This window comes from Pteropus medius, unplaced genomic scaffold (genome assembly GCF_902729225.1).
Source record: "Pteropus medius unplaced genomic scaffold, Ma_sr-lr_union100, whole genome shotgun sequence".
NCBI lineage: Eukaryota > Metazoa > Chordata > Mammalia > Chiroptera > Pteropodidae > Pteropus > Pteropus medius.
In genome coordinates, this window is record NW_024354499.1 from 15,525,577 (window position 1) to 15,597,665 (window position 72,089).

At 36.4% G+C, this 72,089-nt stretch overlaps 2 protein-coding genes and 2 pseudogenes across 4 annotated transcripts in view; 1 reads left to right on the forward strand and 3 right to left on the reverse strand.

Moving 5' to 3' along the window:
* Positions 1–12,977, reverse strand: part of CHMP3 (charged multivesicular body protein 3) — a 54,353-nt gene extending 41,376 nt beyond the window's left edge. The window contains exons 1-2 of the mRNA XM_039852739.1: positions 12,820–12,977; positions 967–1,027 (exon numbers count right to left, since the gene is read on the reverse strand). Of these exons, the coding sequence (XP_039708673.1) occupies positions 967–1,027; positions 12,820–12,864 (106 nt within the window). The 5' untranslated portion in view covers positions 12,865–12,977. The remainder of the gene's footprint in view (positions 1–966; positions 1,028–12,819) is intronic.
* On the forward strand, positions 1,821–2,192 carry LOC120594585 (40S ribosomal protein S16-like; annotated as a pseudogene).
* Positions 12,978–32,808: 19,831 nt separating the features above from the next.
* Positions 32,809–32,927, reverse strand: LOC120594687 (uncharacterized; annotated as a pseudogene).
* A 3,622-nt stretch (positions 32,928–36,549) lies between these two features.
* RNF103 (ring finger protein 103) lies at positions 36,550–57,144 on the reverse strand. 3 transcript variants are annotated; one of them, XM_039852735.1, is made up of 4 exons: positions 55,948–57,144; positions 53,610–53,749; positions 43,700–43,815; positions 36,550–38,552 (listed from the first exon to the last, which is right to left on the reverse strand). In XM_039852735.1, the coding sequence occupies exons 1-4, from the start codon at positions 56,171–56,173 to the stop codon at positions 36,986–36,988; spliced, it is 2,049 nt and encodes a 682-aa protein (XP_039708669.1). In that variant the 5' UTR covers positions 56,174–57,144; the 3' UTR covers positions 36,550–36,985. The 3 variants fall into 3 exon arrangements, with proteins under 3 accessions (XP_039708669.1, XP_039708670.1, XP_039708672.1); XM_039852736.1 differs by lacking the exon at positions 36,550–38,552 and adding an exon at positions 40,127–40,277 and having other exon boundaries at positions 55,948–56,676; XM_039852738.1 differs by lacking the exons at positions 36,550–38,552; positions 43,700–43,815 and adding an exon at positions 46,188–48,043 and having other exon boundaries at positions 55,948–56,683.
* Between the last annotated feature and the right edge of the window lie 14,945 nt (positions 57,145–72,089).

Here is a 72,089-nt window from a genome sequence, read left to right on the forward strand (position 1 = left end):
TTTCTCCAATCATGAAAGCTAAAAACCATAAAAACTATAAACATTATCTCCTTGCAAGTCACCTTAATTATAAGTGGTACTCAATAACAATCTACTTTACTATTTTTCTCAACTTATAGCCATGCTAAAATAGATAATTAGAATGGTGAAAATGAAATCGCATTCCTTACTTATGCATGGTTTAATTTTAATTCCATAAAATCAATTCTTTATAAATAGGAAGAGATTTCTTCAGTTCTCTATTTTTAATGACTTGAAACAACACAAATTTATTCTTTTACAATTCTGGTGGTCAGAAGTCTAAAATCAAGGTGTTGGAGAGGCTGTGTTTCTTCTGGAGGCTTCAGAGAAGAATCTATTTCTGTGTCTTTTTTAGCTTCTAGAAGTAAGCTGCCTTCTTTGGCTCATGGCCTCCATCTTCAAAGCCAACATCTGGTTCCGTGGTCACATCTCCATATCTCCTTTTCTCTCACTTTTCTTCAACATATTGCCTCTCTTTTTAAAAGACCTTTGTGATTACCTTGGGCTCACCCAGATAACCCAGGAGAATCTCTCCACTTAAGATCTTTAATTTAATCACATCTGCAAAGTCCCTATTCACAGACTCTGGAAATTAGGATGTAGACATCTTTGGGAGTCCATATACTGTCTACCACACAGTGTGTGAGCACCTGCTTTGTTTCCAACACTAACCTGGGCTCTAGAGAATCAGAGATGAATGGACATGGCCCTTCCCTCCTGAATAGCTTATTCCAGCCCAGAGGAAAGATTTAATTCTTACAAAATACGAAACTTCTTTGAGTTCATTATGTCTTGTCTCTCTTAATGACTAAAAAGCAAAATAATTAGGATAGTTATAAATAATGTAAGAATCAACTATTCCTTACAATATGTAGATGCAGTTTATGAACTAATACAAAATACACCAAGAGAGTGAGAAACAAGAGACATAAAATGATAATTTACCTCTTATTTGCCTGTCAACAACTCTCATTTCTTTTCTTATCTTCAATGACCATTCGTTGACCTGGGAAAAATTTTAGAAAAGGAATTATAAGAGAAGCCAACACTCCTAATTCACCAAGTTTTAAAGAATTCTATATTCTACATTCATTGCAGACATAATCCAGACACAAAATAAAGCCATTTTCAATAAAAAGACCTTCAGAGTCAGTTCTGTTTTTTTCTATCTATTTAAATCATAGTACATAGATTAAAGATAATTATCTGAAGGTAGGTAGTAAAAAGCACTTTGTACAAGACCTCAGAGAGAGTTCAGTACCCTACAGGTACATAAAGATTTTTCAATAGGTACATGTGTATAGACAGAGTTTAAGGGCATCAGAAGATTTTCAACTTCTACAGATAATTTCAAAAACTGCTCTGCCTGTGTCATAAGAGGTTACCTCTCCTTCTCCCCTTTAACAATAATGCCTTTTCATTTCACAACTAATCTATGTCTCTATTATTACCATGATATATTTCCCTGACAGGCAAAATCTTTGAAGCACTAAACATAAAGACAACTGGAAAATACTAGTATAGGTGTTAAGAAAGTAGTGAATGACTAATGATTATCAAATTCTTATGCAAATATAAAGTGTTTTCCAATTTTTCAGTTATCAACTGCTAAAGCACTAAGGGCTTTTTGGCATATGACAAAGAAGTTCAAAGAATTTCTGAGTGACAAAACTCTATTACCATCTACTTATTTATATTAACAACGTTTCTCAGCACTTGTATGTAATAAAATATAAAACAGGGCTTTTATTCTGGTTGCAGCACCTTGCAATGAGGATCCCTTGTGTATGGCCTCAGCCATGCCATCTAAGGGTCCTCTGCATTTGGTTCAGGCTTAGGACACAAGAAATTCTTAGAGCTGTGGCAAACTGCAAACAGGGCAACTGCCTCATTAGATGAATGGGTGCCCCCTGGACATGATCCAACCGCCACACACGCTGCAATACAAGCTACTGGATCTTCTTCCGCTTCCAGGCAAGGAACAATTAGCTGGATACTGGAACAATTAGCTGGCTCTGTACCATATGAAGGGTGGTGGTAACAGGGCCCAAATTTACACATTCTACCAGTCCATCTAGAAAGCCCTGATGGACTATTACCAAAAACATGTGGATAGGCTGCAAAGGAGATCAAAGACATCCTCACCCATTATGACTAGACCCTGCTGGTAACTGACCCTCTTCACTGCAAATTCAAAAAGTTCGAAGACCCTGGTGACGGAGATCACTACCAGAAATCCGACCAATAAGCCTATCATAAGAATCAAGGTTCGCCTTAATAATAAACAACGGTTATGAGATTTATGGTTAAAAATAAAAATAAAATAAATAGAATCGATTCGTTGAATCCTTTAGCCTTAATCCATGGATATATGAACTGAATGGCATTAAAAAATCCATATCATTAAGAGAAAATGTAATTGAGTTCCAGTCAAGATAGCATGGTAAGTAAACACTGTGCTTGCCGCCTCCCATGACCACATTAAAATTACAGCTAAATTATAGAATGATCAACCTGGAGAACAATCTGAAGACCAGCTGAACTGACTCCTATAACTAAGGATATAAAGAGGCCACAGCAAGACTGGTAGGAGGGGTGGAGAAGCAAAACAGTTGGCCCCGCATCCGCATGTTGCGGTTGAGCATTGGGAGGGATATCGTGGCCACAGAGGTTCCCTTTGAGGAGCGAGGAGCCCTAGCCCCACACCTAGGCTCCCCAGATCAGAGCTGCTGTGCTGAGAAGTGAAATCGCCACAAAATCTGGTTGTGAAAATCAGTGGGGATTCTGACCATCCAGGTGAAGGCAGAAGGCTCCTGGAAACCCAGATGTCCCCTTAAAGAGTGCACGCACAGACTCACTCGCAGGCACTCACCCTGGGCTCCAGCGGAGGAACAGCAGCTTAGGAGGTACCAGGCACATATACAGACAGACTGAGCTATGTGACTTTAGGGCAAGGGCTGTAGGCTCAGCTGTCATCGACCCTGTTGAGCCCTCCTCCCTTCCATGCAGCCTGATGGCAACTCTATCTTGCTTGTGTTGAGCCCTCCCACTACATGGCCAAATGTGAATCTGCACTGGTCTGGTGAAATCCACTTGTTCCACTGTGGTGACTCCTTGGGACCGGCCCACCCAACTCGCGAATTACCAGAGGTATATTCCAAGCTGGGTAACCAACCACACCAAGCCCTCTCGGCAGAAGGCTCTTTCAGCAGCAATCAACAGGCCTCTGCTCACACACCACCAGAGGCAATTCAGGTGGTGGGCAACCAGCCCCAGCCCTAGCTATAGTATTTCTTGAACAAATCTCAGAAGTTTGTGGCCTGAGGCAGGCAGCAGCTACCCTCAGTGTGATCTGACTTTTGCTAATGGCCACAGGCTCAGCACTGGCACCAAATCTAAATCTGCACTAACCTGGGGAACACTACTCATTCACCCTGGTGACTTCCTGAGACCTTGCCTCACTCAACTCGAGTACCACCTAAGATTGCCCAGCTGCTGAGGGTAATAGGCAGCCAGCCGGCAGGCTCGGGCCTTGGAGTACCCTGGATTCTTTGCTAAGCTGACCCAGGCCTAGTACTGGTGGCAGCTGGACTCAGTTTGCCGAGTGGTCTCTCTCATATGCGTCCAGGTCTGGCACAAGCAGGAACCAACCACGGATAACTGTGTACCTCCGACCAGGTACCACCAGGCAGTCACAGGCTGTAGCTGACCTTGGCCTGCACAGAAGCCCCTCCCAAAGGGCCCCAGAATCAACACACCTGGCGGCTGGCAGACCACAACAGAGCAACACCTAATTAGCCTCACGAGTGGCACACCCAAAGGGTGGTCTCGGCAGGCACATGAGCCCTCTGGGGATAAATTCCTAGGAACATACAATCTCCCACGCCTGAGTGAAGAAGAAAACAGAAAATCTGAACCGACCAATTACTACTAACAAAATCAAATCCATAATCAAAAAACTCCCCACAAACTAAAGCCCTGGATTGGATAGATGCACAGGTGAATTTTACCAAACATGTATTTCTATATTTGGTCTTACATGACAAGTATTGAGAAAACGGATTCAAAGAAATGAAAAACTATCTTATTACATCTATGTATTATTACAGCTATTTAACAGTTTGCCTTTTGAGTTTATTCATTGCTTAAATGAATCCAGGAGCTTGAAAGAAAAGTCACTAACAAATGGTTGTTTCAAAGTTTATCATTACAGTATTTAACTGCTTATATTCCTTAATGGGTGAATATTCAATACAAGATATTAGATGACAAAGATAAAATGACCTTTGTAAAAATGCACTAGTTGTATTGTCTGCAGTAGCAAAAGGCTGGAAATTACCAAAATGTATATCAATAGGAGACTAGTTTAACATATTAGAGAATTTCCACAAACAAACAGTATGTTCTAACTAAAGAGAAAAGGGCAATACAATGAGGACTACCAATGGAATTAATTCTCAAAATATAACTGAAAATAGCTAGGTAACGAACATGTATAGTATGACATTACATATGTTAGAATGAAGGAAGGAGAGAGGAAGAGGAGAATGGAGTGAAGGAAGGAGTAGAGAAAGGGAGGAAGAAAAGGAGGTAGAAGAAGGGAGAGAGAGAAATTTATCTGTGAGGGTGAGGAGTAACTGAGATTGAGCCCCAACTGAGCAGAGCTCTTCTGATCTCCTTGGCCTCCCCACCTGAAGAAATGAGTGGAGACTGGCCCTAAGTAAAACCAAAATGTATGAATCCAACTTGCCCTTTGCCCTGACCAGATAGTCTCCAAGTATGGCAAAGTTGTAAAGGTTACTATAATGAAGGTTACTTTACTTATGGATAAAGACTCTGCACCAAAGTGTATCAAGGCAAAAAACAACACAGTCATTTGGTAGAGTGAGAAAAGCAAGCACTGCTTTTGGCAACGGAAGAGCAGCCGAGTTCATCTGAAGATGAAACCACTTTGATAAATCTAAGTGAGGAAAGTGGACATTTAAGTTATGCCTCTCCTAAAAATACACTTAGAGAACATGAACTTCCAAAGAAGAAAGAAAAAAAGAAAATTCCTGAACCAGAATAAACTGAAGGAGAAGAAAGTGAAGACGAAGGGGAAGATCCTGTTCTTGACAACCTCAGTGAGGCCATATCTTTCCAGCAAGCCAAAACTGAAGAACAACAACAAAAGGGAAACCCAGTTCGGGGGGTTCCTAAACATTAGATGTTTCAAGATGCCCAAGGATAAGGAAAAGCACATATTTCAGTGCGGAGGAAGAACTTGCTGATTAAAATTATACATATTATAGAAATATCATTTAAAAAAATGTTTAAAAATCTTAGAGTACCAAGTTTGGTTGGGACTAAAGATTATCTTTAGAATATGAGCATTAAAAGACTTAGTATCAAATAATTTTTTACTATAAAATAGTTCATTGGAAATTGAAAAGAAGTTTTAAAGTATTATGTAAAAATCTTGCTTTAGCAGAATAAAAATCAAGATTTGCTAATAATCATTAATCTTGAAAACAGTTTATTGGAATAAAAAAGAAAACTCAATACTATCATAGCAATGCTATTGTCTGTCATCCCAAGAAAAAAGATCTTAAAAAGATTTGAGAGTTCATTATAAAAGTTTATTCATGCCTGACTGGTTTACATGAAAACTTTAAAAATAAATTTCATCTTTAAAACAAAAACTTCATAAAGACTGAAGAAAAGCTGAATGATTGTTATTAAATGTTAATAAAATTTTCAAGAGAATTTTGGTTTTAAATATGGGTGTTTTGCTGTTATTCTCTGGGCATTTGAGATCTTGAGCCTCAGCATACATTGTCAGTTTGGCTCAAATAATCTGTTATAAAACTTCAAAATAAAATTACCGTATGACCCAACAATTCTACTCCTAGGTATATACCTAAAAGAACTGAAAACAGGTACTTAAACAAATAACTTGTACACGAATGTCCATAGTAGCATTATTCACAATAGCCAAATGATTGAAACAACTCAAATGTTCATCACTGGATAAATGGACAAATGAATTGTGATATATGCATACTATGGAATGGCCTTTGGCTATAAAAAGGAAGAATTACAAGCTACATTATGGATGAACCTTGAAAATATTATACTAAATGAAAGAATCCAGACATAAAAGGACATATAGTGTATGATTCCATTTATAAGAAATATCTAGAATAGGAAAGCAGATTAGTAGTTGCCAGGTGCTGGGGGGAGAAGAGAATGAGCTGTAACTGCTTAGAGGATACGGGGTTTTATTTTGGAGTGATAAAATGTTTTGTAACTAGAGAGAGGTGGTAGCTACACAATGTCATGAATATACCAAATGCTACTGAATTGTTCAGGATAAAATGGTACATATTAAGTGAGTTTCACGTCAATAAAAAGAAAGAAGTAAAGAAAGGAAAAAGGAAAGGAGGGAGGGAGAGGTAGCTATATTAAGAAAAATCAGACTTCACAACAAGGAAACCTATAAGAGCTAAAGAGGAACATTATATAATCATACACAATTCAATAAAAAGACATAACAATTCTTAGTGTGCGTGTACCTAATAACAGAGCATCAAAATACATGAAGCAAAAACTGATAGAACTGAAAGGGGTGGGAAATGAACAAATCCACTATAATAGCTGGAGATGTCAACACCTCTCTTTAGGTAATTGACAGATGGAACAGGTAGAAAATCAGTAAGGACAGGACACACCTAACTTAAACAGTACTGTCAATCAACTAGATCTAATTAACATTTATAGAATATTTGTCCAATAACAGAATACATATACTTCTCAAGCTTGCATAGAACACTCCTCAAGACAGACCTCTTTCTGGGCCATAACACACACCCTAATCAATTTATAGCAGAAATCATACAAAATATGTTCTGAGATCATCATGATAGAATTATTCTAGAAATCAATACCAAAAAGCTGGAAAATTCCCAAATATCTGAAGATTAAACAACACACCTCTAAATAACACATGGGTCAAAAAAAGTCTCATGAGAAATTTAAAACCATTTTTAATTAAAGTTAAAAAACACAACTTCTCAAAATGTTTAGGGTGCAGCAAAAGCATTGCTTAGAAGGAAATTCATTTATAGCATTAGAAGATCTAAAACCAATAATCTAAGATTCTGCCTTAAAAAACTAAAGAGCAATTTAAGCCAAAAGCAAGCAGAAAAGAAAAAAAATTAGACAAATCAATGAAACTGAAAACAGCAAAATAATAGAGAAAATCAATGAAGTCCAAATCTAGCTCTTTCAAAAGGTGAATAAAACTGAGAAGCCTCCAGCCAGCATAACCAAGAAAAAGAGAAGATAAAATTACCACTATCAAAAATGCAAGAGAGGTCATCACTATTAATCCCAAAGAGTAAAAATAAAGAAATACTCTGAACTCTATGCTCACAAATTTGGTAATTTAGACAAAATGGAGCAGTTACTGGAAAGACTATTAAAATTCACACAAGGAGAAACAGATTATTTGAATAAGCCTATACTAAAGCAACCAAGTCAGTAATTAAAGAAAGTAACAGGCCCAGATGGTTTTGCTGATGAATTCTACCAAACATTTAAGAAATAACAATTCTCTACAAAACCTTTGAGAAAATATGAGGGAATACTTCTTAACTCATACTATGAGGCCAGAATTATTCTAATACCAAAACCAAATAGACAGTAAAAGGAAAAAAAAAAAAAACACTAAAGAGCAATATCTCTTATGAACATAGATGCAAAAATCCTCAACAAAATGTTAGCAAACTGAATTAACAAATATCGCAAATAATCAATGATGAAAATCTTCTGGCCTAATAAACAAATATAGCAAGGTCTTAAGATAGAAGGCTAATATACAAAAGTTAACCACTTCCCAAAATAACTAATAAACAACTGGAATCTGAAATTTAAAAGAGCATTTACAATAGCACCAAACAAAAAATAAGCATGCAGGTATAAATCTAACAATATGTATAGGGTCTACTTGTGGGAAACTATAAAACATTGATGAAAGAAATCAAAGATATAAATGAAGAGATATTCCATGTGAATGGACTGTGAGACCCAACATTAAGATATCAATTCTTCCCAACATCATCTGTAGATTCAATGCAATCCCATTCAAAATCACCAGAATCTATATTGTAGAAATCAAACTGATTCTGATTCTAAAGTTTACATGGAAAGGCAAATAACCTAGAATAGCCATCATAATATTGAAGAAAATGCTGGCGGTTTCCCCACTGCCCAACTTCAAAACCTAATGTAAAGCTACAGTATTCAAGACAGAGTAGTATGGTCAAAGAACAGACACATAGATCAATGGATCAGAAAAGAGAGCCCAGAAGCAGATCCACACAAATATACTCAACTGATTATATAACAAATAGATATTTTTTTCACAATTAACTGAAGGAAACTGGTTGTTTTTAAATCGCCTAAATTTAAATCTTCAGGATAATGCTAATTAAATTCAATCTCTACTTTATTAACAACTTAAAATAATAAATTTTACTTTATGTTTATACTTGGTGAAGTATTTCTATAATTATAAGCACTGAGGCATGAACTGCAGCAACTTAATAACTGTAAAGGTGGCAATGGATGACGGACCAATTTCATAGGACCAAGAGAAAATATTTCTTTCCCCAAATGTTAGCAGAGTACCTAACTAGGCTATACTTCAAATGTGTAAGCATTTTCTCTCACCATCTCTACTTCTGGTTCATCAAGCTAATATTTGATAAACACTTTATTCTTATTCAGTTGAACACTATATTGGCACAGTAGACAATAAACAAACACATGACTCTTGCTCTCAAGAAGCTTACAATTTTGCTGAGGAGACGAAGTAGAAAAGAAAAATATGTTCCCAGGATAACCCACTCTCTAATGTCTTCCCTGATTTCTCGAATTGTTTAAAACTGAGCTCTTGGCTTCTTCCTCTCTACCATCACCATCCCATCAAATCTGCTCTTCTCTCAATTTCAGTTCACAGTACCAACACTCAGGTTTGACTGGAGGTGAGGTTAAATAGAAACCAAATAATCATCTTTGCATTCTCACCCCACATCCAGTAGATGAGCAAACTCTGACTATATATCCCAAATACTTCTAACTCATCCTCTCTATCACCACTTCCATTCTTATAGATTTGCATCATCTCTCACCTGGGCCACTAACTGGCCTCCATACCCAAGTCTCTTCCCTTTAATTCTTGCTTCAAACCACTATTCTGAATGCTCCCCATCCTTAGTAGGCATGACACACAGGCCTTCACTAATCTGCCCTCTACCTACCTCTCCAATTTTACATCTTACAACTGCCACCACTCCTCCTGTATCCCATTCACTCTTCCAACCACTCTGAATTTTCTCTGGTTCCTCCAACCTATGTTGCACAATTTTACACCTCCCATATGCAGTCTACTTGGCTTGGACTGCCTCCCCTTTCCTAATGCTATGCCAACCCATGCATCTGGCTAATGCCTCTTGTGACAAGACCCAGATACCCTCCCTGACCAGGTCCCCTTCCCCGCTCTGAACAGTTAATCACTCCCGCCACTGTGACATCACAGATGTTGTACATACTTATATTATTGCTGTTATTCACCATAAAATATAAATATTTGTTCACATGTCTGTCTCCCCCAGTAAACCTGGTATTCTTTGAAGTTGTCATCCAGTGTCTTATTTTGTAAACCTAGTGTCAAACCCAATGCACACCAAAATATCTCAATAAACATTTGTTTCATGAATATTTCCTTCTCATTTTCTTCCCTTTCGGACAGCATCCCACAACCATGAGCCATGACCCAGTCAAAGCTATAAGTATGTCATAGTGGAGGGCCAAATCATTTCTGATTACTAGAATTCTGATGCTTTGGAAAGTGACTACTCCACCCAAGGGCTATGTCAGTGAAGTCCCTAAGAAAGAACTGCACGACTTTCCAAGAGAACCTCAAGTCCGAGAGAAGAATCTCTTTTCAGCATGTCCTGGTTTTTAAATGGATTATAAGGCTCCCTCATCCTCAGCAGGCCCAATCTACTCTTAACTTGGACACTTTAAGATAGAACAAGTTTCACCATTAAGATGTCATCAAAGTGTCTGAGATGCATGAGAGCAAAGACTTGAGTCTACAAGGCTTCTTATATAGCTAATGTTTCCCTGGAGTATCTCTGAAATACTGCCCATTTTAGGAATCCTTGACTTTAAGCCTTAATCTTATTCTAATACTCATTTTTTGCTCAATATTTATTTAGCACCTACTCTGTCCTGCATACTATAACAGAGCTTTGGGAACACCACCCATAATACAGCTTACTGGCCTGACCTGATATGTTACCTGACTTATGGTCTAAGTGACAATTATGATGCTGTGGCATGGCTGCACCCGGCTGATTCATCCTATGCTGGGACCAGGACGCACGTGCCCTCATCTTCCAACCCCCAGTAGCAGAAAGCATACAATATATTTACCCTAACTCAAGAGTTGCCCAGCTGAGACTATAGAATTTAGTCAATTTTCTCCTTTATCTAATTTTTCTTTTCTCTCTGCCAACATTAGCACATTATTTGCTTTTACTTATTTTATAAAGCTGAAGATTAAATTTTTCTCCTCCCTCTCGGGAAAAAAAAAAAGAAAAAGAAAAAGCTAACTAAAACTAAAACACCAGACACTGTCTTCTTATTTATTTATGGCTCTCAATACATTATCTGTCTGTCAGCAGCTCTACAGAGAAAAAAGTATTTCTCATCCCTATTTTATTGTCACTTTCTGGAATTATAAACTCAATGCTAAATAATTGTGGCAGGTAACAAAACACTTTCCTTGGTCATAATCAAAAGGTATAGCTAGCCTGGTAGAAGCTGAACCTAAAGCAAACACAGACACTCTTATGACAAATCTGAACAGTATATAATCAGAACTGAAAGGGAAGCTTGGAGTATTGTGAAGGGGAACTTGAAGAAAATCTCGGGCACAGTATCTGCAGCACCAGTTAAAATAATCTGATACACACTAAAAATGCCACTAAGTCATCAAGAACCAATTCACAGGCAAGAGGCGTATGGAAAACATGAAGGTGGAGGGCCAAATCAGACTGATCACCCAGTCTGCGGGTGATAACTGCAACCTCTGAATTCCTATAACTATGTATGTGGTACCCAATCCAGACTTGTTCTTGAAAAGCTTATCTTACTTGCTAGATTATAAATTCCTTGGCTCTCTATTTCATCTTTATAATATCCCTCTGGCAGGCATATTTAAAAATACAATCTCATGCATCAAGCTTGTGATTTTCTGGTGTTAATTTACTTTCCCAGGTAGGTTACCTAGCTGGAACAATATACTGACATCATGTTCTTAGCAATTATGTTTATAATTTTAAAAGTCTTAAATGTTCATACGTAATACATATACTAGATATCAATTTAAATAGTATTGAGACCGTTTTCCCAGAATCTTATCTCATTTTATGAAAGGCAAAGCTAAGGTGAAACACTGAATGTAATAATCTTTCGCTAACACCAAAAATACATTTCTACTATAACAAGCATCTTAGAATACTTACATGCCACAAAATGTGCATTTATACTATACTCTAACTTGCAAAGTAATGTCACATAGTCATTTAAGTACCACAATTTTTATTTTACCAGGGAGTAAAACTAAGTAAGTTGCCTGAGGGAACTAATATTTACTGAATACCTACTGTTCTAGGACCTGTGATTAACAAATATAATCAAAATTAACACACATTATATGCCAGCAACTTCATGATGCATGACACTGATTTCAAAATATGCCTGCCAGAGCTGAATAGGTGAGATTACTTATTAAATAAAGGATTTTAGGGATCTTATCAGATTTCAAATTATGATTCATCATCAGGTCTTGGGTAGAGCCTATGTTTTCTTACAAGCTGCCAGGTGATACCGATGCGATTGGTCTGAACTTGGATGCAAAGTTATCAAATTTATAAAGCATTAACCGTAACTAGCACTACTAGCTAAAACTATATTTTTTCATGTTCAGTGACTCTGAAGTGATACTATTATCATTCCTTGACAGACAAGACTAAGACTGAGAGACACGAACTTTCCCTAGATCACAAGGCTGATTTGTGGGGAACCAGGATTCAAACTTAGGTAGACTGACTCTGCAGATCACTCCTAACCACTACACATTATCTTAGTTAACAAGATAAGAATTCGAAGCCAGGTTATCTTTGATATCACTCTTTCGAATCAGGTCCTGCTACGACTAATGTGAGTCTGGGATCAACATAACGCCGTAGAGCGGAGGAAAGAGGAAACAGCCTCCTTTTCAATACAACAGGATAGGTGAAGAAGGGGTGGCAGGTGTCTGGGATCTTCCCGCACCTAAACCGGGAACTACACTCTGGGCAAGCGCAGGTCGGCCGCAGTCCACAGGCGGCGTCAGGGGGCGGGGCCTGCGCCAGGGAAAGGTTCCGGGCGGGACATACCAACACGCACAGGGAAGGGGTTTCCAGGGCCAGGACCACGTCGCCGCCTACACGCCCTATGCCAAGGCTGAGGAACTCTTATTCCAGCCCTCGGCTGCCCTGGGAGTGCTGAGGTATCGGGGCTCTCCTTCGCCACAGCGATCTCCTTAGAGACTCTTCCTCCGGCCCCTCGGTCGAGTGGGAGGCCCCGGAAATGGCGGCCGAGCGCCTACCTGACCCATCACGGGGGAAGTGTCCAGTCGCTTCACCAACTCCAGTATGCCCCACGCAAATCCACCCGCTCCTTTGCCGCCGCCACAGCCCTTACCAGTTCTTTGGGCGGCTTCTCCTGGGTTTTTCCAAACAGCCCCATGGCTTACTGAACTCGTCTTGCCTCTTCCGGCTTTCCGTTGCCCGCGACCAGGGAGGTCACGGGCAGCCGCCTGGGCGGGGCCGGTGAAAAGAAGGGAGTCCCGACGCCCAGAAGCAGTTAGTGTTACGCATGCGCAAACCTAGGTCGCGCAGAGTTTTGTCAGAAAGATTACGTAATTGCGTATATTCTGGGAGGGGATTTGTAGAGGGAGGTGGCGAGTGTGTGTGTGTGTGTGTGTGTGTGCGTGTGTGTGTGTGTGTGTGTGTGTGTGTGTGTGTGTGTGTGTGTGTGTGTGTGTGTGTGTGTGTGTGTGTGTGTGTGTGTGTGTGTGCGTGTGTGTGTGTATTTGTAGAGGAGGTAAGGCGAGGTGGCGAGTGTGTGTGTGTGTGTGTGTGTGCGTTCACTGGTAGACTGGAATTTATTGACTACACCTGGTGATTACAGCTGCCCCTCATACTGATGAGGTACATTTACGACTTTCGGGAACAGCTTCACCTGTGTCGGGTAGGCACCGCACGGGGGCAGCTACCAGACCTACTCCTCCCCTCTGTTGTCAGCACCATCGCCTAGTCAGTAAAATCTAGACATCATTTTCTCTCCCCCTCTTACCAGGACTTAATAATTGTAGTTTTTCAATATGTTTAAACTCCAGCCCTCAGCTTTCCATCCCAAGTGTCAGCTTTTCTTCAGGCTATCCCTATTTCCAACGTGGATGTTTCCTACCTGGCATTTGTATGTGGGTGTGGTCCAACACGCCACATGGACCATGACCTTAATCAGAGTCTCAGAAGACTCTGTGACTAAAAAGTACTAGACACATTTTAGCTGGGCAATCTCTGCTGTTATTATCTCACCTTATGATGGTGAAGAGACCGCTCATGTAGCCCCTCAATCCCATGCTCCTATCTCTGATGGAAATGTAAAATGGTGCAACCACTTTGAAAACATTTGGGCAATTTCTTAAAATGCTAAACATACACCTAGCATATGCCATTCCACTGCTAGCTATTTACTCAATAGGAGAAAAAGTACATGTCTTTATTAAGACTCGTTCATGAATGTTCATATCATCTTTATTTGTAATAGCCAATAACCGGAGGTAATCCAAATGTCCACCAACAGGTAAATGGATAAACCAATTGTGATAGATCTATACAATGGAATACTACTCAGCAATTAAAAAGACCAAGCTATTGATACATGCGGTGATGTGGATGAATCTCAAAATAATAATGCTGAGTGAAGCCAAAAAAAAAAGTATATACTGTATGACTTCATTTATATAGTATTCTGTAAAATGCAAACTAATCTGTAGTGACAGAAAGTAGATCAGTTGTTGCTAGGGGACAGGAGTTGGTTCGGAAATGAAGGAGGGATTACAAAGAGGCAAAAGAAAGCTCTTGGGAGTGATGGAAATTATTTTGATTGTGGTGATGGTTTCACAGATGTATACAATGTCAAAACAAACGACACTAAATACAGTTTATGTCAATCATACTTAATTTTTAAAAAGAGCAGTACATGTTCATTGTAAAAAGTAACCCCTCTTTCTCACTTCCTCAGGAGTAAAGGTCTCACAGGACTCATATCAATTAGTTGTTATCAATATTATAAAGATTATAGTTGGTGTAACTCCTTGAAGACCTTTTTCTTTGGAGAATATACCATTATGTTCTTAATATATTTAATTGGGATCATATTATACATATTGTTCTGCAAATCTCCTTTTTAAGGAATTTTACATAGATTTTCACTGATGTTACTATCTATAGCTAAGAAATTCTATAGCTGGAATGTACTAAAGTTTATTTAACAATTTCCCTATTGGATGGCATTAGCAGTTTCTAATTTTTCCCTATTAAATAATAAATATAGTTTACATTCTGAAAGTACTACCAATGCCCTCCATACAGGCTGCATAGTTTGGAACTATCACGAATGTACGAGAGCACCCTATTCCCCAAGTCCTTGCTAGCAATGAATATTACCAATCTTTTACATTTTTGCCACTCTTACAGTATAAAATATTGTTTTTAATTTTCATGTATGTGATTATTAGTATAAAAGAGTTTTGTATATTTGTTGGTTATTAGAATTTCTTCTGTGAATTGCCTCTTTGTATCCTTTGCCCACTTTCCAATAAATTCCTCCCTCCCTCCTCCTTTCCTCCTTTCCTCATTTCCTTTCTCCCTCCCTTCTTCCCTCTGTCCCTCTCTTTCTTTTAATGAGAAGGAGCTCTTCAAAAATAACAGATGCGTGGAAATTTTTTAAAGGCTTCTTCACCATATCTCTCTCTTTTTTTTTAATTTTGAGAATGAACTATAAGGCACAGCAATTTTTCAGGTAGGAGGACACTGGACTTCCAATTAGTCAGTGATACTTATTGAATGTCTACCACACGTCAGGCATTGTACAGGCTCTAGGGAAACTATACTGAACAAAAAAGAATCTCATACGATCTGGTAAGGAGAGCGGTGATAAATAAAAACAATGGTGATAAACAAAATTGAATTAATTACTATAAATGTACAAAACTCTGACTATAAGAACATGCTGATCAGTGACTCTTTCCTGAACAGGCGGTATATAAGCTGAGACTGAAGAATCGGGTAGTAGTGAGATGAAGAATATCCAGTGCAAAAGGAAGAGCATGTCCAAAGAGCCTTCCCAGTTTCCAGATGGGGGTTTTGGGCCACGGATATTTCAATCCCTAAAGCTGCACTTGTTCTAAGAGGCCAAACAGAGTGTGGAGGAAGGTTTGATTGGCATGTGGCATCTCACAGAGCCCATAGCTCCTCACAGAGCTCTATAAACACATCAGTGTAGTTGCTCCTCAGAGACCAGAAGGGCACTACATCTTTCACACATTTTGGGGGCTCCAGCTTCAGAACAACATATACTGTCTATTCATGTCCTGATATTGTCTTGGCATTGGACAAAGCTGCAGCTCTGGCAGTAGAGTTTCCTTCCTACATAGACCACAGGAAGCTAGCACCAGATCTTCCCACCTGCTAAGACTCACATCTGAGGGGGTGGGAAGAACTAAATGAGCAGGCATTCTAGCTCTTTGCTCCTGCCAAGCACAGCAAGTGTTTAACAGGATCACACTCCCCTGCCATATGTTCACATAGGTATTTATTCACTCACATTTTCAAAGGCGTTATGTGCATTCTCCTGATCCCTGAAAAATATAAATACATGCATATCCTCGACTTGAGAGGTACTGCAATACCTGATGCTTTAAATCTTGCCCTGATTTTAAAATGCAAAATAGAAAAGAATGTTTTTCCTCTACTCTCCAGTTGATCCTTGTTCATTTCAGTAAGATTTCTAATCTCAGGGAAGCTTCCTGGCTCACAACTATTCCCCATTCATCAGGTGGATTGTTAAATGAAATGCTTGGGGCAAGAAAATCACAACCCAATTCCTGGCAGGAATTTTCACCTAATAAGACCAAAAAGATGCACTTTGTTTTATATAACAGATAGATTCTTAAAACGTTAATATAAAGTGACCTTTGGAAAATTGAATTACCTCCCATAACTTATATATTAATTTTGGAGTGGATTTATCTTCATCTCTGACTAACCTTCAGGTCCCACAGGCTCCTAACCACAGTTATGACTTCAGATCAGGCAAAGAAAGACCTTGAGTTATCTCCTGCCCATTTCCAACCTTCCTTTACGAACCTTACAGTGACCCTCATATTAGCTTCCTAGGTTGCTGTAACAAAGAATGGCAAAACGGGTGGTTTAAAGGAACAGGAATTTATTCTCTCATAGTACTGGAGGCTAGAAGTCCAAAATAAGATGTCAGAACGGCCATACTTCCTCTGAGACTCTGGGTAGAATCCTTCCTGGGCTTTTCCTAGCTTCTGGTGGTGGATGTCAATCATTGACATTCCTCAGCTTGCTGCTGCACCACATCATTCTCTGCTTCTGTCATTATGTGGTGGTGTATTAGTCAGCATAGGCTACCATAACAAAATATTGTAGACTGGGTGACTTAAATCACAGAAATTTAATTTCTCACAATTCTGGAGGCTGAAAATTCGAGATCAGAGTGCCAGCATTGTCAGGTTGTGGTGAGATCTCTCTTCCTGGGTCGGTTATCTTCACTTTGTCCTCATATGGTAGAGAAGGAGTGCTTGGTGTCTCTTCCTCTTATAAGGTCACTAATCCCATCATGAGGACTCCACCCTCATGACCTCATTTAAACCTAATTACCTCCCAAGGGCCCTATCTCCAAATACCATCATATTGGGGGGTAGGGCTTCAACATATGAATTTTGAGAGAACACAATTCAGTGACAGCAATGTTCTCTGCTCTGTGTCTCCCCTCTTCTTCTTATAAACACACCAGTAATAATAAAGACCCACCCTAAATCCAGTGTGACCTCAACTTAACTAATTACATTTACAATGACCCCGATTCCAAATAAGGTCACCTTCTAAAGATACTGGGATTAGGACTTCAGCATACCTTTTGAAGGGCTACAATTTCAACCCATTACAACCCTCATATATACACACAGGTGCCCCATTTTAGCTAAGAAAGGAGGTGAAGGAAGACTGGTTAGCTGAACACTTAGAAAATAAACAAACCTCTATTCTCCTTTATTGTCCCCAAAGTAGGAACGATTTCCACTTGGGAGGGGGAAGTAGATATCCGAGGCCTGACTCTAGCTTGGAGGATGTACCTTCCCTGAGAAATCATGGTAATCACTGCAGCCACCACACATTGCCCTCCAGAGCACTATTTCTACCACTAAAGTTCCCCTCATGGGGGAATTTACACACTTTTCCTTATTTCCCAACAGCACAGCAGACACAAAGCCTGAACTTTAAAAAGGTCTGACTGGAATATTTAAGCAATACTTTACTAAAGTCTCCAAAAACAACATCAGAATTAGAACAGCATGCGACTTACACATTCAACACTATGGTAGACTGGATAATCTGAAAAAACCCACTGCTAACACATAGAGGGTCTTCATAAAACACAATCAGAACTATTTTATGTGCATGGTTGATAAAAAGTAAGAGAAATCAGTAATCCAATAACAGAAACATTATTGCTGTACTTTAAAAAAATATGATAACTTATAGAGAGTAAAGTGCACAAATTTTAAGTGTAAAATCTGATAAAAATTTTACATGTGTATATAGCAGTAAAATCACTATCTAGATCAATATTTAAAATACTTTCAAAATCTTAGCTCCAACATACCTTTATTCTGATTTCTATATTCATAGATTAGTTTCATCTGTTCTTGAACTTCATATAAAGAAAATCAAATAGTATGCCCAGTTTTAATTATTGGGAAGAGGAAAAGGAGGCAAAAATTTTGGCTGGGCAAAATGATGAAGCAAAATAGACACCTCCTGAAGCTGAGAGCCTTGAAAACCGTGTCACCATCAGTAAAAGGACAGGCTAAGAAAGAAATCTATCTGCTGGCAAAGAGAGCCAAGAAGAAAATGTTTGTCTCAAGCTGTAGATCTAGTGAAAAAATAAAAGTAGAAAGCTTCATTAAGAAACCATAATTATAGGCTGCCCTCAAGTGGGTTTAAACTTATATTATTTCCATGGTGTTGGAAATCCCAAGCCTCGATATTAATTTAAAATGTTCCTAGCTTGATAACACCATGCGGGGGTACCTTACAAGCAATGTAAGCTCTTTTGAAAGGAACGTACCCCAAATCCAGTCATTCTTACAAATTAAGAAATAAAACTACCAAATACAAAAGGAAACAAACATTTGTGGCCAAAAGTAAATTTTGAAAGAGTCATAATTGCACTCCAGAGCACTCGAGATATTAAAATTCTCAAATGTGAAATAAAAGTAAGCTATGCCTAAAATGTTCACAGAAATAAAAGAAGGACTTGAAAGGAATAAGAAAGAGACCATAAAAAAATGACCAGGTAAACTTGAAAAAGAATTAAGGAATTGAAAAATACAATAATGGAAATAAAAGCTTAGTCGCTAAATAAACCTCAATAAATAAATTTAGCTGCAGATTACAAATAATTGAAGAAAGTAAAGTGAATAGGTAGATAGATATAAATTATCCAAAATTCCTTGGAAAGAAACTAAGAGTATATAAGAAAGAAGATGAGACAGGGATGTAAGAATGTGGATAGCCATTATATGTTTAATTGAAATTCCAGAAATATTGAAATGAGAAAATGGGAGAGAAAAGATTTTGAAAGGATAATAGCTGATAATTTCCCCAAATTTATGAAAAATATAAATGTTAACTTTCAGGAAGTACATAAATCTTAGGCAAGATAAATAAAAACAGCTATACATTATAGTGATAATGAATATCAAAGTCAGAGATGATCTTAAAAGTAGTGAGAAAGAAAAGATAGGCTACATACAAGAGAATAACAATTAGACTGAAAGCACTCTTCTCAATAGCAAAAATGGAAGATGAAAGAAAGAGTTCAGAGAAAGAAAAAAACAACTATTAACTTATAATTTTATGCCCTGCTTAATTACCATCCCAAAATGAGAGCAAAGTAAAGATATCTTCAGGGGGATAAAAACTAACAACAGACCAAAAAATAATCCACAAACCAATAGATCAATACTAAACAAAATTCTAAAGAATGTGCTTTAGAAATAATAACAATGATCTTTTCTTGGATACAAGAAGTCATGATGAACTTGTGGTTAATCTTAGAAAAGTTGGAAATGGGTCCAAGGTGGTGTGTTTGGAGACATTGAGCTTGCTCCACCCCAAGAACACATTGAATGTACACCGACATGTAGAGTAATTCCTCCTGAGAGGCAACTGTGAGCCAATTGAACAGCTTCTGCACAACAAGCACGAGAGACACTGCATAGAGAAGGTTGGAGAACTATAAGAGCTCTCTAGGAGTTGAGGGAGCAACCCAGGACCAGAGGAACTGGTGAACACAATTGTTTATTTTTCCCCTGCACTGTGGATGGTAGGCAGGAGCTCCACCCAGGTTCTCTGGCCAACCTGCAGGGTGCAATAGCACATCCTCAGCCACCTCTCATGTGTTAGATTTAGCAGATACACGAAGGCCCCACAGAGTGCATACAAGGAGCCCCTTTACCTGGAGATTGATCCAATGAGTTGTACCACAGGGTACTGTTCCACGCACCCACTGGGGTGTGCACACATGCAGGACACCCTTGCCTGGAAAGAGTGTGGAGCTAGCAGGGATACCCTGTCCAGAAAAAGTGCAGAGAGAGTGGGGAACTGCCACACATGCACATAGGGCTACCTCACTGGAATGGCTGCCCCCTGTGGAGTGAATGTGACATTGCCATGTGTGTGCACAGGCTGCCTTGCCTCGCGATGTTGCAGAACTAGCAGACTGCTACTGCGCATGCACACAAGACTGCTCTCCGCCATCCCCGGAGAAAGGGCAGAGCCAGTAGGGTGGTGAGATGCAAGCACACAGAACAGCCCTGCCCAGACCCTACTCTGACAACAGACAGTTCAAACAATAGGGCATGTCAAGGGTGCACCTGAGCAACTCTGTTTACACCAGGCAGCCACACCTGGATTAGAAGGGCAAGGAAGTACACACACAACAGGCTGCCCCATCTGGAACCTACTTTTTCAGCCCAGGGGACACACCGGGCACCACATGTGCTCACCCTGATTACAACCAGCCAGACAAAACTAGTCAACACACAGTCTACATAGAGATCACTTTTTCAAGACAGGGAGAGATAGCTATTCTATCCAACGTATAGAAACAATCATAGAAAGTCAAAGAAAGTCAAAGACAGGGAAAGATAGCTATTCTATCCAACGTATAGAAACGATCATAGAAAGTCTTCTTTCTTCTGGGGAGAAAGAAGAGTATGCCTAAAATGAAGGAATAAGAACTCCAGAGAAAACCTCCCAATGAAACAGAAATAGATAATTTGCCTGATAAAAAACTCAAATAAATGGTCATAAGGATGCTCAATAAACTTGAGAGTAGGAAAAATGAAGCCAGCACTTCAACAAAGAGATAGAAAATGTAATAAAGAACCAATCAGAGATGACGAATACAACAACTGAAATGAATACATTAGAAAGAACTGACAGCATACAGAAGAGGTTAGCCTGGAAGACAGAAGAGTAATCACCCAATCGAAACAGCAAAATGAAATAAAAAATTTTTAAATGAGGATAGTATAAGAAATCTCTGGGATAACATCAAGTGCCCTAACATTGCATTATAGGGATCCTAGAAGGAGAAGAGAGAGAGAAAGGGGCAGAAAGAATATTTGAAGAAATATGACTGAAAACTCCTAATCTGGGGAAATCCAAGAAGCACAGAGTTTCAAACAAGATGAATGCAAAGAGACCCACACCAAGACATACTGTAATTAAATTGGTCATGTTAAGGATAAAGACACAATCTTAAAGGCAGCAAAAATAAAACAATTCACATATAAAGGACACTCCATAATGCTATCAGCTGATTTCTCAGAAGCAACTTTATAGGCTAGAAGGAAATGGTAGGAGATATTTAAATTGCTGAGAGAAAGGAATCTACAACCTAGAATACTATATCTGGCAATGTTATCATTCAGAATTGAAGGATAATTTCCCAGACAAGCAAAAACTAAAGGAGCTCACAACCACTTAACATGCCTTACCTTTAACAAAAGGGTCATGTTTATGTACAAAAAAAAAAGACCATAACCAGAAATAAGAAAATACAGGGAAGAAAAAGTCTCATGGTAAAGGCAAATACACTATAATCACAGAGAATAAACTATTTAAAGAGCTAATATGAAGGTTAAAAGACAATAGCAAAATTAAATTATAACTACAATAAATAATGTGGGGGTACACAAAACAAAAAGATATAAAACATGTCATCAAAAACAAAAGAATGAAGGAGGGAGTAAAAATTTAATGCTTTCAAAAATGTGATTGAACTTAAATGCTTATCAGTTTAAAATAGACTGCTATAGATATAGATGGATATATTTGAACCTCATGGAAACCATAAACCAAAAACATACAAAAATAAACAACAAATAAAGAAACGAATCCAATCAAAACACTAAAGAAAACCAACAAATCAAAAATTAAGAGATCAAGAGAAGAACAGAGAACAACAAAAACAACCAAAAAATGGCAATAAGAAAAAAATGGCAATAAGCCCATATCTATCAATAACTACTTTAAATGTAAATGGACTAAATGCTCCAATCAAAAGACATAGGAAGGCAGAATGGATTTTAAAAACATGACATCTCTATGCTGCTAACAAGAGACTCTAGATTGAAAAAACCACATAGACTGAAAGTGAAGGATGGAAAAAGATATTCTATGCAAACAGAAGTGAAAAGAAAGCTGGGGTAGCAATACTCATATCAGAAAAAAATATACTTGGTCTTAGCCAAAAGGCCGAGAAGCGATCATATCAGAAAAAAATAGACCTTAAAACGAATGTAACAGAAACAAAAAATGACATTATATAATTTTGAAGGGGTCAATCCAAGAGGAGGCTATAACAATTGTAAATATCTATGCACCCATCACAGGAGTACCCAAGTGTATAAAGCAAATATTAATGGCCATAAAGGCAGAAATTAACAGTAACACTATAACAGTTGGGGACTTTAATACTCCACTAGGTCATTGGTTAGGCCATCCAGTCAGACAATTAATATGGAAATAATGGCCTTAAATGTCACATTAGACTGGTTTGACTTAATAGACATTAATAGAGCCTTTTGGCTAAGACCAAGTATATTTTTTTCTGATATGAGTATTGCTACCCCAGCTTTCTTTTCACTTCTGTTTGCATAGAATATCTTTTTCCATCCTTCACTTTCAGTCTATGTGGTTTTTTCAATCTAGAGTCTCTTGTTAGCAGCATAGAGATGTCATGTTTTTAAAATCCATTCTGCCTTCCTATGTCTTTTGATTGGAGCATTTCACCACATATTTGTCAAGTGCATATGGAACATTTTCCAGGATAGATGACATAATAGTCCACAAAATATGCCTCAGTAAATTCAAGAAGGTTGAAATTATATCAAGTATATTTTCTGAGCACGATGCCATGAAACTGGAAATCACCTACAGGAAGACAACTGGAAAAAACACAAATATGTGTAGATTAAATAACATGCTTCCAAACAACAAATGGATCAAACAAGAAATAAAGAACTACCTTGAGAGAAATGAAAACAAAAACACAAACTTACAAAATTTATGGTATGCAGCAAAAACACTTATAAAAGGAAAATTTATAGCTACATAGGCCTATCTCAAGAAGCTGGAAAAATCTCAAACGATCTAAATTTACCCATAAAGGAACTAGAAAAAGAGGAACAACAACAACTACAATGAAAACAACAACAACAACAACAAGGGAGGAAATCATAAAGATCAGAGAGGAAATATATGAAATAGAAAAAGAAAAACAATAGAAAAGATCACTTGAAACTAAGAGCTGGTTCTTTGAAAGGATAAGTAAAATTGACAAGCCTGTAGCAAGACTGATCAAGCAAAAAAGGAGAAAGAACACAAATAAAATCAGAAATGAAAGAGGAGAGATTGTAAACAACACCACGGAAATACAAAGAATCATTAAAGAATACTATGAACAATTGTATGCCAAAAACTTGGACAATCTAGAAGAAATGGACAAATCCAAAAAATATACAACCTTCCAAGACTAAGCCAGGGAGAAACAGAATATGAACAGACCAATTACTAGCAATGAAATTAAATCAGTAATCAGAAACCTCCCAACAAACAAAAATCCAGGACTGAATGACCACACAGTTACAGTCTACCAAACACTTAAAGAATTAGTACCTATCCTTCTCAAACTATTCCAAAAAATAAAAAACTGAAAAATGCTTCCAAATTCATTCTATGAGGCCAGCATTACCTTGACATCAAAATGAGACAAAGATGTGCGTGCGTGCGTGCGTGCGCGCGTGCATGTGAGAGAGAGAGAGAGAGAGAGAGAGAGAAAGAGAATTACTGGCCAATATTTCTGATAAACATAGATGCTAACGTTTTCAAAAATACTAGCAAACCAAATTCAACAGTATGTTAAAAAGATACACCATGATCAAGTGGGATTTATATCAGGGATGCAAACACAGTTTAACAACATGCACAAAACAATTAATGTGATTCATCAAAACAAAAACAAGGATAAAATCAAATAATTATCTCAATAGATGCTGAAAAAGCATTTGACAAAATCAACATCCATTTATGAAAAAAAAAAAACCTTTCAACTGTGGTTATAGAAGGAACCTACCTTAATTTGATAAAGACTTTATATGACAAGTTCACAACTAATCAACATATTCAATGGTTAAAGCTGAAAGCTTTTCCTCTGAAATCAGAAACAAAACAAGGGTGCCCACTCTCACCATTTTTATTCAATATAGTATTGGAAGTCCTAGCCACAGAAGTCAGACAAGAAAAAGAAATAAAAGGCATCCAAAGTGGAAAGGAAGAAGTAAAACTGTCATTATTGCAGATGACATGAAACAGAAAACCTCAAAGAATTTACCAAACAAGTAATAGAATTAATAATAGAATTCAGTAAAATAGGATACAAAACTATATACAAAAATCTGTCATGTTCCTATATATTGATAACAAACAGAAAGAAAAATTAAGAAAACAATCACATTTATAATTGCATCAAAAGAATGAAATACCTAGAAATAAATTTAAATAAGGAGTTGAAAGACCTGTACTCCGAAAGCTATTTAGACATTGAGGAAAGAAATTAAAGAGGTCACAAATAAATGGAAGGATATACCATTCTCATGGATTGCAAGGATTAATATTGGTAAAATGACCATACTACCTAAAGCAATCTACAGGGAGAGAGGGGAGGGCAAAATGGTAAAGAGAGTCAAATATATGGTGTTGGAAGGAGACTAGGTTTTTGGTAGTGAGCATGCTGTAGTGTATACTGATATCTAATTATAATGTTATTAATCAATGTTATCACAATTAAGAAAGAAAGAAGAAAAGGAAGAAAGGAAGGAAAAATGGAAGGAAGGAAGGAAGGAAGGGAGGGAGGGAGGGAGGTACGAAACAAGTTAAATAAGAGATACCATATAATCCAGCAATGCCACTGTAGGTATATATAGTCAAAAATGAAAATATATGTTCAAAAAAATGTATGTACACAGATATTCATGGTGGCATTATTCATAACAATTAAAAGGTGGAAATAACCCAAGTGTCCATCAGCTGATAAATGGATAAAATGTAGTATATCTATACAGTGGAATATTATTCAGTCAAAAAAAAAGAATAAAGTACTGATTCATGCTACAAAATGGATAAAAAATTGAAAACACTATGCAAAGTGAAATAAATCAGATCCAAAGGATATATACTGTATGCATCCACTTATATGAAATGTATAGAATAGGCAAATCTATATAGAGAGGAAATAGATTAGTGATTTCCAGGGAATGAGAGGAATAAAGAATGGGATGTGATTGCTAATAGGTATGAGCTTTCTTTTTGGGATGATGAAAATGTTCTGGAATTACATAGTGGTAATGGTTGGACAATCCTGTTAATATACTAAAAATCATTGAATTATACCTTTTAAATAATAAATCATATAATATGTGAGTTATGTTTCAATAAAGCATTTTAGAAAATACTATATATCAAAATGGAATTCTAAAAATGATCAAGAAACTCACAGGGAGACAAAAAGAAAAACAGAGGACAAACAGAAAATAAAATATGTAGGCCTAATATATCAAAAATTACCATTAAATTACAACAATTAAAAAAAGACTGGATTAAAAACATGCCAACTATATGCTGTCTACAATAAACTCACTTCAAATAAAATGATGTAGGCAGGATGAAAGTAAAAGGATGGAAAAAGATATATCATGCAAACATTAATCCAAGGAAAGCAGGAGTGGCTATGGTAGAATTCAGAGCAAAGAAATCCACTAGAAACAAACAAGTACACTTCATCATGATAAAAGTGTCAATCTACCAAGAATATATAGCAATCTAAATGTGTATACACCAACCACAGAACTGCAAGTATTGTGCAGTTAAAATTGATAAAACTGAAATGAAGATGTAGACAAATCCATAATATAGTTAGACTTTGACATTCCTCTCTCGACAACTAAGAAAACCAACAAGAATATAGAACATCATCAACCAACAGTGTTTAATTGACATTTGTAAAATACTCCATCCAATAACAGATACACATTCTTTTCAAATGCCTGCTGAGCATGTATAAGATAGACATATCATGGGCCCCATAAAACAAACCTGAAGAAATTTAAAAGAATTGAAATCATACCAAAAATGTCCCCTAGCTACAATGGAATTAAACAAGAAATTAAGAACAGAAAAATTGTCAAAATAGTTTGAAACTAAACAACACACTTCTAAAGAATCGATGGTCAAAGAGGAAGCCTCAGGGGAAATAAAAACTATGCTGAACTGAATGAAAATGAAAATATAACATATCAATGTTTTTGGAACACAACAAACTCAGAATTCAGAGGGAAATTGATAGCATAAAATGTATACATTAGAAAAAAGGAAATGTTTCAGATTAGTAATCTAAGTTTCCACCTTGAGAACATAAAAAAAGAGCAAAATAAACTCAAAGCAAGCAGAAGGAGATAATAAAGATAAAAGCAGAAATCAATAAAATTGAAGACAGAAATAGAGAAAATTAAAGAAGCAAAAAGCTGGTTCTGTGAAAATCCAGATTAAAAACTACAGACTTCTAGAAAAACTGACAAAGAATAAAAGAGCACACAAATAACCAATACAAGGAATAAAACAGAAATTACTATGGACCCCACAGACACCAAAGAGATAATAAAGGCTGAAATGAACCAATTTCCTGAAAAACAAAAACTACCATAACTCACCCAATATGAAACAGATATTGCAAGAGAGAGTATTGATTATAATATGGTAGACAGAATGATAGATACCATTCAATTAAGAAAATTTAATTCATAAATTTTAAACTCCTAAAAAAGAAATCTCTAGGCTCAGATGGTTATTCTGGAGAATTGAAGAAAGAAACTGAAGAAGATACAAAGAAAGAGAAGCATATAGTGTGCTCATGGATAGGAAGAATTAACATTGTCAAAATATCCATACTACCCAAAGCAACTTATAGATTAGATTCAATGTAATCTCTATCAAAAACCAAAGGCATTTTTCACAGAACTAGAACAAATAGTCCTAAATTTATATGGAATCACAAAAGACCCCGAATAGCCAAAGCAATCTTGAGAAGGAAGAATAAAGCTGGAGGCATCACACAAGCTGATATCAAACTATACTACAAGGCTATGATAATCAAAGCAGCATGGTACTAGCATAAAAACAGACACATACATCAATAGAACAGAATAGAGAGCACAGAAATAAACCTACACCTATATGGTCAGTTAATCTATGACAACGGAGGCAAGAATATACAATGGAGTAAAGATAGTCTCTTCAATAAATGGTGTTGGGAAAACTGGACAGATACATGCAAAAAAAAAAAAAGAAAGAAAAAAAGAAAGAAATTAGACACTTTCTTACACCATATTAAAAAAAATAAACACAAATAGATTAGAGACTTAACTGTAAGACCTGAAGCCATAAAACTTCCAGAAGAAAATGTAGGCAGTAATCTCTTTGACACTCCTCTTACTCATATTCTTTTGGATATATCTCCTTGGGCAAGGGAAACAAAAGAAAAAATAAACAGAACATCAAACTAAAAAGTTTTTGCACAGCAAAGGAAATCAAGAAAATGAAAAAGACAACCTGTTGAATGGGAGAATATATTCAACAATGATACATCCTATAAGGAGTTAGTATTCAAAATATGTAAAGAACTCATGCAACTTAACACCAAAACCAAAAAACAACAAAAAATTCCCCAAACAATCCAATTAAAAAATGGGCAAAGAATGTAAATAGACATTTCATCCAAGAGAACATACAGATGGCCAATAGACATATGAAAAAATGTTCAGGGTCACTAATCATTAGAGAAATGGTCAGTGCTTATAAGTGAGCTGGCAGATCAGAGGGTGGGGTGGGCATTGCCATCTGTGTTGCTGACAGATCCCTTGACAAGGTGCTCAGGCTGCTGTTCACGTCAGGCCATGACTGCTGCTTTCTTTGCCATGATATTGAATGGGATCTTACTTTCCAATGAATTTGTCTATGTTATATGTGGGCCTTTGCCAAATGAAACAGCACTTTTCACTGTGTTAGCTTAGTTTTTCACCTATCTTCACTGACTGATTTTGGACTTACCTAAGTTAACTAACGAAGGATTGTCAATTGAAAAAAAATCCCTTCTTCCCTCCAAAATAAAGCCACAGACAGGGAGAAAGTATTTGCAATACCTATACTGGACAAAGAACTTATATCTAGAATATATAAAGAAATTCCATGATTCAATAAGAAAAAGACAGCAACCCAATAGAAAAATGTGCAAGATTTGAACAAAGACTTCAAAAAAGAGGAAGTAATTCAAACGGCCAATAAACATATAAGGTTCTCAGCCTCATTAGTCATTGGAGAAATGCAAATGAAACCTACAAAGAGATATCTATACACCAACAAGAATTGCTAAAATGAAAAAAAAATTGTGACATCAATCTTAGTAAGAATGTGGAACTAGGACCCTGAAGAGGGTGTAAATTGGTACAACCACTTTAGAAAACTGTCAGTGTCTACCAAAACTGAACTTAGGCACACTTAATAACCTAGAAATTATATCTTCAACAGAAATGTGAACTTATGTAAACCTGAGTCATACACAAGAATATTTATAGCATGTTATTTGTAATTGCCAAAAGCTGGAAAATTGTGGTATGTGCATACAATGTAACACTTAACAGAAATAAAAATGAACAAACTACTGCTACGCACAATAGAGAACCTCACAAACATAACTTTAAATGAAACTACATATAAAATACTACATGCTATATGATTTTATTTATATAACATTCAAAAAGAGGCAAAACTAATGTATAATTTTAGAAGTTATAGGTGGTAGAAGTAGTGACTATGAAGGAATCGGGAAGTTCCTGGGATGTGGCAATTGTTTCTTGATCTGGGTGATGTGTTGACTTTGTGATAAATTAAAATATGCACTTTTAAGATTTATATTCTTTTATGGATATATTGCCCTTTAGTAAGAACTTTAACTAAAGAAAAGAATGCATTTTCTCTGGATGGTTGAAAGTGGCTAAAGAAGGAACAGATGGTGAAAGTACTGTCCATTTGTTCCACCTTTTTCTTGTCCTACTCCTCTCCTTTTAATTTGATTAGTACATGTTATGAAGCATCAGAAGCCTTTTCTACTTCCCACCTATGGTTTGCCCTATAGTAATATTATTTCGGAAAACACTAGTACTACAAACTGTGTAATAATTCTCAGATAAACAAGCAGCATAGTTACCACCACATTCTCCTTGACTAAAAATTCAAAGCTGTTTGAACAAACTCTAGGTAGGTTTCTGATTAGCAGATTCTGAATAAAACACATATATTTTCCCCAAATGGGTCAGTTAGATACATTTCTCCTTAGAGTTAAATGAATGTAACTGAATGGATTATTGCAATCTTTCTTAGCCCTTAGAAAACTTTACAAATGTAAAGGGTCCTTTCACCATTTTCTGTACAACACAGGCTGGTGCACATTATGCTATAAACTGTCATATTACCTCTCATCCTTTCCATAGCCATAAAAATAGAGCAGAGTCTGTGAAAATCTGCCTTCATTGAAACAGAAAAAAAGCTGCTTTGGAGATATTCAGGGTAATAGAATGAGTTTGGAGCTGAACTTATGGGGATGGTCTTTAATACCTTACTGTTCATACGTTTCTCTCTAAATAAAAATCCTGATTAAATATGTGCCAGTTTGACGAATAAATGTAAGTATTATATTTCAAAGCAAGTAGGTTATATTAGGACTAGCTTTTAAACAGATGAACTCCTGATTCATTCTCTCTCCCAAAGGTGGTGGTGACATGGGAAGTGTCCAACTAAGTGTCCAAATGTGGGCTTTCAGCACCTGCCGTTGTTACATTGCCAGTTAACTGCTTTTCTGCAGACCGTGGCAGGTTGACTGTTTACAGATTTTTGCAAGTATAGCATGCTTTTTGTTAGATGACGAGTGCATGAATTTTGTCATAACAGAGACATCGACAGTCTAAATCAAGGCAAAAGATTGGACAAAACAGCCTTCTCATTTGCTTCTGACACTCAGATTCTATTATATTAAACAAGAAAACTGTAAGAACCACATTCTTTTTTTTCCTCATCAAACAAAACAAGATGCTTTAAAGCAAAGCAATATACATCAAAACTGGTCACAGTCCACCATGTTCAGTATTAACAAATAATTTGAACAATATTGTTTTAAAAGCCCAAGATATTGCTGTTTGGCATTTTAAAACATGTCTGCTATCCAAGCCTCTGGCAACAAAGCCAGTAGTCATCTTGAAGTATTTTGTTACAGAAACCTATTGCTTTAGCTGTGTGGCTCAGGAATTAGATAAAACTAAACGGAGAGCGTTTAAACAATAAAAACAGAAGCAGCCCTGAAAATATCAGAGTTCTAGCTTCCTTTTTGCTGTGTCTGAAACCTTACTTTGTCTTTGTGAAAGGACCTCACAAACTCCAAATAAGTTACCCATGTGGAAATATCACCAGACTCTGCTTTATCAAGACAATTCTCAAAGTACATTACTAAATGAAAAGAGCTCACAGAATTTTACTAACAGTAGTGACACTAACTAGATCTACACTATATATGAAAGTCATTTCTCTATTATACAACTGATGGCATGGCTTATGGCAAAACTAGTAAGACTGTTAGGTATTAACCTTTTATAAGGGAGTTAAGGAATAGGACTTTTGTCTTTCCCATCCCATCCTCCTAAATGAGTTTTCCAGGAAACAGAAACTTTTCACTTTGTTGAAATGTTTTAACTACTTTGAATATCATAATGAATTTTCCCAACTTCTTATGCAAATAGTACTAGTAAAATGTTTTTCATGATTAAAAAGAGTCATTGTTGGCAAGATAGTGAAATCCTCTCAGGAAATTACTTGCCACTGTATTACCTGGTCACAAACTACTGTTTTTTGTTTTGGTCTTTTTTTGCCCTAGTACTTTCTGTCCCTTACTATCAAAATATTGTAACAATAACTTCTTTGTTTGGCCTGCCTCTAGCTGGCTCCACCCCTACTCCACAGTCTCTATACATGTAGCTTCTATTCTATAGACTAGGAAGCTAGATCACCAAGCTCATTCAAATTCTATGTAAAGTAAGAATAAATTTTCTCTGTGTAAGCATCTTTATTTCAGTAGATGCTAAGAAAATAAGAAAATACTAAGTGTCTATCAACTGATGAATGGATAAGGAATATATGGTATATATACACACAATGGAATATTATTCAACCATGAGATAAAAGAAAATCTTGCCATTTGTGACAACATGAATCGAGCTTGAGGGCATTATGCTAAGTGAAATAAGTCAGATAAAGACAAAACTGTATATCAGTTATATCTAGAATCCAAAAAAAGCCAAACTCATAGAAACAAAGAATAGAATGGTAGTTATCAGGGGCTGGGGTGTGGGGGAAGTTGGGAGATGTTGGTTAAAGAGTACAAACTTCCAGGTAGAAGATGAATAAGTTTTGGGGATCCAATGTACAGCACTGTGATTATAGTTAACAATATTGTATTATATACTTGAAAGTTGCTAAGAGAGATCTTAAATGTTCTCATCCAAAAAAAATAGTAATTATGTGATGTGATGAAATTGTTAGCTAATGATACAGTGGTAATCATATTGCAATATATAAATGTGTCAAATCAACACAATGTACACCTTCAACTTACACAATGTTATATTTCAATTATATCTCAATAAAACTTGAAAAAGTAAATTAAAAAAAAAAAACAAAGAAAACAAGAAAACACTAGTACCTGAACTTTGACATCTCTTTGTGTGCCTTTCTATTTTTAAGCTTATTTTTGTTCTTCATAAATAAATATGTTATAAATTCAAGTGTCCTCTTTGTCAACACTATGAGTGTATTTTAAAATAAACTTTAAATAAGAATATTCACGTGCCAGTTGTTTAAAATATAATGTAAAGTGCTTATTATCTCATCATGCACAAAAACCAAGAGAACTTGACAGTAACAAGTATGTAATTTAGCACCGCATAAAGCATAATATAATTTTGACAAAAGGCAGTTTCCTATAGCCATCTTTTCCACAAACACACTTATTTCTAAGTGAAAATATAGTAGAAAGAGCCCTGAGCAAGATAGAATTTTATCCAGAAATTAGAGGCCACCACCCGCTTTGATTTGCTGACACAATATTTAAAAAAAAAATTTGAATACTTTTACATGGAGTATACACACTGTTGCCCCCACCACAACTTACTCAAACTGTTTATATGGGCCCTGAAGACATTCAAATTCGAAAGCTGTATCCTAGTCACATCTTGGTTATCCTGAGTTCTCATCACCTGTTAAGTGGAAATTCCTTCTGTTCTGTTACACAGGAATATTAGGAAGTAAAATGATCTACTATATATGAAATAATAAAAATTTTTGGTGAGAATATAAAAAATTAAGCAAAGAATGGATCATAAATCAATATACTTAAATTTTTGACAACAAAGAACAAGAATAGAATGGTTAAAACAGACGATTCGAAAATGTAATTTTAATAGTTAAATTTCCATTTTTTCTCCAAATTTTTAGTTAGCTCCAATAGCAAAAGAGACCCAACATTTCCCCTTTACCTTTCATCCCTTTGGTAGAGTATTTTTTTTTTTTTTTTTTAGGCGAGGCAACCCTTGGTTGACCTCACAGATTGCAAACCTTGCCAGTTCACAATCTCTTATTTTTTTATTTATTACGCCTACAGCACCTGGTCTTTCTAGGTGGTCTCCCATCCAAGTATTAACCAGGCCCGATCCTACTTAGCTTCCGAGATCAGACGGGATTGGGCTTGTTCAGGGTAGCATGGGCGTAGACCTGCTGGTAGAGTTTTAATGAACAATAAAATGGCCAAAGGGAAAAACGTGGGAGGAAGAAGAAAGATTATTATGAATAATCTCCCAAATATTCTAAAGAAGAGATGAAAAGAAGTAGGTGACTGCATGAAAAAATATTAAACTTTTTGTCTTGGAGCAAGCCAAAAAAATATCGGTATCTTTGTCACTACAAATGGGTGCTAAAAATATAATCTCTTTTGTTTTATCTTTTCTATCTGTACTAGATGGGTGGTAAAATGTTTAGTAAAGGGTAAAATTAAAACAGATTTTAAAAATTCAAGACACCAATTATTTACTGAATATCTACTCTGGGTTTAATATGTTAAGAATATCGCAGTAGATTATGGCATTATTCCTGCTTTCAGGGAGCTTAACATACTTAAAGAAAGATTTAAGACTTACACAGGAAATAATTAGCAGAAAAATTCTTAAGCAGGACAATCGTGTGTTCTACCATTACAAACCATAGAATTCAGTAACCACAAAGCCCATATACTTGGACTCTGTAATTCATTAAATTCAATAGGTTGCTCTAAGAATTCAAATTTTCTTTTTAAAAACAGTTAAAGTTTAGGGTCTGTCACCTTTGAATATTTCCTTCAATTTCCCACCTTCAAGAAAATCTGATAAAAGCATTATTTGCTATGCTTAACAATTAAGAGATGAGTCAAGCTTCCCTAGAGATCTGAACTTTTGGCATTTATTTTCTGTGACTTCACTGTAATATTTTCATTGCATGTCTAATATTCAAAAGGTATTATCTCTACTTTATGCCATGACTGTAGATATTTAGTTGAATAAAACCCAGTTCCTACCTTAAGAGAGTTCACTAGAAAAAGACCACATGCAGTTTTAATACAATGCAGCCAATTATGACAGGCATATATACAAGGTATCCCTGGGATATAAGAAGGGCATACAGACACCAGGAAAGGGCAAGGTATCTGTGATATAGAAGGGCACATATCAGTTTGCTCCATTGTTTGCGATGCTAAATTTGATCACGTAAGTAAGGGTAACAGCCACTGAGATTTCACTGTAAAAGTTCTCTTCGTCTCTTTATTAGCCCTTTGGGGAATGAGAAGATGGATAGGAAAGTATTAAATTTTCTGGAAAAAGTGGGATCTAGCTAGACAAAGCAGAGAAGAAAAGATGAGAACACCAAGCAGAGGTGGTAACAAAGCACTGAGAAAAACTGGAGCATGGCCCTGGAGTAACAAAGCAGTAGTGTCTCAGTAAATCTAAGATGTGGGAAACATTAACATGTACAATGTTATTTATTTAATTTTTCAAAAGGAAAATTGGAGCACAGGGAGCAGTGTTTCAATTTTTATTTAAAAATTTTAAAAAGCTCCCAAATATTAATAAAAAGATTTTGAAAGGTCTTGAAAGCCAGTGTTAAGGAGATTGGCTTATCTTCTAGGCTAGTAGTCCCCAAAGAGTGGTGTGCCCAGGGATGCTAGAGAAATTTTATTCTTTTAAAATGTTTGTACTTTTGTGTACATTTCATATTGGACAACATTGTATCACCCACTAATCGAAATCAGAACCATAACAGGACTCGGTATTGGGAAAGAGAATGAAAAAGCTGTTTTGACTTACTAGGTACTTAAAAGCTACAGGAGCTGTTCCGCAGATAGCTGTATGTAAAACTGAAGATCTGGGGACAGGCCTTTGCCAGGACATGTAGATTTGAGACATCTGCTGAACATGAGAGAAAACAGCAGTGGGCCAACGGTGGAACTTTGGGAAACATTAACATTTACAATGTTATTTTTTTTTTTTTCAAAAGGAAAATTAGAGCACAGGGAGCAGTGTTTCAATTTTTATTTAAAAATTTTAAAAAGCTCCCAAATATTAATAAAAAGTAACCATTAGTCCTTATTATTTCCATTTATGTTTGAAAATGAGGCTCAGTGCACCAAGAAGAAAAATATTTCTGCTAGTGACCTAGCAACAATTCAGAATGAGAAAATTTTACTGTTTTGGGAGGCGGTCAATAGAAGTCCACCATGAACCTTGGACCTTCTGAAGAAATGCCTTGATTTCAGGGTTGGGCCAGGGAAATTATAGTGAGTCTGGAACACCTTCTGTCAAAAAGCAAGTAAGTGCTTCAAGATCGAAAGGGACATACCAATAGGACATAAGAGCTGCTTCGAGGGGCTGCCACTTGCCAAACTTGGGATGATTTGAACATCACAAAGAATGAATTTTAACATATTGAATATAAAAAGAATCTGAGAGAAAGAAAAGTATAAAAATGGAAAGCTTCTTCACACACAAAAAAAATGCCAGCTAATAAATGTAGAATGAAGGATGGAATTAGAAAACCCCCATCTTATAACTCCTATTTAATAATTGATTCAGGTTAATAACCATCAAAGGATATTAAAATCATTGGGTTCATATTGCCTCACAGGTTCTTTCTTAATTATAAAGTGAGATAAATTGACCTCATGTGCCTCCTGATGTCAAGCAAATGAGAAGTACATACAATCTAGGCAAAATCTTTCATTTCTATTTAATCATGAAGAAACATTCAGACAAATGCAGAACATGGAACATTCTATAAGCCAACTTGTTGGTACTCTTCAAAAATGTTAGTATCAGTTAAGACTTAAAAAAATAAAATTAAAAAATAAATTTTAAAAAAGGCAGAGGAATTGCTCTAAAGAATGAAATAAGACTAAATTCAATGCATAAACCTTGAGTGCATAATAAAAACAAACTATATAAAGATACAAAGAATATTTTGGGAGCAATTAGAGAATAGTAATTATATATTAGATATTATTGAATCAATGTTAAATTTCTTGGGTATGATAGTGATATGATTACATTAAAAAATACTCTTGTTCTTAGGAGATATGTGGTGATATATTTAGTGGTAAAGCATCATGAAGACTGAAATTTATTTTCAAAGGGATCAGGAAAAACAGAAAAAGAACAAAAAGGAAAGGAAAAAGATAAATATACACAGAGGACAGAAAGCAAATTAACAAAATGTAAAATACTTTGTTATTTAGAGAGAAATGGATGTTCATTGTACTGTTTCCACTGTCTCTGCAGTTTTCAAATTTTTCAAATAGAAAGTCAGGAAAAACGCAAAGTAATCTATGTGTGGCTAATTGCTATAGTTGATTTTACTTAGATTAATATGCTAAATACTCATAAATGAGTCAATACTTTTTAAAAAGCCCAATTCTATCAAAGCTAACCAAGCTTAAAAGGTAAACTAACATCACCTCTGGCCACTGTTATGGTTAACCACAGTTCAGTAACTACAAAGCCCACAAACTTGGAATCTGTAGTTCACTAAATTCAATAGGTTGCTTTATGAATTCAAACTTTCTTTTTAAAAACAGATTTTAGAGTCTTTCGACCTTTAATATTTCCTTCAATTCTGCACTCCCAGGAAAATCTGATAAAAGCATTATTTTCTCTGCTCAACAAGGGATAAATCAAACAACATAATTTTTGTCTTTTTTTCCCATGAGTCAAGAATCATGTTTGACTTATCTGTGAAACTAACAAACCAACAAAACGCCTATAGAACTCAGACACCTTATCAAAAACAATTCAACAATGGAAAAGCTGAACTCTTCTGGTTTTAAAATAATTTATTTCATTGGTCTGTTTTAATTTCATATCTCAGAGCATACATTATTTAACCAAGAGATGCTGGACAGATTGTAAAAAAGGAGGAAACATTTAGGATAAGAAACTGCCTCAATTCCATTAGAATTTGATCCTACTTTGTAAAGTCTTGCTAGGATAAATTTCTATCATACTTCTTTTGTGCTTACAAAAAAACATTAACTTCTCAATCGCAAATGTTGTAAATAAAATTTTTTACAATTAAGTATGCATTCAATTGACATACAGGCAACCAAATAATTGTCATCAACATTAGCATAATGTGTATTTCCTGTCATTGCACTAACATTAAACTAAACTCCAAACCACAAAAATTGTGACTAACATTAAAAAGGCAAGCTGTAAGATACTCAAAGCTTATAAAGCACAAATTGCACGTGGTTAAGATGGGACATCATTTGACAAGGGCTGACGTTGTGCATATGGCTGCTTTTTTTTATAAGAAGGCCACCGGCAAACAGGGCAACAGTGTCGACCCCCAGCCAACCACATCGCAATGCAATTCTGATGGAACACATGACCACAAGGCAGCCCCATTAGCAAACATCCATTTTCAAAATTCTCTAGACAAACAACACATTCAGTACAGTGCAGCATATCAGCAGGCCAGGTTAACCAATCAGGTTCCATATCTTCATTAGTGTTATATGATCCATATGACCTCCCCTTCTTTTCATACAGGCTGGTCTGACAATATTTATTGGCACATGAACAAGCCTCAGCACCACAGTGACTTGCTTTTCCTGGTGAATTGTGAATCTGTTTATCTTCAAATACTTCCTTTTCACTGTTAAAAGTGTCCGTGTTCTCAATATCTGTGTCATTTTCAATATCGTGAGAATCCTCTGACATTTCCTCTTCAGAATGGACTCCAAGACACCTAAACTGCCACACTGGCAAGTTTTTAATGTAATCAGTTGGTATCAAAGGGTGAAGCCAAAGGTCAGGGAAAGCTAACCGCTCCAAGAAGAAGTCAGGGTCTTCATCCCAATCGGATTCTACAGGGAAGTTCTGAAAAGAAGCAATTGGGTGGAAGAGGCAGCTGGTGGACCAGTCCCACAGACTTGATAACCACTCAAGGTTATTGGCATTGACTTCGTCATTGTTGTTGCGCCGTCTCTTCTTCTCAAAGTAATCGATTAGTAGACCATGTCCAAGGTATGTACTGAGAAACAGCGCTGGGTGTGAAGAATAAAACATCCAGTCCGCCCTTACCCATGAAGCCAGTGTGGTTGTATTGGAATATCTCAACAATTTTAAGCTATATTCATAAAAGCTATCTAAATAAGGGAGCTGTAAAAAGCCCAACACCGGCAGCCAGGAAATAATTAATAGAGAATTATATGTCCCTAAAGTGCTTATGAGAACCACAAATCGCTTTATGGTAGCTCCTTGTGTGATAAATAAGTCCATCCAAGCCATAAGATTAACTAGAACCAAGCTCAAAACAAACAAATCATTTACTTCAGGTTGTAATGAGCGCAAAAATGAATCCATGGCCTGAAGGGATATAAATTCACCTGTGTGATTTCCATATCTGTAAATTCCTTCAGGAGTTCTAAGTATGTATGATGGCATGTTATATACACCAATATCCGTCATATAACTCTTATTGTCCCAATTTTCCACATTAACAAAAATAAACTCAACTCTTCCAGTAAACTTTATACTTAGTGCAGAGAAGAAAGCTGGAGGTTGGTCAAGGTTTGCAAATAGGTATATTTTTACCCAATATTGATCACTTTTATTCCATTCTTCTTTTAAATGGTCAGCATTATAAATGGTTTTGATCCGAGAAGCTGCATGAGCAGTTATCCACTTAAAAATGTGCTCTACTTCAACCTTGCGTCCACTGTATTCTTTAAGCATGACTTTCCCTTTAGAAGTACTTGTTTGTGGAACAGACATAATGAGTGTGGATCGTACCCAGCCTCTTCTCTTGCAGTATCTATAAGAAAGTAAACTGTAAGTAAATAACTAGGCTGCTAGATAAGCTACCTGCTTATCCTCATTGTTATGCAAACAATCTCTTGCCCTGATAAATTTCTTTAGCACTTGAAAGATACCCTCTCCCCAAAACCAAATAACCTGCAACAAATCAAAGCTAGTACCAATAATCTGGCCGATGCACAAAAGGAAAAGCAAGCTCTCTTTTTGTAGGTTTTTTTGTTTTGTTTTATATCTCTATGTTCTTTTTTAAAGAAAAGTATACCCTGAAAAGTCAAGGGAAACAGCAAATATTTCAGTGCCTATTATGAACTTACTGCATTAGTGTTGATAAGGTCCAAAAGATAATACAAAAATAATTCCTGCTCATAAAGAATTTAAGGCCTTATTGAGGAAGCAAAACGAGTAAAACTATATATTTTATTACTAAATGTTAAAAAAAAGTTCAAAAAGAAATATTATTGGAAATTTGAACTGGTGAAGATTTCATGAAAGATTTGGGAACTAAACTGAGTCTTGAAGGATGGTTAGATTCAGATGAGCAAAGACTAAGGAAATATCCTACACGCTAAGCCCCTGACTTCAGTGTAAGCTCTTCGACCGCAGGAGCCAGGCTGTGGCCATTTATTAACCCAAGGACCCAGCACAAGGCCTGAAGCACATAGACAATGTTACAAAGTAATGTGCACAAAAGCTCATCTAGCAAGTCCCATGTTGTTTTATAATCTCTCATCTCTTTAATAAAGGCTGTGAAGAGGATTATTTAACACAGAAGAAACAAATTTTCATATTAAGAAGAGATTCAGTCCAAGAACGACTCCATTTTACAACAAAGTACAGAAGAATTTATCTAAAATTAAATCATTTGTTTAGATTTATCCTGTGGGGTCATGACTCCAATCATTTGGAAACAGACTGGTTCTTACTATAATATTTGTGACATCCCTACCCCCCTAGAAAACTAGAGGACAAATGAAATACTGAAAAATGAAAATGGCTGTTGTATTACAGTGGAGATTGTAAATGAAATATATATATTTTTTTAAAAAATAGTATTTTTTCCCAAAAACCTACCATGTGGAATTTTATGCTATGTAAATTTGTCTCAATAAAGTTGGGGGAAATAAATCTATCATGTGGATACATTTTGTTCCTTAGGGCACAAACAATTATCTATGGATACATTTTACTACAGATTTAGAAATGGATGGTAATAAATGAATGAATGAATGAAGGAATGAATAAGTAAATAAAGTGAAGGCAACATGTTATGTCATAAAGACAAGGTAATGACTCTGGGAAACTATCTGGGTGACTCAGAATCACAGACCATGACTCAAGCTTCTTGTTGAGTTGATTCACTTCCTTAACAAGATAGATTCTATTAATGCCAATATTGCTTTAACTACAATGGTTTGAGAATTGTATATCCTACAAAATAAAATATCTTCTACTCCTTGTATTTGTCTAATGCAAAATAATAATTCATTGACATAAATTCTATTTTTACTTTCCCCCAAAAAGCAACAAGTTAAACACATATCGATAATTGCCTTATTTACATCTTAAATATCTTTAAGTAGCTTTAATTTTTTAATTGCGTATGATACTTATGATGACAACTTCTCTTGGTCATTCTTTTATCTTTGCGACCACTTCAGAGAATATCTGGCTTCTCATTTGTGTTACAAATTGAATGACAGTTTTTCTGATAGAAAACTTATCTCTGTAAAACAGGCAGTCTTAGTGCATGCATTTCTTCATATAAGAAACAAATGTATATGTGCTTTCTTTTCAGTTCAGAGCTAAGTGATAGTTTTAAGGTTTATCATTCCAAATAGAATCTAAGAGTACTGAGGAAAAAATAATTCTGTATGTTATCATATACCTTTCCAATTAAATCATGTTTTCCAGACTTGAAAAAAATTCTAATACTTAAAAAATACTGGGCTATTTATATTTATTTAGACATGGGTATAAAGAAACCCAATATACAAATAAAGTATATCATATTAATTTAAAAACCTTACTGCTAACAGAAATAAAGACTAATGTACATATCATTTTTAAAGACTATTACATTACCTTATACTTATATAAAAACATTTACTGTGAATTAAAAAATACCTTTTTAAAGGTTTGAATAAGTTCAATAATAATACCAGGAAATAATTCTCTACTTTTTAAAGTAAATCTTTTGAGATCTCTTAGAGAATTTGAAGACTAAAAATAATAGAAAACATGGCTTGTGAATTTTGGTACTACAGTTTCTGGTATGGTATGCTATATTTAAAAAGAAACTTGGGTATTCTGTTTATATAATGCTGTTTCTTCAGAAGAGGTCATTGGCTTCCTTGGCATTCCTGGCCCATTCTCCACTCACTCCTTCCTTTCCCTTTCCTGCTTACTGCATGGGGTATGCATCCCTGATACTCTCACCATAAGACCTCCTGGCCTATTTACCACTTGGCTCCTCCAATTCCAATATCCACTATCTGCTCTTTACTACCCCCAACCTCTCCAATCCCATGAAGATACACACCCACTTCACTTTCTACTTTCTCCAAAAAAAGAGAACGGAGGATAGACCTAAAAGGTATAGAACTAGATTGCTTGGTTGAGGAATGAGAGGAATTAGGGCCAGGCAAGCTAGATAAGCAGGGACAGAAATTAAAATTGCTGCCATGGGCAGAGTCAGATGCTGTCCAGAAGTAATGGTCCTGAATGTTCTTATGGGGCAAAACAGGTCAAGAAAGTACTGCTGTACAATGGGGCTGGCACGCTAGAGGAGGCTGTCCTGGAGGCTACCCAGGGAAGGAACTACAGTAAAGAAAGTAGCATAGACAGTGTAGTGGAGAGTTTTGGTGTTTTCAAAAATCTGACAGCAAAATGATGACTCAATTATTCAACACATAATTAAAACACTTGCTGAATAAATTATTTCCTGGCCAGTTACATTTTGCATTGACATTCTGGACATGCTTTTCTATATTTCCCTATTTTGTTCTTTTATATCTCCATGATCCTCAAAAGAAAAAAAAAGTGACTCTGACTAAGCACAGCTTCTATGGCAAGAACAGTTCTTACTCTAGTTGGAAGACTTTCCAAATAAAAGGAAACATGAACATGACAATATTGAAACTGATACAAGTAACTGTGCATCAAAATCTCCATTTTTGTGATGAAACTGAAGAAGGTAAAGTAAAAGTGCTTTTCCAAAAAAAAGCTATAAAAATTTGCACTAAAATCCACTGGCCTCAATATGACACTTCTGATATATTTTGCTTTACATGATTACACCAAAAAAAGAAATCAAATATTACTATTTCTTTCAGTTTTTCATGCTTAATAGATTATCTTCATTTTATGTCATACTTACTTTATTTTTGAAGTCTTTATTAATGCTATCTAACAACTTACATTAGATTGTAATATATGTTTAATCTTTACATTTTTGTAAATTTGTTTTTACTTGATATTTTCTAATGTGTTTATAAGTAACAATGTTTGAAATGTATTGTTTAGTTCATTGATTTTTTAAAAAATCAATTCTGAATATTTTTAATAAGATACTAACTGTTGGCATTATCTGAAAAAAAAATCAAAATATCAGCACTATCATTGTTCTGGTATTACAATCATCAGTGTGGAAAAAGAAGATCTTTCACTTATACACTAAGAATGATGGAATCAGACCAAATTCAATTGGTTTTGGTGAACAAAGGACAGAAATAAGAATGATTTCCTTTTCATAAGATCATTAGCACTTAGGCTATCTTGGATATTTCAACAAAAGGCATTGGAAAATGGAACATGATCAAGGTTCTGTGAAGATGAGAATGAAGCTTTGTGGGTAGACAAGAAGACTAAATGTGAATTAGGAAACACAAGAACTTTCTGTCTTATCTCTAACCCTTAGGGAATCCTGCTACAATAGCTCTCACCCTATATGATGCATCAGCAAACCAAGGACAGTAAGGAGAGCTGAAGCAAACATAGGCCCAAAGGAGAAGGGCAAGGAAATCTGAGGTGTAGCAGTGGTGTAGGAGGGTTTTCTACAGCTTATGGGTTTCTCATTGTGGCCACATATAAGGGACATAGGTAAGTCAGGCATATCTACCTATATTAGAAATTACCTGGTAGGGTGAAGTGGGTAAAGAGGATCAAATATGGTAGCTGAAGAAAACTGGATTTTGGGTGGTAATCACACAATAGAATATATAGATGTCAAATTATAATGTACACCTGAAAATTATATAATTGTATTAACCAATGCTACCCCAATAAATTTAATTTAAAAAATTAAAAAAAAAATAATAAAAATAATAAAACAGCAAGAGAAAAAGAACAACAAAAAAAGAAATTACCTAATATTGTGGGGGTTTCTAGAGAAATATCATATGCTCCCTCCTCAGAACTAAATAAAACATGCTGTTCATGCTAATCTTTTATTAAGTATTTATTGAATGGATAATTAAATGAATGAATGAATTTAGGTTATAATTTGGTGGCACTAGAAATTGAAATAAAATGCATTTTTAAGAATAATGGAATAATAAAACAAGAAATAATTTGACAAATTAAATACTGAAGATGATGACAAAAAGAAAAACAAAAATGTCTGCAAGGATTCTTGTCTGAGAAAATGGAAAAAAAGCAGATAGTAAAAAGAAAAGGAAAGGTAGAAAGGGCACATGGTTTATTAAGGAAAAAGAGGATGAATCAATTTGGACACTAGGTTTAGGGAACAGGACATACCTACGATAATTGTAGGGCTGATGAAAATGAGTATCAAAATGCAAACTAAAGGGTCAGAATTATGGAAGATTTAGGTCAGCATAAAGCTGTTACCTAAAGCCATAAATATGTTGAAGTCTCTTTGGGAAAGAAAACTGAAACATAAAGAACTGAAGACATACTCTTAAGAGTAACCTCCACTAGAAAGAACAGAGAAGAATCAGAGAAAAAAAGAGATTGCAGAAAGTAAATAACCACCAGTTTATCAAAAGCTAATCAAGCACCTGTGTAATCAACAGTGTGCTAAACATTATAATTAGTTTTCAGTTTAAAGAGGTTTCTACTATCATTATTTTTATTCTAAAAATTCTGGTCAGAACTCAAATTCTAATAATTGCCTAATCAACTTACCTGGGGTCACTGGAACAGTTAAAAGTGCCTGTACGTATTCCAAATCTTGACACTTTTTTCACCATTTTCTCCCAGTGGATTTTACCCACCAAGGGACTTCTGTCGTTTGCTATGACCTATTCTCCCAAAAGAAAAACAGAAACTTCAATTACTTAAAATGGAGTCAAACCAATCATTTATAATATAACTTCACTTTTTTGAAAAAGATATTGTTCCCAGTTCTTGTTCACTATATTATCATATTATCATTGCAATACTTATAGAAGGAGCAACTGTCCAACTGGAAAAGACCCGAAAGACTGAACTACATACAGTACATTAAACTCCCACACTACTATACTCAGCTGGCAGTTACACAGAAAGTGAGTGTCAAAGCCATATTAAAAAGCTAGCCACAGGTGAATACACGGTGTAAATATATATATGCCTTACTGTTAAAGTGTACAGCTGAAACTTATTGGATTTTGTTAACCAGTGTCACCATAAAAAAATTAATTAAAAAAAAAAAGCTAGCTACATCCTTTCTCTACCATGTAACCTATTCTCTAGAATTAAGTTACACAGGATTAAGAAAACGGCCTTGCAGTCATTTCTCTGCTCTGAAAATTTAAAACAATAATCCAAATAAAGCTTACTAAAAATGATCAGATGTGCGTTCAAAGAGTTCAAATTTCACTTTTTTAAAAGTATAATTATAGAGTCAAGAGTCAGACACATTTTCTATTAAACAATGCTTTACTAAATCAATACAACTACTTATATGGCTCTTTCACAACAATCATGAAAGGTTCTAACATATAAAAAGAATTACCATAATGAATTCTACATTTTTGAAATTCTACTTCAAAATTACAAATAGCTTTCAAATACCATTAGGACTGAGAGAAGAAAATAATTTCTTAAAAAAAAACTGTAAAAAAACCCTGTAAATTAACCTTCAAAATGAGTCCTAACTTCTTTCTTAGTTGTTCTACTAGTTAACACCTTTTCCCTTTATTCCCTAATCCTCCTGTTTTGAATGAAGGCAGAATTTCAATAGATAAAAGTAAAAAAAAAAAAAATGAAATATATTTTAAAAACAAAAATACAAACAAAAATAACTAAGTGGGAACTTAAAGGAAAATCAAAAAATGTCTTCATGAAAACATGTTTGATTTAAGCCCAGGGCATACGGGCCCGGTTTTTTGTTTGTTTGTTTGTTTGTTTTATAAATGCTAGATTACTCATACTAATTCAAAATTACAACACAATATCCTGGGGGCCTCTAATCCTTCTGCGAGGAAAAAAAAAAGCCTCTAGGAAGTGAAATCCCAGGGTTGTGTGTAAAATGAGTGCCAATAGTCAATAACCTGGAAGAAGCAGGAGATGGTACAGCTACCTTATCTGTGGCCCCTCTGCCAAAGTCTAACAGATTTCAAGGGCAGCAGGAGGAGAGAGAGCACATGGTGGTGACAAGTGGCACTTTATGTGTCCAGTAATCTCTGCCATATACCGTTGATATTATCATCCTCATTACTTAAAAAGACATATGTGCATATGTAACATTTTGTAACATAATTTTGATGCTTAATAAATACACGCACACACACAATTTGGGACACTAAATAAATGGTTTCTATAGTACTTTTTAGTGAAAATAAATGTCCTTATTGAGACACAAGTTATTATTCAAATGCCTAGATGGTTGAGATAACCAGGAAGAGGGCAATTTGAGGACACTATCTTAATAGATGAAAACTCCTTCTGCCAGTAGGTCCACATTGGTTACATTACACAATAGGTCCCTAGCTTCCACATTTTTCAGTGGTCTAAAAGTGCTGCATCAATTTTACTTGAAGAATAAGAGAGATCTAGCAAGGCAGGCATTTTTCTCTCCCCGCCCCGCACCCGCCCCAAACAACTAAACACAGTAGTCAATACAGTAGGTCTTCCATCAAGTAACCAAAGAAATCGTGAATTTACTTTTCAGATCAATCAGGATTAAGAAGTCTCTGTGCAATCCTATCACCATACTTCCTGTTCTGCCTTCTTTTTACAAGAACTCTCTTTCACTCCCATTTCCTAATCAAGATTGCAAATAACCATACATTTCAGGTATATGTTTTGATGATACTGCATCAAGGGATTAATCAAGAGGTTGCTTTAATTTATATAAGATATGGCCCTAAGTCTAGGGGCATCTTCCAGTGAAGATCCCGTTCACTGCACAGGTATCTTTCAGGCTTTTAAGAGCTCCAATGCCAGAAAAAGTAGTTGGAATGAGAGGGGCTTGTTCGCAGACACCCAAGTTACAGCACAGACAACAGAAGCATGTGAAGAGAGGTGGGAACACCCCTGGGGCAAGTACATGACAATGTTTAACTCCAGAGACTTATTTATTTAGCAAGCTGTTCCCACTTTTGAAGAGTTTAATGATCCCTGACTGAGAGAGCCACAAAAACTGAAAAGTCCCCCAGGCATTTCAAGAAAGCATTTTTTTTTTTGACTCTACAGTTGTGTTTCCACAATTAGAAGCTACTTTGCCCAATGTCCTAAATAATTATTCAATTGAAGGTTCAGCATAAATTAAATTTGGTGGAGGCTGAATTAAACAATCACTAAAAATGTTAATATTTTCACAAAATAACTCATCTGGCTGAGTCACATGGCACAACAAAATACTCTAAGCCTATTATTACTGTGTCACACCAGCAAAAGTTCCCAATTTATAGCTTATACCCAAAAGTATGCCGAGGTTTTGAGAGGCATTCACACTGCTGTTCTTGTAAGAGAAGAGGCAAACTCCTAGGCAGCTCAGGAAGGATTTTATGTTCTCTGTGGGGAATATTTTCAGAGACTAGAAAAAAATTAGATAAAAGCACAGCCTGAGTTCCCAAGTTGGGACAGACTTGGCAACACAAGTTAGAAATGAAGCAATCTTTCTATCCCTTCCCCAAGGTATCTGTCTCTAACTGGCATCCCAACACTTGCTCACCACTGTACTTCCAACAGCTAGTCTAGTGGTGCTAGCCTAACTCATTTGGGTACTCATTAAATATTTATGTTGAACCAAAGCATTTCAGCTTTTTATGGTTTAGTAACTCTTCTACTTCCGATTGTACATATTTTCTAAAGACCCCAAGTTTTTGATTACTGTTATAATAAAAAGTTCTTCCCCAGCAACTTGTCATCTGGAAGGTTTTGGACAAACATTAGCATAAATAGTACCTTGCTACGCAATTGCACATCAATGTTTTTAACCCGTCAGACATAAACTTTCAATCCAGTATATTTAACGATACTCTTTTTCCAGAAAAAAAACCAGTGCAATTTCCTTAGGTTCCACTTCACTGTCTAATAGACTTCTTTAAGATCTCTCAAAATGCTAGCATCATGGACCACCTGATTTAGCTGGGAAAGACAATTATATACTACGATTTTTACTGGCCTACATATTTTAGTAAACCAAACTGTAAGCTGTTTTATGGCACAGATGACGAGTTATTTGTCTTTGTGCTCTCGGTGCTTAACACAAGGGTCAGAAGACATCCATTAGATCTCAATAAATATTTGTTAGATGGTTGGATGAATGGGTGAAACCAGTGGATTGCTGGTTTAACAACTAGCTCTCCAGAAAAAAAAAAGCTCTGATTTGCTGATTTCCTTAGTGTAAATACTCCCGGATAGCCAACTTCAAGTTAGCAACAGGACATCTCTAAATGTAGAGTTGGAAAGAGGGTTAACAATTGCCCTTCATGAAGCAGTTGCCCTTCATGAGCTGGCTCCAGCACATACATCACTAGATGGAACTGGGTTGTCATGTTACCATGTTGCCAAGTGCCTATATTTCCTGATGTTAATCTTGTGTAGCCCAGTTAAACTTACAAAGAAAAACTGGGCCTCAGGTTACCTACATGTAGTACATGTAGTCCCTTCCACATGTACTACAGGCATTACATTGGTATAAAAAAACACCACACATTTTTGCCTATGTTTTAAAGGTAGGTTTTATTAATGAGAACATTTGGCATATTCCTTTTAATATTGTTAATCCCCATACAACAACATCTAGGCTAACATAACCTCATAGGACAGGAGTGCTATGCTGTATTTTCTACATATCTCAACATGTTGTTTTAACAGGGAGTTTCCACTTTGAAAATCACAGTCAAACTTAAATGTATACATGCAAATTGCATGAAATCATTAAAAGTGAGGACGAGTGATCAACAAAAACAAAACTCAATGGCATTGAATTATTTCTTTGGTATTTCCACGAGCTTCCTTTCTGAGTAAACACAAAAGTTTTTCACCAATACGAAATAAAGGATAAAGTGGCTTGCCATGGATGTTGTCTTTAGAGTACTGTCAAGAAAGGAATGAATAGGTTAGAATCTCCCTGGGCAAAGCTACTGTCTGGGAACAAAGATGAACAAATTTAAAACAACTATTAACTCCTTTCAGCCAAACAGGAAATACATTAACATAATATTTCAGTAAATACAGACCCAAAGTTTTACTTTAATGTGATACTTTCACTGCTATCTCAATTCTAGTGATGTTAAATTCCTTATGATGTGACAAAGCCAGTAGGGAACAAATATCATTGTCCTTCTTTGAATTCTTTGGAAAAAAAGTCATAGAGAGATAAAAATGTTAAGGATAAATCCATAAAACCAATAAAGTATGCAATTTTTTCTATTTCAGAAGACTATCCACTGTTCTATTTGCCTAAGAGTCTTCTGAAAGAAAAGTGTCTTCTGTTTGTGATGCTAAGAAGATTGGGTGGCAGCAGAATCAAGGCATCCACAAAACTGGAATATAAATAGCTAATGAAGAATATAACCAAGCAGGAAAACTTAGAATGTTAGAAAGGACCATTAGAAAAAAGAGCTATTAGTTCTTTCTACCTTATATTATAGAGATTGCAGAATAGACATAGAAAAGCTTGACATGAAAATGAGTATCCTAGTACTCTATCAGGATAGAGTACTTTTATCAGGATAATTCATGAGCACTAATACATCTTCAAACAAGAGGAGAAAAATATAAAGATCATTAATATGTATTATGCAGAAAATAAACTCATGAGTTGTAGAGAAGACAGAAATCATAAGGAATATAGATTGAATTAGACATTCATTCTTCCTTTCATAGTGACACATGTAGTGTCACCAAAAAAGATAATCAACCCAGATTGCCAATCAATCCATTTCAGAAAAATAATGAACTGACCAAATAATGGAATACCTACGTCATATACCCATTTATTAAAGTCATGTTTTCCCTAAGTAAATCCAGATATCCTTTCAGTAAAATGACATCTGAAGTCTAAAGTGCTAATTATCAGTTATATGCCACCTAACTACATTTTTTCTCAATAAATACAAAAGGAAACTATAATTCATCTGAGTAAGGAAACGATGTTAGAAACTGGAAGGAAAAAAAGAACTTGGATGTGCTTAAATATTTCTTACACAGGATACTTAAAATAAAGGCAATCTGAAGAGGACTGAATTGGCTGGGATTTATGTACCCTCATGGATTAAAAAAAATGATAGAACAAACTAAAATTAGTCAGCTTCTTTTAAAATAACAATTAGAAAAGAATAATTCAAATTGTTGAAAACTAATTCTTGAAAGCTATTTTTTACAAGATCAGATAAACATGACCTGAGTTGAAAGAATGAAAAGCAACCAAGAGAATATTTCTCTTCTGTTTATAGCAGATACTTTTAATTTAAAAAGAAAAAAAGAAAAAAAAGCCCTCTTTTAGAAGTGAAAACAAAATGTCTGTGTTGATTAGGTTGGCTGGTGAGTTCAGAGTGCCTAGGAAAGGGTTTCAATCTCAGTCTTCTCAATCGTCCTGCTTGAGACTGCTCTTCCAACCCAAGCCAGCCATTTGACAGACGTAAGTCACTAGTCCCAAATAATACAAGCCGGACAGTGGTGATCTTGAAGGTCACTGGAAAAATTAAGTGTGTGTGTTCTGCTGGGCCATTAACACACAGAAAATTATATAAATACATGCCATTTTTCTTAGGAGTCATTTTTCAACTATTAATACCTATGAGGTTTAAAAAATATTTTAAGAGAAAAATAGTTTAGTGATTAGAATTTACAATGCTAACATTCACTATCATTCATTATTTGTTCTTCACTTCAAGCAACACCTTAACAGAAAATTCCTTGCCATTCTGTCTCCTTACCCTAATTTGCCTAGCTTATTTTTCTTCTTTGCACTTTCCACTAACTGATGCTATATTAAATATTTATTTATTTAGTGCCTACCTCTCCCAAATGAAATGTGAGCTGCCTGAGAGAGCAATGACCTAGCCTGGTGTATGTTCCTGGTATATCTCCAGGGTTCGGTATATATTTATCTGCTGAATAAACTGTCTGAATTTTGGCACATAAGGGAGTTAAATCCATGGTTACCTTCAATGGTACATCAAAAAATAGTAGATCATTCATAAGCCAAGAATATATTGCTAATTAGTGAACCAAATGTGTTTATTTTCTATAGGTAGCACTCTATAAATCAGACTTTTGACAGTTTTTCCAAGGTTAGAAGGTGCTTAGCATCTTTAACATTCATCTCTAGAGATCATTCAATGTGTGGACAAACATTTCAACACAGAATACAGGGCAGTGGACTGGCTATTCAACTCAATCTCAGTAATAAAACTAAAATTGTTGAAACAAGTAAGTCTTTCTTGATCAGATTATCAGAAATAAATATCTGGGAAAAGAAATGGTATAACAATTTACTTATAAATTAAAGCTTTAAAGATGCTACAGTTTATTTTTCAATACCAAATAACTGACACGAAAAGAAACTAGAATTTGACGGATAAGGTACAGACTATATCTCCTAGGTTCTCCCTTTGCGGAATTTAAAAATTACTAAATTTCAAAAATATCTACAGAGTCAACGCGATCCCTATCAAAATATCAATGGCATTTTCACAGAACTAAAACAAATAATCTTAAAATGTATATGGAATCACAAAAGACCCCGAATAGTCAAAGCAATCTTGAGAAAGAAAAAAGTAGGAGGTATCACGCAAGCTTAATATCAAACTATACTACAAGGCTATGGTAATCAAAACAGGATGGTACTGGCATAAAAATAAACACATACATCACTGGAACAGAATAGAGAACACAGAAATAAACCCATGCCTATATGGTCAATTAATCTATGACAAAGGAGGCAAGATATACAATGGAGTAAAGAAAGTCTTTTTAATAAATGGTGTTGGGAAACCTGGACAAATACATGCAAAAAAAAAAAAAAAAAAAAATAGAAACTAGATACTTCCTTATACCATATATCCAAATAATCTCAAAATGGATTAGAGACTTAAAGGTAAGACCTGAAGCCACAAAACTTCTAGAAGAAAACATAGGCAGTAAACTCTTTGACACTCCTCTTAGTAATATTTTTTGGACATGTCTCCTTGGGCAGAAGAAAAAATAAACAAATGGGATTATCAAACGAAAAGGATTTTTCAGAGAGAAGGAAACTACCAACAAAATGATAAGACAACCTATTGAATGGGAGAAGATATTCGCAAGTGATACATCTGATAAGGGATTAATATCTGAAATAAATAAAGAACTCATACAACTTTAACACTAAGAAAAACCAAATAATCTGATTAAAAATGGGCAGAGGACCTGAATAGACATTTCTCCAAAGAGGACATACAGATGACCAACAGACATATGAAAAGATGCTCAACATCACTAATCAGCAAATCAAAACCACAATATCACCTCATACCTGTAAGAATGGCTATCATCAATAAATCAACAAACAAGTGTTGGACAATATGTGGAGAAAAGGGAAACCATGTACACTGTTGGTGAGACTGTAAATTGGTGCAGCCACTATGGCAAACAGTATGGAGGTTCCTCAAACAATTAAAAATAGAACTACCATATGACCCAGCAATTCTACTTTTGGGTATTTATCGGAAGAAATCCAAAACACTAATTCAAAAAGATACACACACCCCTATGTTTATTGCAGCATTATTTACAAAAGCCAAGATATGGAAGCAACCTAAGTGTTCACTGATGACTGGATTAAAAAGATGTGGTACATATATACAATGGAATATTACTTGGTCTAAAAAAAAATGAATTGTGACAATATGATTGGACCTAGATGGTATTATGTGAAATCTAATAAAATAAATGAACAAACAAAACAGAAACAAACTCATACCTATAGAGAAGAAATCGGTAAGTTGCCAGTTGAAAGGGGAATTGGGGAGATAGGTGGAAAAGGTGAAAGACATTAAGAAGTACAAATTGCCAGTTATAAAAACAATCACAGGGATATAAAGTACAGCATAGAGAATACAGTCAATAATATTGTAACTATGTATGTCATAAGATGGGTAGATTTATTGGGATGATCATTTTATAAGGTACATAAATGTCATCACTATGTTTCACACCTGAAACTAATGTTACACTATATGTCTGTCAACTGTAAGTGGAAAATAAATTAATTTAAAAAATTACTGACTTAGATATCTGAGGATAATAGGTCAAACACACTAGCAAGGTGGCAAGGAAAAGTCATAGATATCCAATCCAATCACCTGAGGAATTTCCAAACCTTAACTCTTTAGCCCAGTTACCCAAGCATTGTCCCATTCTCTTTGGGACAATGCTTGGGTAACTGGGCTAAAGAGTTAAGGTTTGTGTATATATATATATATATATATACACACACACACATACATACACACATATATATATACACACATATATATGTATATGTGTGTGTGTGTGTGTGTGTGTGTGTGTGTGTGTATATATTTATTTATTTATTTATTTACTTAAGGCCATGTGTAATGGAGAATCTATTTACAATCATAATGCAAATAGCAATAGACCAGAGCTGCAACTAAGGTCTCTGAACTCACATTTCTACCACATTTTGCAGTCACTATCTCATATTGAAGGAAATATGAAGCAACAGCTATTTTGATTTTTATACCCTAAATCAAACTTTGCCAACCCCAGTATGAAATTTTAAGAGTACTGGACAGGAAATGAGGGGACCTGGGATTTGACCCTGGTTCAATAATTACTATTTTAGCTGAATTCACACATTAATTTACTTGATATTTTTGTTACTTTAAGTAAACTTACATTTTAAAAAATCTGAATAACTTTAGGCTTACCCTAAACAATATTTATGAAATTACATATTCAATATACTGATTTTTCTAATTTACATTAAAATACACAAATGTTCATGTATGCCCACTCATTCACCATGAGTGGTACATAAACTACACTTCGGGAAGCATAAGAGACTCTTTTTAAAGTCCTTCAGAGCTCTAAAATTCTAATATGCTAATTAAATCTCATAGTTTTGATAAGAGCTAGGGTTTAAAATTATAATCTCATTAATTTCATAAGCAAAGTAATGAGCAACCACCACTATTTCCTATAATAGCTCTTCCTGTATAGTCACAAAGTCGGCTATCATCCTGTGGAAGGATTCCTTTACTTTTACTTTAGGGTTCTTCTTTTAGATACAAAAATTATTTGGATCACTGAATTAAAAACTGGAGTTAACAAAAATTGAGGGAAATAGCTCATATCACTAAATAAAAGAAATATGTATGTGTGCTTCTTACTTTGATGAAGATCCAACAACTAAAAAGGGATTTACTTCTGCTGATTCTAAACAATTGATCCTCTTTCCCCAACACTTCCCCTCCCCCACTCTTCAATTTTCATTTTCCCTGGTCTGCAAAATCTCTTTAAGAGGACACTGGAGCTTCCCTATGAGAACTGAGTTATGTCTAAGAACCATGACATAAGTGTACACAGAAGTGTTACCAGCTGGTGAATACTATTTTGTTAAAAATAAATTCACTTCTATCACTGTTTCTGATACCTGAACCAGCCAGATGCCATCTTTTGTGTCTTCTACAAGCTCATAGAAGTGCATTTCACCACTGAAATTGGTACTAGAAACAGATTCAGATGCTTCTTCTTCTTTGAGTGCAGAGTAGAGCTCACCTTCCATCAAGTCACCTGAAGGTAGGAAAGAATAATACTAATAAGATTGCAAAAATCTCTTGTTCCCAAAGGAAAAGAAGAGTAGAGCCTGAATTACCCATTTAAAATTTGTACATTCAGTAAATATGTAATAAGAACCTACCACGTGTCAGGCAAAAATGGACAAAACAGACAAAAATCCACCTCCTCATGGGGCTTATATTCTTGGGGGAGAGGGGTCATCACATAATTTTTTAGGAAATTACTAAATTTATGCCAGTCCAAAAGCCACCACAATATTATTTAGTTTTGTGTACAACATGTCCAGGTTTCAAATAACTTTTAAACAGTATGATGTATATACTTTTGGCTTAGAAGGTTTAGGAATGGGTTTACAAAATTTGCCATCACCACTTGCTAAAAAATAGCAACAGAGTTTATATGGCTTGGAGGTTAGATACAAACTCCACATTCATCCACATATTAACAGTGTAAATTTAGTTTGTGTCATCAAATAAAAAGTAAAGGAAAACACTAATATCAAATTATTTTAACTTTTGCCTTAAATGAGAAAATAAGAACTTTATCATGATAGCAGCAAAACCATTCACAATGAATATTTAGATTACAAAGTTAAATTAAATTGCTATACCGAGGCTTCCTTTCTATTTAAGTGATATGTACATTCTTGTACCCTCGATGTAACAAGTATTTTTAGGCCCAAACGCAGGCAACACTAAATCAAAGTCAAAAGAAAAAAAAGTTATATTAAACTATTTTACCATAAAAAATGATTTGGCTTTGGCAGTTAAGACACTTCTCATTTCTAAACCTAGAAGGGTTTCTTAGAGAGATCTTCTACCTAACTCCATTCCCCACCCCCAGTAGAAGTCACCATATACCAGTTAATAAACAAAAGACAAAAATACACAATTTTGTTTCCTCTAAAGAAAAATGTATCACTTTTACAAAGAGGGTTCCCTTCTCTACCCCAGTAGTGATATATGAGTTTGATAACCCTTAACTTGCAAATATGTGAGTGCTAAATCCTCTGGAGTTAGTATTCTTGTCTATCATACTATATGGCTACAGGGTATAAATAAAGAAAATATTTTTCTTGTAAAAGACAGAGCTCACAAATATATTTGAAACAATAAAAGATAACCATCAGTTTCAACTGCTTCCTACAGCAATCCAGAATGCCTTTCTCAAATGACAGTACATTTCCCTTCCAGGAAGTGTATCTAAACAAAGATATACTTTGCTCAGAGTTGGGAAAAAGAAAAAAACCATATTTCTCACTCAATCCTACCCCAAAACCAACAGTTATTGAAAATGCATTCTTTAAGATGTTATTCTCTTAGCACTATTTCAATTCTATTTCACAACCCATTTAAGTTGATGTAGCAGTGCCTGTGACACATAAGGAAAAAGTTTACATACAAGGATTAAAAAAAAAAATCCTGAAATATATAACAAACAAGGTAGGCACGCACACGCACACGCGCACACACACACACACACACACACAATCACCTTCATTTTTTACCAAACTTAAAGTACAAAAAACTAGTACTGTACAGTGTACACTTTCTCTATATACTTAAACACATTATTTTATTCATTATTTTAAATTTAGATCTTAGGCCTAAATGCATCTTTGATATTAAATATTCCAATATTTTTCTGAGTAATTTGCTCTACTTATCGTGACAAATACTGCTGTCCGTAGATGATGTATTGGGGTTTCTCTTATGTCCTTATGAATTTAAACTGACAATGTTTTCCAGTTTGTAACATTACCAAATTCTGAGAAAATCACTCAACTTGGTATACGATGCTAAGAAGCTGCACTTTAAACTTTTTAAATTAACCTTAAAAAGAAACACCTATACCCTTACATAATTCCAGACCCCTTCTCCAAACAAGGATTCATATATATATATATATATATATATGTGTGTGTGTGTGTGTATATATATGTGTATATATATATGTGTGTGTGTATATATATGTGTGTGTGTATATATATATATGTGTGTATATATATACACATACACACACACACACTTTTTTTTTTTGTAGAAAACCTAGACAAAGAAAAACTGGGCAGCTCTCAGAGGAGTCGGCTTAACTCTTCAAGGTAAGGCCTTCTGGAGTACTACCAAGTACGAGGAAGTACAGGTCGCCCCTACCCCGGGTGGAGGGGGACCCCAGACGAGCCCGATACTCGCCTGACTTTTCCACCAGCTCCCGGACATCCTTCTTCTCCGGCAGCCCCGAGTATCCCAGCCCTCGGCACTCCAGAATGGTCCTCAGCTTCTTGAAACTCAGCGCCACCGGATCCACCAGCTGGGTGGCAAAGATGCCAGTTTCGTACCACACAATGGCCTCAAAAAACCTGGCCAGAACAAACAGGACCAGAAAATAGAGGAGCAAGAAAAAAAGCTTCAGCCACATCTTCCCCTGCGTCTTCTCTCCTCAGAGCTCAGAATACGAAAGAGAGGAGCGTGAGGGAGTGTGTATCACGCCGGCCTGGGCGAGGGCACTATCTGCGCGTGCGGTCCGGCCCTCGCTGCCGTCACTGTCGGAACATCTTGGGCCCCGAGGCAGGTGGATTTGGGTGTCTGTGCAAAGGGAACAGACGAGGAGGGGCAGCGGCGCAGAGCTTCACGCGGGGTCTTCCAGCCAAGAGGCGAGAAAAACAAACAGACAAAAACTTAAACAGCCCCAATCCATTAAATACCGAAAGGAGAGTGGCGCGGGGAGAGCCCGCGGGGAAGAACGAAAGGAGGCACGTTCCCCGGGCAGGGGGCACTGACCGAGGTGGCAGGGTCGGTCTTCCAGCACCGTAATCTCAAAGGGGAGAAGGATGCCAAAAAAATAATTCTGATCCACAAAGGAAGCGCGGTCGGGGCGCAGGCGGGGCTGGAGGGGCCGGCCAGGATCCCGCGGCGGCGGGTCAGGAGGGCGCCGCGCTCGGCCGGGCCAGGCCCGGGGCCCAGCGCGGGAAGGAGCGGCTGCTGCAGCACCGCGCCCGGCGCCCAGGGCCCAGGCCCCGCCGGCCGCCCAGGCCCCGCGGGTAGCGCGGCAGGCACAGCGGCGGCGGCGGCTCCAGGTTCGCTCCGGCCGGCGAGCGGCGCCTTTCAGGCGGGCGGGCACCGCTGCCCGGCCCGGGACGGGGCGTCGCGATCTCTGCAGAGAAAAATGGGGCGCGCGGAGCTAAGGTCCTCAAGGAAAAAAGGAAAAAATAGGCTCCAGACAGCTCCTGGGGCGGCTATCGGGTTGTCTCCTGGCCACGCTGCGCCCACCCCTCTCGGAATGGCGCCACGGGTCCTGGCCGCCGTCCCCGACGCCCCCGTCACCTCGCGAGGCCGCGGCCGTCGCCTCCAGAGCAGAAGACCCGCGGCGACCGCAGCCCGAGCGGAGACATAACAACTGACGTCGGCGGCGGGGCGGGGCCTCAGGCGGGGCCGCGAGGGAGCACCCGCCCCGTTGACGGAGGAAGTGGGCGGCCGGGCCCCAAGCGGGAAAGAAGTGCGAAGCCGCGGATCTGCCGGGGCTCCCAAACAGCTCCCAGAGGCCCCTCTCCAATGACTTCGCTCTCTTTTCTTTTGCCCAGTAGATATTTAGGAACCGATTTTGTTGGAGATGGACTTTGGACTGTGTCGCTTTGTGTGTGTGTGTGTGTGTGTGTGTGTGTGTTTTGCAAAACCAAGACAGTTAAATTATCCTCTTAAAATTGGTAAACTAGAAGAGTACGTTTATACCAGGTCCTGGTGAAAAGGGAAAATTTTGGCACAGTTGGTTTCAGATGGAAGAAAACGAAAACCAGAAAACAATGATTTTCTATCTCTAGATGAGAATGTAGTTTGTGCACTGTGTGTAGGAGGTTTGGCTGAAAGGGCAGTTAGAACTAGGCCCACTGGTACTCACCCGTCTGTTACAATCTTCCACCCTCCCATCCCCCCCCCACCCCCTTCAGTCTGAGGGGTGTTAAAAGGCAGATATTGAAGTATGGAATTCCGAGAACAAAGATTGTTGAATGTTGATATGTCCCAGTGCAAAGTTTACTTGTTTTCTTTCGCTACACTCTATGAGTGTGGGCACCGCCAGCAAGAGGGATTTAGATAAAATGAGTAGTGTGGGCGAGCATGCAGTATTCGGTTCTGAATTCCCAGTGGAGCATACTCTGTGACAATCTCTATGCCAGTCTTGAGGGAGAATGGCGTTGCATATGTAAACTAAACAAGACTGGCTTCTACCATCCCCCTTGATCAGGAAGGAAAAGACCCAAGATTTACCACAGAAATGTTAGCCATTGTACAAAGCCCTCAAATGTCTTGACCTACGAGTGAAAGTTTTAGGAAGAATAAGGATGCGATACTCAATCTTGGAGAGAATGAGAAATGGGAAACAAAGAATGGACTGTGAGAATATAGCCTCCAAATGGTACCCCTTTATATAAAGCAAACAAAAGCATTTCAGTGCATAGCTAGTGAAGGAGGACTCAGGAGGAAGCAGCCCTGGGGCAAGGAGAAAGAATCAGAGGAGATGTAGGAATGTATAAAGAGCTCTTCTTGGCCTCTGCTTCTGTGTCTTAACTAGCTTCAATGTGGCTTTGTTTCCACCACTGGAAACAGGTCAATGTGGGAGCTGTATTAAACAGTTCATTCTAACAAGCTTGGTTCTGAAATTTCAGAATCCTTGAGTATGTCATGGTGACCCTGTTACTAGGCAATATTGCTGTCCAAACCTCGACATATAAGGAGAAGTCCTTCGCCTCAAAGGAATGTACTCACTCGTGAAGAAAGACTGACCCAAACTCAAATATTATAAAAGAGGGATGAGTGGGGAAAGTTGGAGTGTGAGCTGAAGATGGAACCAGTCAGGCCAGAGTTTCAAATTGGAAAAATATTAGAGAAAGAAGAGATTAACGAACTCTTTTGGCATTTCTTGTTTGTTTCAACTTCCTCCCATCTCACCCACTTACCTTGTTCCCTCATGGTTTAACTCAGGAAAGATAACAGCACTGATTAAAGGACACACAGGATTGGTGGGATATAGGGATATGGACATTTATATCCTCTTTTGATAGGAATGTACAACCTTTCAGAAGGGCAATTTACAATGTGAGTTAGAAGTCTCCCCGAAATACATTCTCTTTGGCATAATAATCTCATTTCAAGGAAGTTATCCTGAGGAAATAATTAGGCATGTGCAGAGATGTGTGTGCAGTTTTGTTGTTGCTCTAAAGTTAATAATAGAAAAAAAGAAAGAAAACAAAACAACCCGTGTATTAGCAACAGAGGATTAGTCAAATATAGTAATCCAAAGATGAACTATTAAGCAACTACTAAAAGGAAAGATATAGATATATAGTTATGGACATGAAATGATGTTTGAAATACAGTGTTTGGGCGCAGGAGCAGGTTACTGAGAAATTTGCATGATAATGATGCTATTTTTTTTATTCGTATAAGAAAAAGACATATATGTATATACATATACATGTATATACATATACATATATATGTATATATACTAAAATATTAACCGTGTTCATCTTTAGGTGATGGAATTTAGATTATTTAACATTTTTTTGTGCTTTTTCTCTATTTTATTATTTTTTCAGAACTAATTTATGCATTATTTTTATAATTTTAAGATGTGTTTTTTCAAAAAATAAGACCATTAGGACTGCTTCCTTGGTCTTTAGCTGCAGAGATTCATCCTTTGGTACTCCAAGGGAGGTGTGGCCTGTCCTCCCATGAGGGTGATTTCCATTTCCGCTATGCCTAATTGGACAGACTAATTAGAATTTCTGTTCAAAGACCAGGATGTTTAATTATTAATTATTTTTCATAATCTGTTTTTCTAACAGCTAGGCTATTAATCTGGGTTCTTGATTTTCCATCTCAGATTCTGTCACTTTGTGGGATGGCTTAAATGCCTTATTATTTGATAGCGTGGCAAGAACATAGGAACTGTCATTAGTGGGCCCAAGTCCAGTGTGGACTATTATCTACAAGCTGTGCCACCTTGTTATGAAGTCACGAGACCTCTCTGAACCTCATTTTTATCATCTATAAACTGTGATAGGATGTTTACCCCATGAAACTGTTTTAAGGATTAAATGAGGTAGTGAATGTAAAAAGTGCTTTGAAACAGATATATTGCTTGTATTTAATTTTAAACAAATTTATTTTAAAGAAAAAGAAATCAATCTTTGGCTGAGCTGGATGAAACAGAGTTATTTTACTTAGGGTCCAAAGAGCCCTCTCTTTTTATTTTTTATCAAATTTTTACCCAATATGGTTTTAAAAGTCAAATGACACTTCAAGGATTCATTAAAATTGGGACAATTTTGGGAACAAAAGGGGCAATAGTAGTAAAATTATGCCCGATTAACAAGAATAAACTGGGACTGTCCCAGACAAATTCTACCTATATGTAAAAAAAGATTCTCTTATTATCCTTACCCACTCTGATTCCTAACCCTCAGAGACAATTCTTTAAGCATTTTTCTCACGTTTACTCCCGTAATAGATTTCTACTGCTTTTCTTGATTTTTCCATTTTACACGTTATTTATTGACTTCTTACCACGGAATATAAGGAATGATCTCTTTTATACCACCCATTCACATACCATTCTCCTCCTCTCATTCTCAACATGATTATATTATATATACATTTTGGCATTGATACGACCATATAAATCTTGTTCATGTCTGAACCACATCATTTATTTTCCTTTCTTGTGCAATTGTTCATTTTCCCTGGAGTTAATAATTAACTCAAATTTCGATTTGTTCTATTTTTTAGGGCTCTGTCCACTTAATCATGTCTGTCTGAACTATAAAACTACTCCAATGGCTAATCTATCAACTCTGTATTTTATTGGAAATAAACCTCTGTCCTTGGTCCTCCTGCTCCATGCTAGACTGGTTACTCTCCTAACCAACTATGCAGCCGTCATCCCAGGACTACCCTTTACTTCTCTTCTGTATTGGATTCTGTTTTCTTATCCCATGGTTGCATTTTGTTCTTTCACTTCTCCGTTTGCATGGAACATATCCCATTCTACAGTGGTTTAGTGAACATAGAGATAAACTTTAGAGACATTACACATCTAAAAATTCCTTTATTCTACCCTCATTCTTTTTTTCCAAACTTAAAAACTTGCAAGAATATTACCAAAAGCTCCTAAATACCCTTCACCAATTCACCAGTTGTAAACATTTTTGCTGTATTTGCCTTATCATGTCTTTTCTCTGTCTTGTATGTACATATTTTTTTCTCGAAACAGTTAAGAGAGAGTTATAGTTATCCTTCATATTTGAATGATAGTTTGACCTAATATAGAATTCTAAGTTGGAAATCATTTCCCCTTAGAATTTTGAGGGCATCAATCCACTGTCTCCTGGCTTCTGTTGTGACTTGTTAGTTCCCTCTATAAGCTCTTCAACTCTTCTTTTCCTCTTCGGTGTTCTGAACTTTTACAATGATGTGGGTTAGTGCAAGTCTCCTTTCTCTCATTGTGTGTGGGCCTTTTCAATATGATAACTCATGACCTTCAGTTCTGGGAAATTCTTTGATAATTTCCCCTGTCCATTATCTCACTTTTCTGGAACCCCCATCAGTGAGATGTTGAAACTTCTAAATTGATCCTATACATTTATTCTCTTATTTCTCCAGTTTTCATCTCTTTGCTTTTTGTTCTACTCTCTGAGAAATTTCTTCAACTTTATCTTTCAGTTTGTCTATTAAATTCTTAATTTGGTCTATCCTATGTTTTTAATTTTCAAAAGCTCTTGCTTGTCACAGGGATGTGCCTTTTTATAGCAATCTTGTTTTGTTTTATGTATGCAATGCATTCTCATATATCTCTGAAGATATTAATTATTAATGATTTTACCCTTAGGTTTATTTTGCTCTTTACATTGTTATTTCTGTATTTTGGACCTTGTCTTTCATGGTATAGACTCTCTTTAGTTACTTGGTAATTCTTGGCTTTCCCCTTGTTCATAGGTTTATAAATATGAGACACTGAAAAAGCTCATTGGAAGTTCACTGAGAGCGATTGGGGCTCACTGTAGGGTGAATGGTCAGGGTCCAGCCATTTCACTAGGAAGATTTATAAGTCCTTTATCCTGAGCTATTTGCTTTTGTCAAAGAGTAGCCCTGCCTGGAAGTTCAAGTATGGCTGTCAGCATCCTGGGACTTAGTGGGAAGAGGAGGCTGGGAATATCAGTCTCAGTGATTCAGCTTGAACTTAATACTACAGTTTTCAGTAGGGTTCCTCATCTCCCTCACGTAGCCATGCTGGCATCTCTAAGTCCAGAGCCTGTCTGTCCACTTCAGAGGATAAACTTCCCATCTTCTTATGGGGTAGGAGAGGGGCAAGTCTCTGGCTGCATTGGATACAATTGTACCTTATGAAATTTTTAGCAAATCTTCAGGTTTTCAGCTCCACTCACACCCTGGGCTCCCAAAGTGTTGTATTTCCAATTTCTGAACTTTGCCGGGTTTTGTGGCACCAACTGTTTAGTGTGGCAGAGGCAGTGCCACAGACCACAGCTTTTAACCCTTCTTCCAGTTAGGTTCTGTAAATGACTGAATTGTGGCCAGTGGAAGGCAAATAGTGATGTGCACCCCTTTCAGGCCTTGCCCTTATGAACAGCCACCAGCCCTCTCCAGATTGGGTAGCCAGGAAGTGGACCCAGGAAACAGTCCTGAGAACTTTGCATTATAGCAGGTCCTGGGGCCCCTGGGATTTGTTCTGATCTTCTGCCTCTATTTTTTGACTATAGAGCTATCTGCATCTAAGACACATCAGTTCCTCAGAGCCAGAGGAGCAAGGGTGGGACTTGCAGGAACTTCAGAATGATGGATAGGTAGCATAGGAGAGGGAATCCCAACATTTGCTACTTTCTTTCTGGTGGGAGCAAGGAGAGTGACAGGTAAAGGGAAAAGAAATAACACCATTTTCTTCACTTTGCTCTCTTACCTCATTATCAAGAACACATTTTGGTAAAAAATGGTTAAAATGGCTGGAAATGGTTAGAAAATGGCCAGAACTCTAAGTCTCCTATGTAGACAAGTTGGGTGTTTATCATCTTATGTCTGGTTTTACACCACTAAGTAAGCATAGACAGGTAAAGGAGTGGTTTTAAGTCTGTCTCCAGCATAGAAACATATTTGATATTTCTCATTTCAGGGACGTAACTATTCATTTCATTAGTAACTAATAATTAAAGGACAATATATAGGAGAGCCCTTGACTTAGAGCAGCTCACCCTTCAGAGACTTCTCCTGGGAGCTGTCTGTTAGTTATACACGGTTATGAGGTGATGTCACGCAGTGCATACATACCGCCGCCTCAAGCCTACTGTCTCCCTGGCTTCTCCCCTCTCAGACCATAACTCCTCTGCCTCTTTTTGGCCCTTTCTTCCCCATACTTCCCATCCCTGCACAAGCACCCTTCCCAAGGAATCTCCTAAACAGTTAAACAAAGTTAACCGAAAATTTACATGATCTGTTTTCTTATTACCAGACTGATTTACATTTTTGAAAACTGGCTATTGGACAGTCTTCAAATACATAATTTATAGCTGATTTGAATATGGCATTTGTAATTACATTAAAAGAAAAGAGTTCAGATTAAGGGTTTCCTTAGTCATGCAGCTACCTAACTATATTGTGCGAGAAAATCAGACTTACCCAAGAGTGCATTCTCCAGAAACATGCTCTGCTATGATTGTGAGAACTGTCTGTCCTGTCCTTTCTGTGTGGAGATGACTCTGTTGACTGTCACCACAGCACTGGTACCAAGTTGCTTTTTCCAGTGCATTAAAGGCCATTATCTGCAGGAATAAGCAATGTCCAGGAAGCAGTGTTCAGAGACCTATTTGGCACTCAAGCAGGAATCTTCAAAAGGGAGAAACTCTTTTCACTAGAGCAATCCCTGCAGAAAGTGGCTTTCAATAAAGCTGAAAGGAATGCATCCTGGGGCAGTTCTACTTTGTCCATTACCATTGATATAATAAATGGCCCTTCTCCGGCCAGCTAGCCAGATAGCAGTCATCAGTGTTGTCATCTTCCAAAATTAAGAACAACAAGCAGTAGAACTCTGTGCATAAACACTTTGAAAACAAAGGTAAATAAGAGTGAGGTAAGCAAATAAGTCACCTTTCCTCTTGGAGTAAACAGTTCCCTCCTCTGATTGCCTACAACTACAATGACATTTCACATGACCACAGGACAGCAGGGCTGGCTACATAATTTTCCTGCCCAGTACAAAATGAAAATGCACTCCCCTTGTTTAAAAAGCAGGAAAAAATTACCATTAAATGTAACATATGAAGCTTTTCTTTTCTTTCCTGGTAGCTCTCTTGACCTGTCATGGTGTTTTTTAATTTATTGTTTAATGTACCTCTCCCTTGGGCAGGTCCTGATGGTCACCTGGACCCCTCCCTCCAGTGGCAGAACCTTGCAGCAGACTGTGGGGCCCAGAAAGGATTGCAACCTCAGAACCAGGACATGCTCAGTACTGGCTTAGGGATGGGCAACAGGTCTCTCCCTAGTGAGTGGCCTCCCCCCCAAACATTTATGGTGCTGCCAGCCCTGGTAGGTAAGAACTGCTGCCGTCACCCAGATTTTGTCAGAAAGTATCCTCCAGGTGCATGTGCTGACCCCAATCCTCTCAGGCCTGAGTCCAGGGCCCCGCTGGAGGCAGAGGGTCATAGCAGAACATGGGCCTCCCTTTGACTCCACAACAGACACAACTTGGTGACCATCCTGGGTCTAAGGCAGCAGTGGTCACAGTGAGGAGGGCAGACATGGAGGGTGAGGCTGGGCTGGGCTCTGAGCACCAGGCGCTGGAGAGCCGGCTGCCAGGACTAGGGAAGCTGACAGCAGGCAGACAGCATGTGAATGGAAGGCTCCAAGGCACATGCTCCAGGGTTTTTCAGACTTCATTTACAAAACATAAATTCAAAGAAAACATATTTAGAATTTTAAGATGGCAACTGCAGAGCATAAAATGACAAACACTGGGTCTGTCTGAACATGCGATACTATGCCACTGCGCTGTTCACACATCCATGAAGCTGGCATTGTGGGATAAAATTATTAAAATCAATGAAGGGTCCAGAAAATTATTTATTCATTTTTTCTTTTTAAAAATAAACTTTTTTAGAATAGTTTTAGAAATACAGAAGAGTTGCAAAGATAGCACAGAGAATTCCTATATACCTCACATCTAATTTTCTTTCCAATCTTTATTCTTTTTATCACATTTATAGCATTTCTTACATGGCCCCATACACTATTTCATTTCTTTATCTTCTTCCTTTCCTGGATGCCATCTGCAAGGCATAGCTCCTACTATTACCAGCTATTCTCTGTCGTATTATAGCTCCTCTCTAAACCTGATCTGTGAAATGGAAATAATATAATGATCTCAAAAGATCATTGTGAGGACTTAATGAAGTAAAGCTTATAAGGCACTAAGCCCAGAGACTGGCACATGTTTTATGCAAATGGACACACACATATATAGTATTTACCCACATAATACAGATACCCATACATCTCTGCTAGGACATATAGGGATAGTACCAGAATATATAAAAGGTATTTAAATATTTTTTGAACAAACAAATACAATTAGTATGAACATGTTATTAAGTCAATCTAGCTAATGGATGCTTTAGGCTAAAGGCAATGCAAATACAACTTTACAATTTAAAAGAGAAACCAGAAAAGTATTTTTCAAATAGTTAAACCTGTTGTGGCAGAATAATTCAGAAAGTAAGCTCAAATGAATTGAAGACAGAGAGAAAACAAAGTTTCGAAAACCCTGATAAATACGATTTCAGAATGAAAATAAGCCTTGTAAAGAAAGATGGAAGAATTTGGAGTTAGTTAGCATAGAGAAAAGAAAGATAATAGAGAACTTTGAAATAGCAATATTGCTTTCAATTAAAAGCACATATTTTCTTGCAAAAGTAGTACATGTTTATTATAGAAAACTTAGAAAATACATATGAGCAAAAAGAAAAAAAAATTAAATATTTACACTCCCACCATTCGCACACTACAAACAAGTTTTTATCAGTTGATTATGCTACTTTAAATGTAGATTTGATACCCTTGATGATACTGGGCATTTTCATTTTTAAAATACATGTGCTGGAAACTGGGAAAAATGGCGTAGATGATAGAGGCTTTGTAAATTTCCTCTTGTGACCACACTAAAGTTGTGATGGAAACATGGAGCAAATAGCAAGAGAATTGCCTGGGATCTAGATACACAGAAGCCCTAAAATTAAGGAGAGAAATAAGAAATCACCCTGCAATGGTAGGAGGTAGAAAGGGGTGAAGACGCGAGGCTGCCCTAGTCCCAAGTAGCTGAATGGGACGGAGGCTATGGCAGCCGCAGATATTCCTTTTAAAGGGGCCATGACCATGACTGGACTTTCGCGGTGACTAATTCGCTTGATCTGAGCACCAGTGCGGGTGGGCTGCTAGAGGGGGACAGTGCACTTACAAGGCGACACTGAGTTGTTGGAGTGAGGATCAGAAGCAAGGCTTTCTCTGGGTAGAAGCGCTGGCAGTATCTATTGTTCCTCTGTTGAGCCCTCCCCACTCCCATTGTGTGGACTCAGCACCGCCATAGCTGAGATATCATCAAACTGGATAACAGAGGTCGCTCCATCCAGACAGTTCCCTGAAACTCCATCCTCCCCAGCTCGTGGCCCTACCCAAGCCACATCTAGTTGTGTCCTCGGTGTGTCCTGTGCCCCTTGCTGAGCAGCTCCAAGCCCCACACTGGTGGTAGCCGGCTTTGATTTCTGGCATGGCCTCTTGAACTATAAGCTGAGCACTTGTGGATTGCTGCTGACTCTTACCAGGTGGCTCTGGAGGGGCACAAGCCGGGGCTAAATTTGGCCTGCAGCTGAACCCCTCAGGACTGTGCCACTGGACACCTACTACATAAAACCACGCTAATGAGACTGGGAGACTTAGGAGCGTTGCTTAGTACATAGAAACGGACACAGAAAGGCAGCCAAAATGGAGGAAACAAAGAAGCAGGTCCCATATGAAAGAACAGAACAGCAATCTAACAGATGTAGAGTTTCAAACACTGGTTCTAAGGATGCTCAATGACCTTAGGAGAAGTGTAGATGAACTCAGTGAGAACTTTAACAAAGAAATAAAAAACATAAAAATGGAAATGGAAATGATAAAAGGGAACCAGTCAGAAATGAAGAATACAATATCTGAGGTGAAGAGTATATTAGAGGGAATCAACAGAGTGGATAAAGTGGAGGATTGAATCACCGATATCAAGGATGGGGAAATGAAGGACATCCAATTAGATAATGATGGAAAACTTCCCTAACCTGGTGAAGTACAACCTGGCGAAGTAACCTGGTGACATACAACCTGAGGAAGCTCAGAGAGTCCCCAGAAAAGATGAACCCAAAGAAGCCCACACCAAGACACATCATAATTAAAATGCCAAAGGTTAAATACAAAGAGAGAATCTTAAAAGCAGCAAGAGAAAAGCAGTTAGTTACCTACAAGGGAGCCCTCATAAGACTGGCAGCTGATTTCTGAAAAGAAACTTTACAGGACAGTAGGGTTTGGCACAAAATATTCAAAGCAATGAAAACCCAGGATCTACAACAAAGAATACTTTAACCAGCAAAGCTATCATTTAGAGTCAAAGGACAGATAAAGAGCTTCCCAGACCAAAAAAAAAAGTTAAAAGAGTTTATCACCGCCAAGCTAGGTTTACAGGAAATGTTGATGTTGGAGGGACTCCTTTAAGAAGAAGGAAAAATATGTATTAAAAACATGAATAAAGAATGGTAATAACTACATATTTATCAACAAGTATGTCAAATGGAAAAGAATTAAGTACTCCAACCAAAAGACGGGGTGGCTGAATGGATAAGAAAACAAGACCCTTACATATGCTGCCTATAAGAAACTCATTTCGGAATTAAAAGACACACACAGACTAAAAAGAAGAGGAAGAAAAAAGATATTGCCTCGATGGATTTAGAGGGTATCGCACTGAATGAAGTATGTCAGAGAGAGAAAGACAAATACCACATGATTCCACGTACATGTGGAATCTAAAGAACAAAATAAACAACAACCACAAAAACAGAAACAAACTCAGATACAGAGAACATTTTGAGGGTTATTAGATGGGAGGAGGTTGGGTTATCTGTGAAAAAGGGCAAAGTACAAATGGATAGTTACAAAATAGTCATGAATATATAAAGTGTAGCATAAGGAAAATAGTCAATAATGTTGTAATAAATATGTAGTTTTAGTGGGGTGATCACTTTGTGGCTTATATAGATCTCTAATCACTATGCTATACAACTGAAACTAACATATTATTGTATGTCGATTATAATCGAAAAAACTCATCGAATTAAATACTGTCAATACAAACAACTAAATTGTCTATTATATTTCAATAAAGTTGTAAATATATATAAGTGCCAGTTTTACAGCTGAAATGGCATCTCATTGCTATTTTGACTTAAATTACTTATTTGAATAATAAATTACTTCATTCTTCATCTTATATATTTATAAAGTACAGAAAATAATAGTGCAGACACAGCATTTCTTTTTATTTTTTAGAAAGAATGTCTACTAGGGTTGAGTTAGGGACTGTAGTAATACAATTTGCCATGTTGCTAGAAGAATGAGTAAATGAAAAATATGTCTTTTTTTCGTACTGATGGGCAAGAATTTTTTTGTACAATCAGGATGTTAATCTCTTTTTATACCATGGAGCTTTTGCTTTAATATTTCTGACAAATTCATCAAAGTGACTGATAAAAACAACAAAAAGAAATTAGTTTAAAATCTTTTTAGTTGGACATGAGAAATAATTTCTTGACCATAAAGAGAATAAATTCAGAAAAAGGAATTTGTCATTATGAAATCTCTGATCCACCATCTGTCTTCTATGGTTTACAATGAACTTAATCATATAGGAGACAGGAGCTAGACCAAATATTTGTTCATGTTTTCTCCTAGTTCTATTTATTTTCTTAGATGCTAAGAAGCACTAATTTCAGAATTAATAAGAAAAGCTCTGGGTTACTTGGACAATTTGATTTAACTTGTATTCCTCACTATTATAAGTAAAACAATTGAATCTTTGCAGGACTTTTTTTGAGGGCTGCTACTGTTGTTTGGTAAGTTCTGGAAATAAATGCGAATCTATCACATAACTATTGAGACAAGCGTTGTATTTATAAAAAATCAGCATGCGTACTTCTGGGTATGGTAGTCATTAGGACTATACACAAATATTCAACTCTCTCTTTCCAGGCATGTGATAAGAATGCACTTTGACCCCTTGGAGTAGCTGTGGACATATGACTTTCACTGGCCAATAAAATATGACAGGAAGTGACATTATCACTCTGAGACCAAATTTAAAAAAAAGTTTTATATGTAGTTTATTATATATCATTTATACCTCAATTAAGAAGGATAATTTTATATGTAAAGTTTATATGCATATGAATTTTTACTAAAGTTTATAATAAACTACATGTGTTTAAAATGTATGATTTTATATGTGTATATACCCATGAAATCATCATTACAATCAGGATAGTGAAAATATCTATCCCCTCCAAAGTTTTCACTTGTACTTTTGTAATCCTTCCCTTCCACACGTCCCTGTCCCCTGTCTCCAAGCAGCCACCAATTTCCTTTCTTTCACTGCAGATTAGTTTTTAATTTTCTATAGTTTAGTCATATAATTTGTACTCTTTTTTTGGCTGGCTTCTTTCACTCAGCTTAAGTTTAAGATTCATCTTTGTTGTTATATGTATTCAGTTTCACAGACATATTTTTATATGTAGCAATAGTTTATTTTTATTTATTGCTGAATGGTACTCCATTTTATGAATATGTCATAGTTTGTTTATCTATTCACCTGTTGATAGACAGTTGAGTTATTTCCAGCTTGGGGCTATTATAAATAAAACTTCTGTAAATATCTGTGTACAAGTCTTTGTATGATCAAAAATTATTTTTCTCTTGAGTAAATACCTAGGAGTGGATTAAGTGGATCATATGTTTCTTGTATGTTCAACTTAAGAAACTGCCAAATTGTTTTCCAAAGGGGTTGTAATATGGGCATTAACACCAGAAGTTCACAAGAGTTTCAGTTTCTCCACATTCTCAACAGTCGGAATAGTAAGTCTTTTTTAATTTTAGCCATTTTAATAGCTATATTCTCTTATCTCATTGTGGTTTTAATTTCATTTTCCTAATGACTAATGATGTTGAGCATCTTTTTTATGTTTATTTGCCACCTGTGTATCTTAAATTGGCTGTTTCAAATCTTTTATTTGGTTCTTTATTGGTTTATTTGTTATCTCATTCTTGAGTTTTGAGAATATATATTCTAAATACAAGTCTGATATATGTTTTTTAAAGATTTAATTCCCAGCCTGTGTCTTGTCTTTTCATTATCCTAAGAGTATCATTTAAAGAGTAGAAGTTTTTAATTTTAACCAAGCCCAATTAATCAACTTATTTTTTTCTGAATTGTACTGTACTTTTGATGTTATCTAAAAATTCTTTAATTCATGGTAACAAAGATTTACTTCCATTTTCTTCCAAAAGTTTTATAGATTTATGTTTTTACATTTAAATCTATGACCCATTTTGAGTTAAATTTTGCTGATGATGTTAGATGTTAGATGTGGATATAAGTTCATTTTTGCATATGCATATGCAACTGTTCCGGCACAATTTGTTGAAAAGACTGTCCTTTCTCCACTGCATTACCATTATGCCTTCATCAAAATCTGTTGTCCAGATATATGTTTGTGTTAATTTTGGACTTTCTATTTTATTCCATTGATATATTTTTCTGACTTTATGCTAATACTGTCTTAATTAGTATAGCTTTATAATAATTCTTGAAATCAAAAGTGTTATACTTCCAATTTTTTTCAGAGTGGCTTGGCTAGTCTAGATCTTTTATATTCTCATAAGAATTTTAGAATCAGCTTGTTAATTTCTACAAAAGAGTCCTGCTGGGAGTTTGATTGGCATTGCATCAAATCTATAAATTAATTTGAGGTCAGTTGACATCTTTATGATATTGAGTTTTCTGATCTATGAACAAGATATAGCTTTCTATTTATTTAGGTCTTTAATTTTTTTGGCAATTTTGTGTAGTTTTAGTGTACAGGTTTTTCACTTCTTTTGTTGAGTTTATCTCTAAGTATTGCATATTTTATGTTATGTATATGGTAATGTTTTTCTATTCAAATATCTGATTATTTGTTAGTACAGAAAAATACGATCGATTTTTGTATATTGATCTTGTATCCTGAAACCTTATTGGTCTCAATTATTAGTTCTAATCTTTTAAAAAAAGATTCCATGATATTTTCTACATAGGTGATTATGTAATCTGCAAATAAAAACTGTTTGAATTTCAATCTGGTTTTATTTATTTATTTATTTATTTATTTATTTATTTATTTATTTAGTTAGTTAGTTAGTTAGTTATTTAGTTAGTTTTGTATAATTGCACTGACTAGAACCACTGGTACACTGTTGAATTAAAATGAGAAGAGAAAACATTTTATCTGATTCCTGATGTTGTGGGGAAAGTATTTAGGTTTTCACTATTAAGTATGACAGTAACAATAGATTTCTTTAGATGACCTCTATTGCTGAATGCTACTCCAGGTTGAGGTTGAAGAAGTTCTCTTCTAACTTCAATTTACTGAGAGTATTTATCAAGAATAGATGTTGAATTTTGTTAAATGCTTTTTTGATATCTATTTATAGGAGCACATGATTTTTATTTTTAGCTTGTATGTTGAAATATATTGATTAATTTTAAAATGTTAAGCCAACTTTGCATTCTGGGGATAAACCTCATTTGGTCATATGATGTTTTGTCCTTTTTAACATGTTACTGAATTCAATTCACTAACATTTTGTATAGAATTTTTGTTTGTGAGATATTTTGATCTATAGTGTTCTTTTCTTATAAAGTCTTTGTCTTTTTAATTTTAAAGGTAATCCTGGCTCTTCCAGTGAATTGGGAACTATTCTCTTCTCTTTGATATTTTTGGAAAAGTTTATGTAGAGCTGGTATTATTTCTTCCTGAAATGTGTGATGGAATTCACTCATGAAGTCATCTCAGCTTGCGGTTCCTTGGAGGAGGGGTTTGAGTTATGCTACTTCCCTAAATAGATAGAGCTATTCAGATTATTTATTTCTTCCTGAGGGAGCTTTGTTAATTTTTGTAATTCAAGGAAGTTGTCTCTTTCATCTAAGTCATCATACTTTT

Excerpts from the sequence above, each read along its gene's own strand:
- RNF103 (XM_039852735.1), bottom strand. The coding sequence starts at position 56,173 with ATGTGGCTGAAGCTTTTTTTCTTGCTCCTCTATTTTCTGGTCCTGTTT. Across the intron at positions 53,750-55,947 it reads GGAGCTGGTGGAAAAGTCAG|GTGACTTGATGGAAGGTGAG; the intron begins GCGAGTATCGGG and ends TCCTACCTTCAG. Across the intron at positions 43,816-53,609 it reads ATGGCATCTGGCTGGTTCAG|GTCATAGCAAACGACAGAAG; the intron begins GTATCAGAAACA and ends TTGGGAGAATAG.